The sequence below is a fragment of the Suncus etruscus genome, chromosome 5 (assembly GCF_024139225.1).
Source record: "Suncus etruscus isolate mSunEtr1 chromosome 5, mSunEtr1.pri.cur, whole genome shotgun sequence".
Lineage (NCBI taxonomy): Eukaryota > Metazoa > Chordata > Mammalia > Eulipotyphla > Soricidae > Suncus > Suncus etruscus.
The window spans coordinates 56,043,009-56,115,097 of record NC_064852.1 but is presented as its reverse complement, the minus strand read 5'-3'; the positions used below and the strand labels follow the sequence as shown (position 1 = coordinate 56,115,097).

Sequence of the window (72,089 nt, the reverse complement as noted above, 5' to 3'; positions counted from 1 at the left end):
TAGCGATTATGTAAATGCTAAGCAAAAACAAATAAAACTGCTTATGGAGAAGTACAAAGTTTTGTGTGGAAAATTCTACTTAAAGTTGTCCAAGATTATGTTTGGAAAGAAGGGTAGCATTATACACATTCCAGGTCATATATTTTAAACAAAGCCATTAAAAATATATTGCCATCACCCAAATTTTAAACTAATAATCTAACAGCAATATTGATAATTTAATATCATTTTTACTCATCTCTTTCTTACTCGTATCAAGGAGGACTTGTCAAATGAAAGTAAAAAAAAATTGAAGGAACAAAGGCCAAATCTAACATCAAATGATAAAGCTTGGATGGGAATAAAGAAGAAAAAATTGCATATATAGAAACACTCTCCAAAAGAAATAGAGAACAGAGGTTATAGGAGAAAGTGACCCCACAAGAGAAGAACAAAAGATGTTCAGAACAGACCAGCTTGAAAGAACTTTTCATGGCTAAGCAAAGGGGAAAGAGGTTAAAATAACACAGGCTTCTCTTATTAAAGCTTGAGCACAACAAGACATTGAGCATGACAAGGAATTTGTATTTGCTTCTGTTCACAGGCTCTGCTAGATACTAAGAATTGAATTCCTTGCAATCAATAATTTCACTTTGTTGGGCTATTATTGATACATACAGACATGATTATGATAGCCTGACAAATAGTTACAATGTATTGAAATAATTTGTAATATTGTAATTACTAAATTATAATAATATGAATTCCAAGTAATTATTATAAAAGGTGTAAATGAAATTTTTCAACAGATAATCATCAGTTTAAGAGATGTAATCAGCTCCCAGTCAGTGGCATGTTGGGCAAAATTTGCTAACTGCAACAAGTGTCAAGTGACATATAAGAACTCATTTCTTAAAATGGGCTTCCAATTTATTTGTAATAAATTCTCTTCATTATTAGGTTTTAATTATTAGATTCTACAATACCAGGTTTTCTGAAAGAAAAAAAAAAAGCCCACAGGATTAACATTCAAATACATAATTCAAGAACTTCATGAAATTACTTTCTTTAAAAAGTATGTCTAGGGGCTGGGAAGGTGGCGCTAGAGGTAAGGTGTCTGCCTTGCAAGCGCTAGCCAAGGAAGGACAGCGGTTCGATCCCCCGGTGTCCCATATGGTCCCCCCAAGCCAGGGGCAATTTCTGAGCGCATAGCCAGGAGTAACCCCTGAGCGTCAAACGTGTGTGGCCCAAAAACCAAAAAAAAAAAAAAAAAAAGTATGTCTAGAAATCCCCACTCCATGTGCCAGCCTCATGTTTTTCTTTTAAGAGTTCTGACCCATTCCATTAAGTCAGTTCTTCAACTGTAACCTATGAATAGAACTCCACTGTGTGTGTGTGTGTGTGTGTGTGTGTGTGTGTGTGTGTGTGTGAGAGAGAGAGAGAGAGAGAGAGAGAGAGAGAGAGAGAGAGAGAGAGAGAGTACATGGTGGATACCTCTATGCTTGTCTAATCTTTATTGTACATAATCCCTGTCTATATTGTATATAGTCCTATTATGTGATATTTCTCCTTCCAACTTTCTGTCTACCACCTTACAAATCCTCTTCTATCCTCTCACCCCCTCAACCCTAATCTTTCTTTTTTATTTTTTTATTTAAACAACTATATTATATACATGATTGTGTTTGGGTTTCAGTCATGTAAAGAACACCACCCATCACCAGTGCAACATTCCCATCACCAATGCCCCAAATCTCCCTCCTCCCCACCCCACCCCTTCCTGTACTCTAGACAGGTTTTCCATTTCCCTCATACATTATCATTATTAGGACAGTTCAAAATGTAGTTATTTCTCTAACTAAACTCATCACTCTTTATGGTGAGCTTCCTGAGGTGAGCTGTAACTTCCAGCTCTTTTCTCTTTTGTGTCTGAAAGTTATTATTGCAAGAATGTCTTTCATTTTTCTTAAAACCCATAGATGAGTGAGACCATTCTGCGTCTTTCTCTCTCTCTCTCTCTGACTTATTTCACTCAGCATAATAGATTCCATGTACAAAAGCCTTTCCTCTAAATTCTGGCACAAGATAAGGCTGTCCTCTCTCACCACTCCTGTTCAACATAGCACTGGAAGTACTTGGCTATAGCAATTAGGCAAGAAAAAGATATCAAGGGAATCCAGATAGGAAAGGAAGAAGTCAAGTTCTCGCTGTTTGCAGATGACATGATACTCTACCTAGAAAACCCTAAACTCTCTAGGAAAAAGCTTCTAGAAACAATAGACTCATATTGCAAGGTGGCAGGCTACAAAATTAACACACAAAAATCAATGGCCTTTCTATACACCAATAGTAATAAGGAAGAAATGGACATTAAGAAAACAACCCCAGGAAGGATCTCTTTCCTTCCTGGGAGCCGGGAGTCTCTAGCAGCATGGGGTTCAGCAGGCCTCCACCATGCCAGAGGCCTTTCTAACTAGGCCTGGGGGGGTGGGGTGCAGGACTTGGATGACCCCAGCACTCCTCTACCACCTTGCTCCAGATCTCCAGGGCTTTCCCGGACCACATGCCTGGGTAAGCCAGAGAGGTGGGTCCTTTGGAGGAGCTTTAAGGTTCCCTAGGCTTTTCCCCATTCCCCACTCGGCTCCTTAGGGAAGAGCTGGGTGGGGGCCCTGAACTTCCGGCCTCCCAGCTTCTTGAAGGATCTCTTTCCTTCCTGGGAGCTGGGAGTCTCTAGCAGTATGGGGTTCAGCAGGCCTCCGCCATGCCAGAGGCCTTCTTAACCAGGCCTGGGGGGCTGCAAAACTTGGATGACCCCAGCACTCCTCTACCGCCTTGCTCCAGATATCCAGGGCTTTCCTGGGCCACATGCCTGGGTAAGCCAGCGAGGTGGGTCCTTTGGCGGAGGTTGAAGGTACCCTAGGCTTTCCCCCATTCCCCACTCAGCTCCTTGGGGAGGGTCTGAGTGGGGTCCCTGAACTTCTGGCCTCTCAGGTTCTTGAAGCAGTCACTGATAATCTCTTACCAGTCTATATTTTCAAGATCCATTAAAAGTACTCACTATTATTGAATTATGTTTTATGTATGCAGAATGTCCATTTTGTACTCTGCCGTTTCACACACACCTACAAAAATCATTTTTCTCTTTAACTCTCTCACCCCCTATCATCATTACTCCACATTTACCCTTTTTAACTTAAGTACTGTAGAGTTCTAAGTTACAGACCAAGTGGTGCCCTGGATTTAACACCGCCCCCCAACTATTCCAAAAGGTATAAAAAGGACATGTATTTCTTTTCAGCATTGTATGTGTGTTTTCTTTGACAGCTATAGCTCTTGCTGAATATTTTCTTATATAGTGATGAAAACCCCTCCTTTTTTTTTATCTTTTCTTCTCTTTGTGAACTGTTCAATAGGGAATTTTTTGAAAGAGTCCCTCAATTTAATGCTTAATTTGAACCAAGTCATGGGTATTGTTGGATGTGTTCTTATGCCCCCATATACTCTGATATGCCACGTGGCTTTATTTCTTGTTTGCTTAGGCACATTAAAATGGGAAAATATTATACATACAAATAAGTTCTTATCTAATAGAGATGGGAACACACAAATCTTGTAGTGCGATGGAACCTTGCACCCTGAACATTGACATAAAGACCTGGCACAGGCCTCAGAAGAATGTGCATTCTCCATCCACCCTGATCTAGGGAAGACATCTACAAAACATCCAAGGTTGTCTATAACATCACCTGGAGGCAAACCTCTAACAGGGAAGACCCTACCGCTGCTCTGACATTGACCTACTCAAAAGAGACTTCCCTTAACACTGAGAAGACTTAACAACAACAATGACCTGCTTATGGGATAGGTCTTTCTGTATTGCCCCTTAATTGTGAGTTGAAACTAGAGGATACTCTACACCAGCCTAACTTCAATGTAGGATTTGCAGATTCAAGGATCTTTAATACAGAAACCTGATGCCAACAATAGAGATTGCGTGAAAAATAAAACTGTATTGGCACTACAGGCAATGACTTGGATTGAATTAACTAGTTTGCCTGGAGCCTAGAGTTGGTCTTATGCCAGGAAACTTCAGGGGCAGGGTCTTCTTGTATTTAGACCAAGACTTTTTCTTTCCACGTCCCCCATATTTTGGTGGGTCTATGAAACTATATTGCCACTCTAACACCGTTTTTACTGTGTTCTTTTGAATTTAACCCATAAAAAGTAAACTTTTGATGTTAACTTAAACTAATATGCATGTGCATGAAAATATAAAAATATATTATGCCTTCAATGTTTAAGGAGTCACATAAATCTCATGGATTTAGATTGCTTTGTGTACTGCTAAGAAATGTTATAATATACTACAATTGGGGGACTTGTGGACAAATTAATTGTACATGGGTTCTGCCTTATTTTTCTTAATGTTCTTTGACTGTAAGTTCAATATTTAGGCTTCAGCAAGGGGATATCTTTTGAGAACTCTGTTTATGGGCGATTGTCCTTCCACTGTAACTTTACCTTCTCCTCATTGTTCTCACAATTAAAAATAAAAAAATTTAAAAAAAAAAGAAAACAACCCCATTCTCAATAGTGCCACACTAACTCGAATATCTTGGAATCAATTTGACTAAAAATGTGAAGGACCTATACAAAGAAAACTATAAAACTCTGCTCCAAGAAATAAGAGAGGACACGCGGAAATGGAAACATATAACCTGCTCATGGATTGGCAGGATTAACATCAAAATGGCAATACTCTGCAAGGCATTATACAGATTTAATGTGATCCCTCTAAAGATACCCATGACATTCTTCAAAGAAGTGGATCAGGCACTTTTGAAATTCATTTAGAACAATGAACATCCTAGAATAGCTAAAGCAATCATTGGGAAAAGAAATATGGGAGGAATTACTTTTCCCAACTTTAAACTGTACGACAAAGCAATAGTTATCAAAACAGCATGGTATTGGAATAAAGACAGGCCCTCAGATCAGTGGAATAGGCTTGAATACTCAGAAAATGTTCCCCAGATATACAATCACCTAATGTTTGATAAAGGATCAAGAAATCCTAAATGGAGCAAAGAAATCCTCTTCAACAAGTGGTGTTGGCACAATTGGATAGCCACTTGCAAAAAATTGAACTTAGAACCCCAGCTAACATCATGTACGAAGGTAAAATCCAAATGGATTAAAGACCTCTATATCAACCTGAAACCATAAGATATATAGAACACTTTACATGACTGAAACCTAATCACAATCATTTATGTAATCAAGATGTTCAAATAAAGAAGAAAAAAATGAATGATCAAAATGCAAAAAAAAAAAAAAAAAGATATATAGAACAACATGTAGATAAAACACTCCAGGACATTGAGACTAAAGGCTTCTTCAAAGAGTAAACTTCACTCTCCAAGCAAGTGAAAGCACAGATTAACAGATGGGAATATATTAAACTGAGAAGCTTCTGTACCTCAAAAGAAATAGCACTCAGGATACAAGGGACCCCCACTGAGTGGGAGAAACTATTCACCCAATACCCATCAGACAAGGGGCTAATCTCCAAAATATACAAGGCACTGACAGAAATTTACAAGAAAAAAACTTCTATGGGCTGGCGTGGTGGCGCTAGAGGTAAGGTGTCTGCCTTGCCAATGCTAGCCTAGGGTGGACCGCGGTTCAATCCCCCGGCATCCCATATGGTCCCCCAAGCCAGGAGTGACTTCTGAGCGCATAGCCAGGAGTAACCCCTGAGCATCACCGGGTGTGGCCCAAAAACCAAAAAAGAAAAAAAAAACATCTAATCCCATCAAAAAATGGGGAGAAAAAATGGACAGAGACTTTGACAAAGAAGAAATACAAATGGCCAAAAGACACATGAAAAAATTCTCCACATCCCTAATCATCAGGGAGATGTAAATCAAAACAACTCTGAGATACCACCTCACATCCCAGAGATTGGCACACATCACAAAAAATGAGAACAAGCAGTGTTGGCGGGGATGTAGAGAGAAAGAAAATCTTATCCACTGCTGGTGGGAATCCCGTCTAGTTCAACCTTTATGGAAAGCAATATGGAGATTCCTCTGAAAACTGGAAATCGAGTTCCCATATGACCCAGCTATACCACTCCTAGGAATATACTCTAGGAACACAAAAATACAATACAAAAATCCCTTCCTTACACATATATTCATTGCAGCACTATTTACCATAGCAAGACTCTGGAAACAGCCAAGATACCCTTCAACAGATGAATGGCTAAAGAAACTATGGTACATAGTACATACACAATGGAATATTATGCAGCTGTCAGGAGAGATGAAGTCATGAAATTTTTCTATACTTGGATGTACATGGAATCTATTATGGTGAGTGAAATAAGTCAAAGTTTCCAAGTATCTCAACACATGAACATGCCAGGGAAGAGTTGACATAAACCTATATAGAGACAGAAACTTTTACACTTAGAAAATGTAATCACGGGGCCGGGCGGTGGCGCTAAAGGTAAGGTGCCTGCCTTGACTGCGCTAGCCTCGGATGGACCGCGGTTCGATCCCCTGGCGTGCCATATGGTCCCCCAAGCCAGGAGCGACTTCTGAGCGCATAGCCAGGAATAACCCCTGAGCGTCACTGGGTGTGGCCCAAAAACCAAAAACCAAAAAAAAAAAGAAAGAAAATGTAATCACTTTCTATATATTTTTGGTGCTCATTAGTATTTTCATTATAAACTATAATAATAATGAAAACACCTTATTGAGTTATATCAGCTGTCTTAGTAAATTACTAAGTAATGGAAAAGAAAAAAAAGTCATGGGAAATCTCAAATACTTTTATTTGGTTAAGAAGTATGGGTAACTGACACAGTATTTGTGGCAATAAATTGGATAAAATCTAAAGGGACTTTCCCTCCACCTTTAAGAATATTTCCTATTTTTGGCTGAAATTGAATTTTGTTACTCTGCATTCCATTGCATTTCATTGTTAGATAAAATACTGGTGATAGAGAATCAGATGTCTGGAAAACTACACATATTTGTTCTTAGAGTGGTAGTAGGTCACATAAACCTTTTTCATCTTTGTTAAAACAAATTTATTTTGTGTCAAAGATAATAAAATCTCAATAAAACTTCTTATCCCCAGGTAAGATCTTGATACTTTCAAATGAAATCACCATGAATTACAAAGTTGGCACAGCAGGTTGGGCATTTCCCTTGCATGCAGCTGACCCAAATTTGACTTCCAGTACCACAGAAGGTCCCTGGAGCTCTAGAAAGAGTAATCCCTGAGTACCTGAGGTGTGACCCCAAACCAAAAAAAAAAAAAAAATTTAAGAAATGGCATTTTATTTTGTATCCTTATCACCATATTTTAAAGTCCTCCCAGGAGTTCAGAGAGATTTCTCAATGGACTAAATGTAGGCTTTGTATGCTGGATCTGCATGATTTATTGAATACTCTTGAGAGCACCCATTAAACATAGGGTCAGGAGTAATTATTGAGTACTGTGTGAGGGTATCTCCCTCCCCAAATGGCGTTTCTAATAAAGGGTATAACTGATATAGCAGAACAATAAAAATTATCTCTTTGGGCAAAAAGTATAGCAATGAAAAATTATGTCACGTTGGTAATAAATTTATTGGACATATTAATGATAACATATTTTTTTTGTTTTTTTTTGGCCACACCCATTTGATGCTCAGGGGTTACTCCTGGCTAAGCACTCAGAAATTGCCCCTGGCTTGGGGAACCATATGGGACTCCGGGGAATTGAACCGGTCCTTCCTTGGCTAGCGCTTGCAAGGCAGACACCTTACCTCTAGCGCCACCTCGCCGGCCCCAAATATGATAACATATTTTTAATCATCTTATAGGGAATATATAGGAAAGGATGTCTGTATTATTACATGTCACAAGATAATGGCGATGATGTTATAAAACTCAAATATTTAATGATTGATTTATGAGCTTATTTTAAGATACCAAATCTGATCAGAGTGTACTTAATTCTTTAGTTAAAAGATGTCTTATTTTTCCCTACTTCATTGATCAGGCTGTGTATCAAGATGATGACTCCAGAAGAAAAAGGATTTCATTCAATACTCTGCGTTGAAAAATTTCTGAGGTCATTAATGGACTTTGTGTGAGCAATAAAATGAATTGTTTTTCAATACCAAGAAAACAAGTAGTTTTCTGCCTAGTTATATTCCCATTAAGAATTTTCCTTAAGTGAAGCTGAAGTGCTTGTACAGCAGGTAGGCCATTTGCCTTGCATGTGCCTTACCATGATTTAATCTCTGGCATCCTATACGGTCTGGTGAACTCTACCAGGAGTAATTACTGAGTGCAGAGTCAGGAATTACTTCTGAACATTGTTAGGTGTGGCCTTCAAAACAAAAAGAATATTTTCTTGGAGCCAGAAAGATAGCACAGTGGTAGGGCATTTGCCTTGCATGCAGCCGACCCAGGACAGAGGTTCAAATCCCTGCATACCATATGGTCCCCTGAGTCAGCCAGGAATGATTTCTGAGCACAGAGACAGGAGTTGCCATGTGTGACCCCAAAACCAATAAATAAATAAATAAAATATTTTTTGGTAACACTTAGCTAAAACTTTTTTTCCCTGTATTAAATAAAGGACCTGAACCTCACCGGGTATGACCCAAAAACCAAAAACCAGAAAAAAATAAAAATCAAAAAAGCAGGAGAGAAAAATCATGGAGTTTATTCCATTGAAAACAGTATCCTAACAATGAGAATACATGTATGAGGGAAATAAAAAGCCTGTCTAGAGTACAGGTGGAGGTGGGGTGGGGAGGAGGGACATTGATGGTGGGAATGTTGCACTGGTGATGGGGGGTGTCCTCTTATATGACTGAAACCCAACCACTATCATTTTTGTAACCAAGGTGTTTAAATAAAATGTTATTTAAAAAAAAGAAAACAGTATTCAAAAAATATAAAGTATCTAAAAAGCAATTTAGCACAAGTTTGGGAGATAACATTAAATCACTTAAGAAATAGATAAAAGACCTTAGAAAATAAAAATTATTCCATTCTCAAGGATTATGAGAATTAATATTGTTCAAATGACTATCTTACCTAAGTTATTTATAGATTCAATGAAACTTCATCTAATTTCAGATGGCATTCTTCAAGGACCTAGAAAAATTAATAGTAAAGTTTATATCCAATCAGAAAAGAACACAAATAGCCTAACCCATATTGAAACATAAAAGAATCTGGAGGTATCTAATTACTAATATGAACTGTATTATAAAGCTACATAATTAAAACCTTTTGGTATTGGACTAAATATAGGGTCTCTGACCAATGGGTCAGAATCGATTACTCAATGACAAAAACACATTTTTTGATAAAGGATATGAGAATATGACACATAATAAAGATAGCCTCTCCAACAAATGGTGCTGAAGAAAAATGGATAACTACATGTAAAAAATTGAACTTGATCTATATATTGTACCTTACACAAAAGCCAATTTAAAGTGGACAAAAGACCTAGAGATCTGATCAGAAACTATACAATACATGAAGGAAAATATAGTTTAAACTCTTCAAGATTTGCACCTCAAAGTTATCTTCAGTGAGCTGATACCAATGGCAAAGGCAACAAAATAAAAAACAAATAAATGAAACTACATCAAATTAAAGTGTTTCTGCATGGCAAAAGAAAGGCAGACTAAAAACTAAAGGACAACTAACTGAATGAGAAAATTATTTACATTCAACACTTCAGATGAGAGCTTACTATCCAGAATTTATAAAATATTTACCAAGGTCAACAAAAACAAATTCAAAATCCTATCAAAAAATGGGGATAGGATATGAACAAACACTTCTCTCAGGAGGGCAAACATAGTCAATAGGCACATAAAAAATGCTCAGCATCACTCTTTTTTAGGGAAATCCAAACCAAGATAATTAAATATCTTCTCATACCAATAAGAATGGCTCATAAAAATAATAGGAACAATCTATGCTGACAGGGATGTGATTTAATAAAGGAGCTTCATAAATATCAAACTTTGTATTGTTGTTAGTTTCAAATTGGGACACAGACTTGGGGAAAAGATTCAAGAAAATGATAAAGAATATTTTGATTTTCATCCTCTCTAAACTATTCATATTATTTATTACAAATTGTTGTATTACATATTTGACTAAATTCTTAACATCATAGTGTCTACCGTCCAATATTGCTTTGAGCTGACATGTCATAACTGAACGTTACTTGCAATGTAAAGATAAAACAACATTCATTTTATCTGACATAATACCTACATTACAAAGGTAAATATTATACATTATTATGGTTCAATATAAGCTTGTCTCTGAGCTTGATGATATATTCCTGATAAATAAAAATATACCTGCTGGCATTGCAGACTAAATATGAATACCTTGCTAAATCTCTGGTCAGAGAAAATGTAGATATATCTCTTGGATAACTTTACCATTTCTGACTTGAATGTCAATGAGAGATACTGGTTTGTTTTGATAGCTTCCTTGACATTTTCAATAAGGCCAGTCTTCTTGGCTGATTTATTTTAGAAAAACTTGCAGATATATACAGTATATAAGTTCTTTATCATGAAAGTATGATTCTGATAAATAGAATTCAATTAGGAGGACTTTTTTTGTTTGTTTGTTTGGAACCACAGTACTAAGGACTTTCTCCTGCCTGTGTGCTAAGGGATCACTCCTAGTAGTGCTCAGGAAACCAATCATATGTACTGTAATGGATTTGAACAGAGATAAACTGCTTGCAAGGTATGTGTACTATCTCCCTGGCCATGAAAATACTAAATACTTTATTTTTTTTCACAGTTGACTTGCACACAAAATTTTCCATTAGAGAGAAACTTTCAAAAGGAATGAGAGACTATAAAAACAAAATAAGTTCAGTAAGTTCTTAGATTTTTGCTGCCCAAACTCCTGGAAAAATAGGAATATGGTTGGAAAATTTTCTTCTGAAATTGAGATATTTTAAATTTTATTAAAGAACCCATGATTTTACAGAGTTATTGATAGTTGAATTTTAGACATGTAGTATTATAGCGACAATCTAACTAACAGTGTAAACTTCCCTCCATCCATGTTCTCAAATTCCCACCAGCCTGCTACTATTAAAGGCAAACTTTAAAATTTGGTGGTTGTAAATAGAATCTCGTTTTTTTAGTCTGTGCTTCATATATATCAATTATATCAGTATAGCCAACTCCCTTGATTCCTGCTTCCGCAGATGCCACCATTAGTTTCTGCCCAGAGCAAAGATACATTTTGTCTACCAGGGAGCAGACACAGTGGGACATAATTTTCTCCTGTACTAACACTTGCTGGTATACACTTTGCTCACTTCTTAGGGGCAGTGATAGTCGCTCTCCCCTTTGCTTTTAGTATTTTATTCTCTTTTCTTCCAAATATTCCTCTACATATTTCTACAACTTAGTTTATTTAACCTCATTTTGTCAACTTTTTTTCACCAGATTAATTGTAGAGTTTTTAGCAGTAATTATTGTGAACTAAATGGAAAGGGGAGGGGAGGCAACAGTTAGGCTGCTAGAAAGCTAAACTATCTGATAAAGCAGAAACACTGGCTTCTCTCCTGTGGATAAGATTGCTAATTGGATGAGTAAAGATCACAATGAGGAATGAAACTGATGTTTGGGCTCACAGCTTTCAAAAGAAAGAGCCAAAGAAAACCAAAGACAAACAGATAATGGCTCATTTCCCAGGTCTTCAATGAAATGAATACTTAATTTCTTGAGAAAAACAGAATGAAGGTACTAAAGCAAAAACAGTTTCTTGTTTATTATTTAAAATTGAACAATTAAATAAAATATTTTAAAATTACCATCATTTCTGAGAAATAGCCTTTTCATTTTAATATTGCCATTGATATTTTCCTTTTACTTGCTGGTTTATGGAAATTTAAAATATGTTCTAAAAATTGTTCTTAATAGACATATATATTATTGATACCTTATTGCTATCTGAAATGTTACTTTTCTTAATGGTACATTTTGATGAATGGTTTAATTTTAATGAAGTCTTATTTTTTGATCTTTTGTTATGAGTGTTTTTGTAGGTCATAGTTAAGAAAGTTCTACCCATATGCAAATCTTAAAAAAAAGTCTCTTGTATATTTTCTTGGCTTTCATGTTTATCTTTTTGTTTTTTTATAATGTTTGTAAATGTTTTTTGATAGAGATGATAACTGAACTCAATAATCTATTTTCTCGCCATCAACCAAACAAGTGGAAGCAAGATAAACAAATGGGGCTACACTAAACTAAGAAGCTTCTGTACCTCAAAGGAAATGAGGACCAAGATATAGAGATCACCCATGGAATGGAAGAAACTATTTACCCAATACCCATCTGGCAAGGGGTGAATATCTAAGACCTATAAGGCATTTATAGATCTTAACAAAAATAACCCCATATAATCCTATCCAAAAAATGGGGAGAGGAGATTGAACAAGCATTTCCTCAAGGAAGAAATACAGATGGCCAAAAGGCACATGAAACAAAGTTATGCATTTATCAGGGAGTTGCAAATCAAACCAAAACTACAATGTGATATCAACTTACACCACAAGGACTGGAACACATTAAGAAGAAAAAGAACAACCAGTTTTCACAAGGATGCAACTAGAAAAAGACTCATTCACTGCTGGTGGAAATGTCAGCAGGTCCAGCCTTTTTGGAAAACAATATAGACATTTCACAAAAATCTAGTAATTGAGTTATTATATGATTCACTAATACTGCATTTGGAAATATATCCTAGAGAAACCCAAATACAATACAGAAAAGACATTTTCACACCTACATTCATTGGCACACTATGAACAATAGACAGAATCTTGAAATAACCCAAGTGTCCAAGGACAGATGAGTGGAGAAAGAATCTTTAGTACTTGACACAGTGGAATACTACACACTTGTTAAAATTAAAATTAAAAAAATTAAAAAGTTAAAAATAAAATAAATTAAAATTAAAACATGGAATTTGCTTATACACGAATGGATTTGAAGAGTATTATATTGAGTAAAATGAGTCAGAGGGATAAGGATAGACATAATCACACTCATTTGTAATATACATAAAAAGAAGCATAGTAATAGTAGAGATGAGGGCCAGGAGGGCTAGTATATTATAGGAAATTTGCCACAAAGAGCCGGAGAGTTCAGTTAGGACAGAAAAGGGACCACTATGGCAATGATAAGCTGGAGATTATCACTTTGGACTAGAACTGCATGCCTAAAGAATGTAAAGTACTATGTGTGATATCCCTTCATGAAATATACTGCAAACCATAGTGTAGAAGGGTAAAAATATGAGTAGACAAGTGAGAGAGAAAGAGAGAGAGAGAGACAGAGACAGAGACAGAGACAGACACAGAGAGAGACAGACAAAGAAGAGATTGTCGTCTGTCAGAGAGGTAGGCAAGAGGGAGGGTGGGAAACAAACTGAGAACATTGGTGATGTGATATGTACACATAATGTTGAAGGAATGAGTAATGAGTACAGTATGACTGAAACTCAATCGAAGACAACTTTGTACTGTACCTCACGGTGATTTAATTTAAATTATATTTTTAAAAAGTTCATTTCCAATCGATAGGGATATAATATTTGTGAAGTACCATTTATTGAAAGAGCTGTATTTCACTCACTATGTTCAGATAGTACTGTATTATATGTCAATTGATCATATAAAAATGGTTGTACTTTCTAATTTTTATTCCATAGTTCTGATTGTTTATTATCCATTAGTATTAATAGCTGATAGTAAAATCTACCAACTGTACTAATTTTCTTCAAGATAAATATGTATAGAATTTAAACTTTTTAATATCAATTATAAAATCACTGCAAGGATTTTACTTAAATATATAATGCATTTTTGACACACAGATGAAGGGAAATGGACACTTTTGTAGAGGATATTCTATTTAAACATTGTATATTTGGAACTCAACCATTAATAGTATTGAAAAACAGGGTTTCAAAAAATATAAAATAATAAAAAGCTATATTCTCAATTTGAAGCAAAATTACATCATTACAAATTTCAACATTTTTCTAAATCGTACTATTTCTTTTTTTTTGGGCCACACCCGTTTGACGCTCAGGGGTTACTCCTGGCTATGCGCTCAGAAATCGCCCCTGGCTTGGGGGGACCATATGGGACACCGGGGGATCGAACCGAGGTCCTTCCTTGGCTAGCGCTTGCAAGGCAGACACCTTACCTCCAGCGCCACCTACCCGGCCCCAATCGTACTATTTCTTACTAATAATTATTTGATGGCTTTCTAATAGGGATATTATATATTTTATAATTATTTTAGATATTTGTCTTTTTTTTTTTTTACTTTGGATTTTTGGACCACACCTGATGGTACACAGGGGTTACTCCCTAGCTCTGCACTCAGAAATCACTCCTGGCTTGGGAGACCATATGGGATGCTAGGAATTGAACCTGCATTCATCCTGGGTCAACTGCATGCAAGGTAAATGTCCTACTTCTGTGCTAGCACTCCAGTCACTGTATTTGTCATTTTAAGGTTATTTTTAATTGAGATTATTTGAAAATTCTGTTGTTTTTGGTTTTGTTTGTTTTTGTTTTTTGGGGGGGTCACACCTGGCAGAGTTCAGAGGTTACTCCAGGCTCTACTCTCAGAAATCGCTCCTGGCAGGCTAGGGGGACCATATGGGATGCCGTGATTTGAACCATTGTCCTTCTGCATGCAAGGCAAATGCCTTACCTCGATGCTATCTCTCTGGCCCAGATTATTTGAAAATTCTAATTTTAATACTATTGTTTATTACTAATAAGAATATAATTGACCTTTACAAATTTGGTGATCTAAAGATTCTACTGAATATCTTGTTTTTATTAGTATAATACAAATTATTTATAAATAGTTATATTTCAATTGCAAATCATCATGTTATTGATTTATTTTTCTATATTTATTGGAATTGCCATAGTCTTGAGTAAGTTTTAAAACAATGGCTAACCTCTTTAAAGCTGAAGGCAAATATGAATTCCTTAATATTTTAGTATTAAGAATAATATTTTGCTGTTAAATTAATAAGTAGTGCCCTACTTATTAGGTCACTTAATCACCCACTATTTTTAGATTGTAGATAGTGTGATTATAAACAGGCTACAATTATGATATTCCATTCTGTATCCATTGGGTAGATCATGCTCTTCTCTCGATTCATTTGATATATAGAAACTCATTGATTTTTTTGTTAAATGTTAAAATACATAGTATTAACATAATAAAAAGACATATTTTTGCTTATATATGTGGGCATAAAATACTCAGCCACACATAACAGTGCTCAAGACTTATTACTGGCCCTATACTCATAGATCAAACCTGATGGACTGGGGACCATGTGTGATGCAAGGGACCAAATCCAGGTCTCCTGCATGCAAGGTCAAGATTGTAACTGTTATATTATTTCTCTGGTAATCATATATTTATTTTAATATAATTGTATTGCTTTATATAATGTGATTTCTTTACAATTCTTTTTAGTACGCTCTTTTTAAAATTACTTTATTTAAATGCCATGGTTACAAGGTTGTTCATAATATAGCTGTTTTAGTTTTTCACGCTTACAAAGATGCTCATGATTGAGTTTCAGCCATACAATGTCCGAAACCTTTCACCAGCGCTTTGTTCCCACCACCAATATCCCTCTTCACTGCCTGCCTATGTGGCAGTCTCTCTCTCTCTCTCTCTCTCTCTCTCTCTCTCTCTCTCTCTCTCTCTCTCTCTCTCTCTCTCTCTCTCTCTCTCTCTCTCTCTCTCTCTTTCTCTTTCACTTTCTTACTTGTCTCTTCCTCCTCCTCCTTCTTTAAGACACTGTATTTCGAGCTCAATACTATGTATGGCGTTTATTATTATTGTAGAGTAGCTATTACAATTCAGTGACTGGTGTTGTTGGACTGCAACTGCTGCTGATTCATTTGCAGGGGTCTCAAATTCGCTGCCCGCGGGCTGTTTGCGGCCCTCCATACAACATTTTGTGGCCCGCAGCTGGCCTTCAATTATCTCAGTATTCGCGATTATTTGCTTACCAAATAATCGCAATAAAAATCGCATTAGTAAGAAAAAAATCATATTAAATATTTGCATACCCCGAGCAGCTCCGTTCGGGGTATGCAAATGTTTAATGCTATTTTTTTCCGATTTTTTTTCTTACTAATGCGATTTTTTATTGCGAATATTCAGTAAGCGAAATTCCTTATGCGGCCCTGCCTCACCCCGACTTTGCCTTCTGTGGCCCCAGGTAAATTGAGTTTGAGACCCCTGATTTAGAGTCAACCAATATCCTATGTGGATAGTAAGTAAAGAACCTTAGAAGACATCTGGTGGTTGGCACAATATTACTTGTTCATAAGGAACTAAAGTAGTTCTGTAACACCCTCACTATGAAAATGACTATTATGTTATCAGAAATGTTTTCTGGACTAAATTAAACTGGATACCCTGACTGATGGAGCAGAGATAAAAGTTAGAGAAATAACTACACCAACAACTATCATGACAATGTCAATGAGTGAGAGAAGTAGAATGCCTGTCTCAAATACAGACAGGAGATGGGGGGCATTGGTGATGGGAATGTTGCACCAGTGAAGGGGTGTGTTCTTTTTATGACTTAAACCCAACTACAAGCATGTTTGTAATCATGGTGCTTAAATCAAGATATTAGTTAAGAAAAAAATGAATAAAATGTGTAAGATAATTGATATAATCGATCATACATTTGTTTCAACATAAGGGAAAGTAAAGTTATTGGGAAAAACAGAAAGAAAATAGAAAGAAACTAAAAAATAAAATCAAAGGGAAGAAAAAGAAAGAAGACAAATTCAATAGCAAGTATACTTCTGAAAATTTTTGTATCTCCAATAAAATCATTAATACAATAGCAGAAGATCCATTAAACTCTCTCCTTTTTTAAAAGATAAGAGATAAAAAAAATAGAATAAAAAGGTGTATGTGTGCGTGTGTGTTGTTGTTGTTGTTTGCATGGGCACAGCAAAATATGGAGAAAAAAGAAAGGAAAAACCTTTGGCCTAAAAACAGAGAGCCTTTACCCATGAAGTATCCTGGCATAAGACCAACTACAGGCTCCAGGCATACTAAGTTGTCTAACCCCACCCCTCCCAAAGAAACAAAAGGTTTCACCTTGGTCAGAAATGTTAAATACTTTGTAACTTGATTCTTGGGGGTAGGGTGGGGAGGGAGAAGAGATGTTTGGCCACGACCAGGATACTTAGAGCTTATTCCTGGCTTTGTGTTCAAGAATCACTCAGGGAAACATATACAGTGTTGGATTAAAAAGAGTAGGCCATGTGTAAAGCAAGTGCTTTAACCTCTGAACTATCTAACATCATAAATGGAGGTTGGCTTGTTTTTTTTTGTTTGTTTGTTTTTTTGTTTTGTTTTGTTTTGTTTTTGCCAACAGTTTGGTTTATGAAAATCACTACTCAAGAAATAATCTTGGTGGTGCTTATGGGACTTTATGGGATACCTGGAATGGAGCCCAAGGGAATTGCCCTATGCCCTGTACAATATTGCTGGATATACTTTTTGTTTGTTTGTTTGTTTTTAGGTCACACCCGGTGACGCTCAGGGGTTACTCCTGGCTATGCGCTCAGAAATCGCTCCTGGCTTGGGGGATCATATGGGTACCGGGGGTCAAACTGCTGTCCGTTCTAGGTTAGCACATGCAAGGCAAACACCCTACCACTTAGCGCCACTACTCTGACCCCAAGGATATACTTTATTAAAAAAACAAAACAAACAAACAAACAAAAAAACCTCTTTTTTGGTTTTTGGGTCACACCCGGCAGCGCTCAGGGGTTACTCCTGGATCTATGTTCAAAACTCGGTCCTGGCAGGCACAGGGGACCATATGGGATGCCAGGATTGGAACCACCATTCTTCTGCATGAAAGGCAAATGCCTTACCTCCATGCTATCTGAATTCTAAGTCTTTCACAGTTGTATTTCAGGTGTTTAGTGACAGGGACTTAGGGCCATTACCACCACCAGTGTTGACCTCCCTCCACCATAGTTCCCCACATGCATCCTATAACTTCACCCCTAGCCCCCTGAACTATTAGCATAACAGGTCCATTTTGTGTTTAGCTTGTTATAGTTGGGTCTTTTGATTCTATTCTCATTGACTTTGGCTTGGGTATTTAGATCACCTTTTATTCCCCTTTTTCTCTACTCAATGTTCCTGAGACCACTTGGCCCCTGGACTCCATTCACATTTTTTTGTTTCTTTTCTCAATTTGTAGGAAGACATAGAATTACAAGACAGAACAAAGTGATTCAAGTTCTATGGTTCTGTGGAAAAGTTGGAACCCCTATCTAGAATATAAGTAAAATTAAAATAAGAAAAAAAAGAAGCTGTGGCTTTTTTTTTTTTTTTTTTTTTTTTTTTTTATAGGCTTATCAGACATTGGGTCATTTAGAAAGAAAACTCCACTGGCCTAATAGATACAAGGTGTCTCCACTCATGAAACATACTGTCAGAAGACCAACTACAGGCTCCAGGCATGTTGATTGTCCAAACTCAATGTCTCTCTTTATGGTCCCAGAAAAAGTTCTCAGTGCTCAGTTGTGGTTGACAAAGTTAGTCTTCTGTAGTTAAAGATTTCGGTTTTGGTACAGGTCTTAGGATGAAACCTAGGATAAAGTCTTCCTTTGTGGCCCCAGAAAAGTTCTGCTTAGTTGCGGTTGTTGTAGACAGTCTTATAACTAGAGATATTGGTTCTTTTATAACTAGAGTATTGGATCCTAGGACAGTGCATCTTCTGATTTCATCTCACTGTTGTTTGGTGAGGTAGAGCAAAATGCCCTCAGATCAAGTTGTTGCTATTTCCTACTCATCAAAGTGTCTTATGGGCCTACTCTGGAGCAGGTTGGTGCCAGGGCAGCATTTAGTCCTTCTGCAGGGGCACTTTAAATCTTGGTGCTAGTGCCATAATCTGTTGCTGTATCAATATTGGGATCTGAGGTTTGGGGTTGGACGGTCGATGTCTGGTCCACTGAGGCCTAAGTCAAGTCTCCATGACAAATGCTCAGGGTGAAAGACAGCCCTGTACTATAAAATTTATAAATTTCTATCCCTATTAAATAAGAACTTCTTTCTATATAAGATTTCCCCATTTTAGTGGGCCTTTGCTCAAAGAAACAATGCCACATATTAGTACTGGTGCATATGGGTGTAAAAATAATAAGCTAAACAATCTCTATAACCTGATTGTAATCTGAGCTCATAACTCAACCAAGACTTTTCTACAAGAATTTTCTACAAAGCAAATCAAAAGCAGGGGTGGGAAAGCTACCTCTACATATGGAAATAAACACTAAGAATTATAATTATTAAGTAAATGCATCTACAGAAACATACAAAGAATATAGAAATACCCTTTAAGTCTTTTGAGATAGTTGGGGGTTGTTAAAACCAGAACACAGTTTCATTCCATCTCATTGTCTTGTGAAGTCTGAGAAATGGTTCACAGATGTTGGGTATCAGGTAGTGTTCTTGAGATGAGCGTCTCTCAGGAGCTGGATCCCATAGTAAACAACAGTCTACAGTGGTGGGGAAGGTGGGAGAAAAAGGGCCATAAGGAGTGGGTCTGCAGAGGTGGTGTCTGCAGCTTCTTCCTGGGATGAGACATTCCATCCCAAATGGTGTCCTTTTACTTTGGGAGTTAGCTGGCAGCTTCTTGTGGGTAGAGTGAAGTTTTTGATCCTTGAGGAGTTAAGAACTGAGGGTGAAAAGGGTCAAAGAAGGAAGATTAAGATCAGGGTTGAAAATTTCATGACTTCATCTCTCCTGACAGCTGCATAATATCCATTGTGTATATGTACCACAGTTTCATTAGCCATTCATCTGTTGAAGGGTATCTTGGCTGTTTCCAGAGTCTTGCTATGGTAAATAGTGCTGCAATGAATATAGGTGTAAGGAAGGGAGTTTTGTATTGTATTTTTGTGTTCTTAGGGTATATTCCTAGGAGTGGTATAGCTGGGTCATATGGGAGCTCGATTTCCAGTTTTCGGAGGAATCTCCATATTGCTTTCCATAAAGGTTGAACTAGATGGCATTCCCACCAGCAGTGGATAAGATTTTCTTTCTCTCCACATCCCCGCCAACACTGCTTGTTCTCATTCTCTGGGATGTGTGCCAATCTCTGGGGTGTGAGGTGGTACCTCATAGTTGTTTTGATTTGCATCTCCCTGCTGATTAGTGATGTGGAGCATTTTTTCATGTGTCTTTTGACCATTTGTATTTCTCTCTTTTTTTTTATTTAAACACCTTTATTACATACATGATTGTGTATGGGTTTCAGTCATGTAAAGAACACCACCCATCACCCAATGTCCCAGGTCTCCCTCCTCCCCACCTGACCCCCGCCTCTACTCTAAACAGGCTCTCCATTTCCCTCATACATTCTCATTTTTAGGACAGTTCAAAATGTAGTCATTTCTCTTACTAAACTCATCACTCTTTGTGGTGAGCTTCATGAGGTGAGCTGGAACTTCCAGCTCTTTTCTCTTTTGTGTCTGAAAATTATTATTGCAAGAATGTCTTTCATTTTTCTTAAAACCCATAGATGAGTGGGACAATTCTGCGTTTTTCTCTCTCTCTCTCTCTGACTTATTTCACTCAGCATAATAGATTCTGTGTACATCCATGTATAGGAAAATTTCATGACTTCATCTCTTCTGACAGCTGCATAATATTCCATTGTGTATATGTACCACAGTTTCTTTAGCCATTCGTCTGTTGAAGGGCATCTTGGTTGTTTCCAGAGTCTTCTTTGGTAAACAGTGCTGCAATGAATATAGGTGTAAGGAAGGGGTTTTTGTATTGTATTTTTGTGTTCCTAGGGTATATTCCTATGTATTTCTTTTTTGTCAAAGTGTCTGTCCATTTCTTCTCCCCATTTTTTGATGGGATTAGATGTTTTTTTCTTCTAAAGTTCTGTCAGTGCCTTGTATATTTTGGAGATTAGCCCCTTGTCTGATGGGTATTGGGTGAATAGTTTCTCCCACTCAGTGGGGGGCTCTTGTATCCTGGGTGCTATTTCTTTTGAGGTGCAGAAGCTTCTCAGTTTAATATATTCCCATCTGTTAATCTCTGCTTTCACTGGCTTGGAGAGTACAGTTTCCTCTTTGAAGATGCCTTTAGTCTCAATGTCCTGGAGTGTTTTACCTACGTGTTCTTCTATATATCTATGGTTTTGGGTCTAATATCAAGGTCTTTCATCCATTTGGATTTAACCTTCATATATGATGTTAGCTGGGGGTCTAAGTTCAATTTTTTGCAAGTGGCTAGTCAGTTGTGCCATCACCACTTGTTGAAGAGGCTTTCTTTGCTCCATTTAGGATTTCTTGATCCTTTATCAAACATTAGGTGATTGTATGTCTGGGGAACATTCTCTGAGTAGTCAAGCCTATTCCATTGATCTGAGGACCTGTCTTTATTCCAATACCATGTGTTTTGATAACTATTGCTTTGTAGTACAGTTTAAAGTTGGGGAAAGTAATTTCTCCCATATTCTTTTTCCCAATGATTGCTTTAGCTATTCTAGTGTGTTTATTGTTCCAAATGAATTTCAAAAGTGCCTGATCCACTTCTTTGAAGAATGTCATGGGTATCTTTAGAGGGATTGCATTAAATCTGTACAATGCTTTGGGGAGTATTGCCATTTTAATGATGTTAATCCTGCCAATCCATGAGCAGGGTATGCATTTCCATTTCAGCGTGTCCTCTCTTATTTCTTGGAGCAGAGTTTTATAGTTTTCTTTGTAAAGGTCCTTCACATTTTTAGTCAAGTTGATTCCAAGATCTTTGAGTTTTTGTGGCACTATTGTGAATGGGGCTGTTTTCTTACTGTCCATTTCTTCCTTATTACTATTGGTGTATAGAAAGCCATTGTCTAAATGCTTTGTGAACATGGATATGGTTGATTAAATCATTGGCCATTGCTGATTAAATTTCTAACCTCTCTTTCATCTCTGAAAGTCCAGGTGTTAGACTGGAATTTCTAGTCTTCAAATCATTACTTGTCATTTTCTTTTTATTTCTTTTAAAATTATATTTTATTTAAAGCATTGTGATTTACAAAATTATTCATAGTTAAGTTTTATTTTTTCCAGATAAGTGAGAGCAAACTTCTTTTATTTATTTTTTATATTAATATTTTTTATTTTGACCAAAGTGGATTACAAATCATTCACAGTAGTATTTCAGGTACATAGTGACATTGAATCAGGGACATTCCCACCCCTGATGTTGTCCTCCCTCCACCCCTTTTCCTAGAATGCATCCCATATCACCCCTCCTTTGCTCTCCCGAGCTGCTAGTATAAGTGGTCCCTTCTGTGTTTAGCCTGTTTTACATTGGGTATCATTTCTGTTTTAGTTGGCTTTGGAATTGGTGTTCAAGTCTGATCATTTATTTTCTACTCAATGTGCATATGACTGTTTGGTGTTGGTGCCCTCCATTATTTCCCCCTCAATTTGTCAGGCAGAACAAGATGGTTCAAGTTATGTGTTTCTGTTTGAAAGTAAGAGAAAAAAAAAGAAAAAAGAAAAGAAAAGAAAAGGAAAGTAAAGAAAAGGAAAGAGAAGAAAAGAAAAGAAAAGAAAAGAAAAGAAAAGAAAAGAAAAGAAAAGAAAAGAAAAGAAAAGAAAAGAAAAAAGAAAAGAAAGGGGGGGGCAAAAATTCAAACAAGCAAAAAAAGAGAGGGGTCCTTCTAGAGACTATAAATCTCAGTTTAGAAAAAGAAAGGGAAAAAGGAAGGAAAACATAAAAATAATACAAGAAAAATCAAACCCAAAATAAAACCAAACCAACCAAACAAACAAAGTAAAAACTTGAAAAGCACCACAGCAATAATGACAACAACTGAACACTAACCACAGTCATGAAATAAAGATGAATCCAAGCACAGGTTAAAAAAGGAAAAAAGGGCAAAAAACAGACAAACAAAGAAAAAAAGAGAGTGCAAAAAAAAAACCCACCTCAAAACACAAGCAACAACATTTACAAAAAAACATAAAAAAGAAAGAAAAAATTTAATTTGTGCTATATATATGTATATATATGTATATATTGCATAAGCTACTTGGCATTTTCTGATGACCAGCTTTCATTCTAAAACGACCCAATCTCTCTCCGACTCCTAACTTCTCAATTTCCTTCACCTCCCATCATGAATAATGTTATTAACATCTAAAATACTTATCTCTAAGGTTAGTCAAAGGGCTATAGGAGCTCTGTGCCATACACAAGGGCTTAAGACCAAACATTTCAATTTTTATCATTCAGAGACTGATTATGATGATAAAAATAGTCTATTGCTCAGTTCATGGATGAAGAGTGAATGAAAAGCCCTGCAGCAATGAACTTCTGGGGTGTAAGGACTATGGAATTCTTCCAGAGAATATCATAAAGCAAATGGGGACACACATAGATGAATATAAAAATATAAAAGTTGAGGTTTCAATTACTTCTTGAACAAACAAAAGTGGCCATGTATAGAACATACCAGAACTGAGCACAGTCGAACTGGAAATTGCATGAATGTAAAATACTCTTGCTCTTTTAGAAAAGCAAATATTTTAAAAGTTCACTAATCAGTGTACCCTTCCTTGAAAACAAGAATCTTATTTTAAAAATTGTTTTTATTTTGAAAAAAAAAGTAAAAAAATTTACATTGAAGAATGTATAAGTAATGCTTGCATATATTTGGACTATCAGAGGTCAGTAGAGATAATGAAATTGAAAACAGTGAAGAATATGTATATATGTTGGGAAGACAGAGAGATAATTGGCTACCTGGAACGAAAGTACTGTAAAGAACTTTGGCATTTTCTAATTGATTTCATTTCCCTGGGAACCAGGACATTCTAAAACTACTTAGGTGAGTGAAATTCACAATTATATTGAATTGATTAACTAATTAGGTGCTTTCATTTCAAATGATATTCAATCATAATGGTACTCCAGAGGAGTCAGAGAAAATAATTTTTGGCTTATTTTCAAGACTATAAAAAAATAAGGGAAAATGTCTAAATGATGAAAATTTTACTGAAACATAAAATTAACCTACCAATTGGTTGAAGATATTTTAGCATCATATATTTAATAAGGTATTGAAATAGAGATACATATTATATACATATAAGTGTGTTCATATATATATATATATAATCACACAACTTAATAACAAAGGAAATGAGCCCAGTTTTAAAATTAGGCATATCTTAGTAGACTCTTCTACAAAGATACACAAATAGGTTTCACAAAGGGAAGAAATGTTCATTATCATTATTATTGGAGACATGCAAACAAATTCTGAATAAAATATCATCTTGGCAAAAATGTAAATAGTCTATAGAAAAATATTTTAAAAATAAACATTGGAAAGAATGTGTACAAAAAAGAAACAAAAATGCCATATTTTTGGTGGAAATATAAATCAGAGAAGCCTTGCTATGTTGTGTTCACTTAAAATATTAAATAGATAGGCCATATGCCAAAACCAAGAATTAGTACAATGTATAGGTGCTTGCCTTCATTGTGGCTGACCCTTTGGAAGTCCTGTTCAATCTCTGATACTGCCTGGTATGGCCTCAAACCAGCACTCTCCTCCCCAAAATACAAATGATATATATTCTGTGATGGCATTTATCCAAAGCCATAAAAACACTAATTCAAAAGATCTTTGCAGTCCTATATCATAGCAGTATTCTTCACAATAATCCAAAAGTCAACCCATCAAAAGTCCATCATAAGATAACGGGTATAGAATTTGTAGTATAAAAACTAAACTGTCATTAAGAAAATAGGGGACGAAGAAATAGCATGGAGGTAAGGTGTTTGCCTTGCATGCAGAAGGACTGTGGTTCATAGTCCGGCATCCCATTTGGCCTTCCGAGGAACCAGGACATTCTAAAACTACTTAGGTGAGGGCCAGGAGCGATTTCTGAGCATAGAGCCAGGAGTAACCCCTGAGCACTGCAGGGTGTGACCCAACACCCTCCCAAAAAATGAAAGAAAATTATCACTTGGAACAAAATGGGTGAAATAAATTGAAGGTTACTGGGTGGTTTCTCTCATAATTAGGAATATAAATAAGTAAAGCAAACAAACTACTAAAAATAATAAAATTCCCATGTTGGGGGGCCAGAGCTATAGCACAGAGGTAGGGCATTTGCCATGCATGAGGCTGACACAGAATGGACCTAGGTTCTATTCCCGGCATCCCATATGGTCCCTGAGCCAGGAGAAATTTCTGAGCACAGAGCCAGGAGTAACCCTGAGCTTTACCAGGTATAGCCTAAAAACAAAAAAAGGAAAAAACTCACATGTTGGATCCCCCATGTGCTGTTCCCAAACCACCTGGCAGATGAAACCCCATTGAGCAGCTGCTTCAAGGTACGCCATAGAACAACTGTTCCAAAGATTGTCCTTGAAGTGAAAATCTTCAGAGAGAGACTGCTCCAGAGATGGGAATGGAGAGCACAAAGAGGATCTCCACCCACACCACCCCCCAATATCAGTGGTCACTAATCAGGCTTGACTCGGGCTGTCCCAACTCCCTCACAGAGAAATTACCTATCACATTGTGTTGCTCCCAAGGCATTCCTAAACCCTAATGTTTATGCCTTTATTTTCCCAGGCATTGAAATCGTCTCTAGCTATGCTTCTGCTAAGTTCTACCGCCATGCACATATCCCAATTCCTCTTGTCCCACATAAGCATTGTTGGAATGGAGTAAAGTATTTCTGGGTCATCAACCTGGGACCCTTTCTTTCAGGGTCATCAGCAGGAGGGAACATGCTGAGTTCTGAACGTAGGAGGGAGGGAATAGACGGCAGAATTTGACCCTATCTATTAATAGGGTCAACACACTCCCAGATCAAGAAACTGATGAGGTAGGACAAATGACTAGAGGGATCTTTTGATGATCAGGTAACACTACAAATATAGAGATGCTCAACTATATCCCTGAAATATATGCTGCTGCAAACTAATGATAAGTCAATCAAAAGGGGGGAAAGTAAAAAAATGTTTTAAAAAGATAACACAGAACTTGATGATACACAGACTATATTCTATGCCTTTTTTAATGAATATAAATGTTTCTCAGTTATTTTAGGTAAATTACTTTTTATGAAACAGGAATTTGAGGTGTTTTTGTCATTTATTCCATACTTGTATCATGGTGGGATTCACAAACATGATTGAGAGGTCACCTCGTTTGAGGCATCCCCCCCCCCAAATTTCCCTTTCCAGAATGTCTCTTAACCATAATTTTAAATTTTCTTAGTATTAATTACTTTCAGCTTCAGGCCTATTTTTAAAATATATACATTAGGGGGTGGAGTGATAGCACAGTGTTAGGGCGTTTGCCTTGTAAGCTGCCGACTCAGGAACAATCCAGGTTTGATCCCTGGCATCCCATATGGTCCCCTAAGCCTGCCAGGAGCAATTTCTGAGCACAGAGCCAGGAATAACCCTTGAGTGCTGTTGGATGTGGTCCCAAATAAAAAAAAATTAATACAAAATAAAATAATAAAATGTATATATCTCTAATATACATAAATATAACTTGTCAGGCACACTGAGACTGGAGAAGTAATTGTAGACTGTAAAAGGAAAACAAGAGTGACCAGAAAAATAATATAGTGAGCAGGGAGCTTGCCTTGTACGAAGCTGAAACAGGTTTGATTCCCTGTTCCCAAGCACCACCAGGAGTGATCCCTAAGCACAAAGCCAAAAGTAAGCTCTGAGTACAGATGGAGGTGTGTGTGTGTGTGTGTGTGTGTGTGTGTGTGTGTGTGAGAGAGAGAGAGAGAGAGAGAGAGAGAGAGAGAGAGAGAGAGAGAGAGAGAGAAACTCTTGGAACCTTTGAGAACTGGGAAACTAATCTGCTAGCAGAAATATTAATTCTTGAGGCCGGAGAGATGGCATGGAGGTAAGGCGTTTGCCTTGCATGCAGAAGGACCATGGTTCAAATCCCGACATCCCATATGGTCCCCCGAGCTTGCCAGGAGCAATTTCTGAGCATAGAGCCAGGAGTAACCCCTGAGCGCAGCCTGTGTGTCCAAAAAAACAATATATATATATATATATATATATATATATATGTATATATTGATTCTTCTGCTGCTTCTCTCCACTTCTTTTCTAAGCTCTTTTTTTTAAATTAAATATATTTTTGATTTAAGTAACATGATCATATTTGGGTTACAGTCATAACCAGAACACCCCCCTTCACCAGTGCAACATTACCCCCTCCCCCCTTCCCATCCCCTGCCTGTTTTCGAGACAGAAATTCTACTACAGTAATTTGTTTTTAAGTTCAGTAAGTTATATTTTTTTCTTAAAGGGTAAGAGTAAAAATATATAGTAAAGGCGTGATAGTGGCTATCGTCAATGTTTGCATAGGTCCAGAAAAATGGAGAAAATGGGAAAAAAAATCCTTGACCTGATTGCAAAAAGGCCTCACCCCAGAAGTTTATTGGCATAAGACAGACTCTGGGTTCCAGGCATACCAGTCTATCCAACTCCAGTCATTCTCAAGGTCTTTTTAATCACTGGACTCTACCTTCCTGGTTCCTTCAGTGCTAACACCCCTTCTCTGTGATCCTGACATTGAACCAGCTCCATTCTTTCAGCATCTGACCCTAGTTTTATATTTATGATGCAAGTACATAATTAGCTCAACTTTGTTTTACATCACAGATGCACTGGAAGAAAACATATTATGTGGTAATCTGTGAACCACAAGGCTTTCATAATGTACCAAAGAAAATAAGTTTAAATCAATAAATAATACTGATCTAGACCATCTGAAATGCCTTCATTGCACCTAATAAACCTCCAAATGTACTCCCATTATATCAATTTATCATTGTCTAATATGTATTTGCCTTAACATAAAAGTAATATTGTATCAAAAGAACTGCTACACTGTCCAATTCCAATAGCATCATATTTTTCACATTTGAAGTGAATAATTTCCCTTAGAGTCATGGAGAACACATCCTAGACAGATATAAGCAGCAACCTTAATCAGAGACTATATTATTTATTTAACATATCATTTTTTTAAACTTTGAGTTATTTAGTATAAAATAAACTACTCATATAATAATAAAATGAACAGGGCCTATTGCTAACTAAATTTAAGGTTCACAGAGCCTAACTCCCATCAAAAAAATAATTGGATGCCTTTTAGAGAAATACAAAGTTTCCTTGGAAGCTTTGATAGGTAGATAAACTAATCTGGTCACAGAAATATTATTCTTTAGAACGTTTTATGAACATCTAACCAACTCTAACAATCCATCCCAAAGAGATTAAATGACTTGCCTGATATTCACTATTATGTATTAGCTATGTCAGAACAAGAAGCCTTGTTTAGAGAACTTGAACAAGGTTTCTTCTTCCTACATAGCTATATTCCAAGGTCCTTAAATTAGCTAACCACTTGTTTAGTTTTGTTATTCCAGGGGAAAAAAAATGCAGTTTTAGAGTTATATTCCCCAGTAAGTAATATAACAGATCATCAAAATAGTTTTGTAAAAAATCAAATCATGACACATGTATGGTATGATTACTATCTTTATTATATTTATCATTATTGTAGAATTAGTAGAAACAAATGTAATGATGAGTACATTACTCTAGTAAAACTGATGCAACAATGAGGAAATTACTTAAATTCTGTATAATTTTGTTCATATTTTAAAGAGTATAATAATATAGGCTAAAAATAGTAAATGTCCTTGTGCTCAGCACACAACCAATCATATTTATTATCAGTGCTCAAAAGTTATGGTCTAAATTTTTGTTTATATTGTCAGCCTTTGATTATAATTATGTAACCTTTTTTACTAAAATTGATTTTTAATTTCACTTCATTTCAAATAGCTTTTGAACATGCTCCAATGAACATTACTCAGCAGGCAAATCATTTAATGAAAAGAATTTATATATGGTAAGCATGCCAAGACCTAAGCTTAAGAGAATGTGCCACAAGGGAAATATTAACCCTAAAATTAAAATATGTGATATTTATCATATGTTACACATTATGGTATATATCTACATGATATTATGATCTGAAGGAAATAGATATTTGGTTTTATGCTCATTCCTGATATAGAGCTCTCCAACCCCTTGGAATATCTTGAGTGATGTGAAGTATAAAGTGAAGTGACTTTCAGAAGATATTTAAAGATGGGACTTGTTTACAGAGGAGCCATTTAGTCACTGAAATACTTGAAATTTTGGATTCATCCCTCAAACTTATGGATATTGTATAACTCATCAGTTGGTGATAATTGGATCAATTATGTCTGCAATGAGGCTTTCATTTAAAAAAAATAAAAAAGCACGAGGCCAGGAGAGTTGAGTGAGTGAGTACATGGAAATTTGGGAAAATTGTTACTTTCAGAGGATAAGGAGGCTCTACACCCCCCCCTTTTTTATCTCACCCATGTTGTTATTCCTAATTTATACTTTTTAAAATAATAAACCAGTATTCTAGTATTTTTCCATGGGTTATCTCAAGGTTAAAAATATCAATAAATTTATTCTTGTATGATTCTATACAATTTTATTTTTTCAGTTAATAAAAAGAATTCTGTTACCTTTTGGACTGACTACACTTTGATCAAAATCCAAAATCTTTTAATGAAGAATTTTTTTATGCAAAAGCAAAGCCGGTTTATTCCAGAGCTTTGGGGTTCGGGGGACAGCCATCTAATGAAGAATTTTTGAGTAACTATAGCTTGGAATTACAGAACATATTTTCCCCTAAATAAACCTTATAAATAAAATATATTGTGCCATATATGACTTTTAGTCAAAGAAATCTTCTATTTGACAAGTATTTTCTCACAGCTCAAAATTACATGACACAACACTAAGTGTTAAAGAACTTCTAATAGGACAAGAAACATTCAAATAACATACAGACGGGAGGAAGATATTGAAGGTGAAGAGTTAATAGTTAATAAGACAGAATAGTCTAGAAAATATACCAAGAGAAGTACTAAGTTCTATGTTTATGAGGAAGATGTAACAGAGTCTTAGTGTCAAGGATATTTAAAAAGATTCTACAGGAAGGCTAGAGTGATAGTACACTCGTGAGCCATATACGGCTCTTTACACTTTTTGATGTGGCTCTTCTGTGTGCCGGGCAGCTGCTCAGGAGTCAGGACTCTGCTCCTAGCCTCTATCAGTGCTCTCAAAATAAATTTCAATCGTGGTTTTGGTGAGATTTGGCTCTGTTGAAAAAAAAAAGGTTTCCCACCACTGATAGAGCAGGTACACAGCCTTATATGTACTAAACTGGGTTAAATCTCAGCATACTATATGGTACCTTGATCCCTGCCAGAAATGATCCTTAAGTACAGAGACACCATTAATTCCTAAGCACTTACCAGTGTGCATCCCCACCCCAAAAGAAAATGAAGATTCAACAGTAACTGGAGAGATAGTACAACAGATTAAGTGTAGCCTAGCATACAAGAGACCTGAATTAGAGTCCTAGATCCCCACAAATTACCTCAAATCTACCATGAGTGAACAACTATTGTAAAATGGTAGAAAAGGGACACTCTTTTGAGAAAATAGAACAGGTTGGTGAAGGGAAACATAGACATCAGGTGTTTATTAGAAAAGGCTTTCTGATGAGAATAGTTGCTAATTATGCCAATCAAATGTATTATTTTTATATCACAACTGGGAGGAAAATGTCAAGGTCAATGAAAACTACAATGCTGAAATGGAAAATTTGGCATCCTTGAGAGGTAATTGGATGCCATTACTGGGTTTCCTCTCATGAGATTTGATGTAATTGTTTTTAAAAAGTCAGACATTGTGAAAAGTATGATTTTCAATATAGCCCTGTTGCAATAATCAAAAGGGCTTTTAAAATTCACTGTACAATTACAGACTCATTAAATCTAAGTTAACTGCCCATTTGAGTCACTAAATCCAATCTGCTACCTTGCAACACACTTTTAATACATGTCCATCAGGCCTGAATCATAACCAGACTTTGCTGATGGTATGAGAAAGGTTTTTCATAATATTTTAATAATATCTGGGTGATGCATACATGCAATAACAATTTGCCTACAGTTTCTCTGGAGCTCAATACTCAGGTTATCATATCAGCAAGAGATAAAAAGAGCTGGATTAAAGCAAACAACGGATGCCTAATACATACCCTGTTCTTCCTAGTTAATCATGACATGGAGGCATTTTAAAGAGTCACATGTCTTTGTACTAAAAACTCTGACTTCAAGGTTCCTCACTTTGTTGTAGACAACTTCTGAGGGATCAGCCAACATTATCCTTAGTTTGCATTCCTTTACCCACAATGAAAAAAATCTTCAAAAGAGTCCAAAATGGGGCTGGCTCCATAGCATTCAAGACATTGTACATAAGCAATCTTAGAGGAAATAGCTTTAAAAAGACAACCTTCAAGTGTTTCTCAGGCAAGAGAAAGAAAAGATCTTATAAAGAGACAGCTGGCCCATCCAGTTGTGGAGAAAAGCTTATGATGGATGGCTTCCATTGGGACAATGGACAATTGATGGCCTTGAGGGGGAGGTCTTTGTTCTTGGGTTTCTGCATGCTTTCCTTTGAACTACACCCCCAACATCCTCATACCTGTGTGCTTATGCACATGGAAGAAATGCCCTATCTCTTTGCAAGTTAAAGCCTAGCACAATCATTCATGCAAAGGCCTAGTGCCTGCTGTCACCCACACCCACAGTTCCAATTAACACAGCCAGATAGTAGGATGGTTGAAGGTGTCTCCTGGAATAGGGCAAAAAATGTTTCCAATCTGAAAACTCATTTCAGGATTAGCACAAAACAATTTCATAGAAGCTAAGAGCTGGGGTAAGGGTGGACACTTGTTTTTTTTTTCCAGAAGAGAGTGTAAGCAATCTCACCCAGGTGGTTACTTAAGGCATAAGTAATTTGTGTTCCCAGGATTATTTTGCAATTTAAAGTAGAAAGAAGGCAGATCTAATAAGATACTGAAAACCAGCATATTCCTTTAGCAATTCCAGAGTTCTCAATCTGAGGGTAGAAAGAGGAAATTCAAGCCCTCTGTTTCATGACACACCTCATCTGCTCTGGCCTCAGTATCTTCACCGATAAAACTGACTGTATTTTGAGTCACTCCTGGATATGAAAGTGAAACAAGAAAAATTTAAAATATTGTGGAGAAGGAAAACAACAAACGATTTTTATCTACATATGGCCTAAAAATGATGAATTCATAGATGCAAATGATAGAATGTCGTCTAATTAGGACTACATAGAAAAGCTTTGGTATTAGACATCTTAGTATGCCCTGAACTTGTAGTTGGTCTTTGCCAGGATGCTTCATAGATAAGGTCTCCCTGTTTTTAGGCCAAAAGTTTTTCCTTTCTATTTTTTCCTATATTTTGCTTGCTTATAAAAAAATTGCCAGGAACACACCTTTTTTAAACTTATTTGTTGTGTATTAATATATATATGTATATTTATATGTTTTATCTCTTTTAAATCAGGGCTCCTGCCTTTTTTCATAAAAGTTTGGGACACTTATTACTTTATTTTATCACATATTCCCACCTTTTTCAATAAAACTAAGAGAAAAGGAATAAAGAAAAAGACTGTGGGTCAGGGGCCAAGTGGTCTTGGATGCATTAGCAGGGAAAGAAATAAGGAGAGAACAAAATATCCAAGCCAAAGTCAATGATAATAGAATTAAGGTACCTAAACTTCAACAATATAAACTCAAAGGTGCCTATTACACTGACATGCCAGGGGGCAAAGGGTGATACTATAGGAAGCACACGGGATTCATTGGTGGAAAGAGTTTGACACTGGTGGTGGGAAGGGCCCTGACTCATTGTATATATGAAATTCAAATATGAAGGACTCTGTAGTTCACAATTGTTTCAATAAAATAAAATAAAAAAGAATCATTTTATTATGTGTAAAGATGAAATATGTAAACATGGCATTTACATATTTATACACATTAAAATACTAATTTGGTTTAAAATGTTTAGAGATGAGGGCTGGAAGGACCAGCCCACAATATAAAGTTTACCACAAAGAGTGGTGCATTCAGTTAGAGAAAAAACTACACTGACAACAATCATGATAATGGTAGTGAGTAAGAGAAAGAGAATGCCTGTCTGGGATACAGGCAAGGGGTAGGAGAAGAGGGAGATGGGGGGCAGTAGTGGTGGGAATGTTAAACTTCTGAAGGGGGTTTTCTTTTTTTTATAACTAAAACTCAACTACAAACAACAAAAAATTATGGTACTTACATAAAGAGTAAATCAAACAAAAACAACAACACAAAAAAATAATAAAAAAAAAAGAATATAACTTAAAAATAGGAGCCAGAGGGCCTGGAGAGATAGCACAGCGGCATTTGCCTTGCAAGCCAATCCAGGACCAAAGGTGGTTGGTTCGAATCCGGTGTCCCATATGGTCCCCTGTGCCTGCCAGGAGCTATTTCTGAGCAGACAGCCAGGAGTAACCCCTGAGCACCGTCGGGTATGGCCCAAAAACCAAAAAAGAAAAAAGGAACCAGAGCAGTGGTAGAAGCAGTAAGGCATCTGCCTTGCCAGCGCTAGCTTAGGACAGATCGTGGTTCGATCCCCCAGCATCCCAGATGGTCCCTCAAGCCAGGAACAATTTCTGAGCACATAGCCAGGAGTAAACCCTGAGCGTCACCAGGTGTGGCCCCAAAACAAAACAACAACAACAACAAACAAACAAAATAAATAAAGAATATAACCTAAAATAAAAATATCAGAGGTTTCATTTAATCACTTAAAAGGTACATTTAACAAACTACATAATTATGCATGAATGTTAAAATCTAACAATAATAGAATAGCACTTTCAGTTTGCTGTCTGCCCAGTCTGTATCAGCCAACACTGAGGCACTGAAACCAGGAATCACTAGGTCTCATAATGCAGCTAGAGAATATTCTTATTAGTCTCATTTTACATATAAGGAGAGGCAAGCTCATAAGTGTTAAGTAACCTGCTTTAAATCATGTAGCTTATAAAAAGGTGAGCTAGATCTAAATATAGTACTTAGACATCAAAGTCAATGACCCTTCAACTATGCTATGTAGGTTAAAGGTTATCCTGGAGTTCAAATTCAAATATATATATATATGTGTGTGTATGTATGTATGTATGTATGTATGTATGTATATATATGAGAGAGAAAGAGTTCACAGAGAGTTCACAGACCTCAAACCTAGACTCCTTGAACAATATCTTGACATTGTTTAGGCTAACTTCCAATATGACAAACTGAACCATTCCCCTAGCTCCATACCTTCAGCTTAGTGACTTTTGTTCACTCCTCATTAAAGTCTCCTCTGTACCTATAATCACTGTGTCAAAAGTTCACACATTTGGGGCCAGAAGGATAGCACAGAGGTAGAGAGATCATTTGCCTTGCCTTTTTCCAACCCTAGATGGACCCGGGTTTGAATACTGGCATCCCATGTGGTCCCCCGAACCTGCCAGGAGTGATTTCTTAGTGCAGTTCCAGGAGTAACCCCTGAGTCCCACAAGGTAACAAACAAACAAAAATTGTTCACACATTTTCTTTCCCCATTCTACAGCTTACCCAATTCATTCCATGATTCTCTCACCCAATAGAGTAGAAACCATGCCTTTTCTCTCTATTACCACCCACATTACTTCACCTTCACTTCTGCCACTCCCACCCTACTCTAGGCCTTTATTATATTTTATCTTTTAGTTACCATAATTTCCTATCCCATTTATCCTAGAAATAAATCTAACATTACTTCCTGAAGTATGGCTGGGACCCTGTCATTACTCTGCTGGGAAAACAGGCACTCCCTGTTATTTCCACGACGAACCCTAAACTCTTTAATAAGCATTTTCAGAAGAGAATAAACAAATTTCCCTCTACCTTTCTAGGTTCTTAGCTGAGACACCCCCTATAATCATAAATAGATAAGAGAATAAATTCTAATTTTTAAATGTTTAGAGGTCCTAAAACATGAGGCCCAAAAACAAGTGAAGCAAAAACAATCAAGTTATTGGGGTTTATAAGACATCTGGAGCAAAGAAGAAAGGACTTCAAAGAAGAGGAACATAATTTGTAGGAAGTGGGAAGAGTGAATGTTAGGTAAACATATGTTTGCTATACCATGAAAATAAGTTGTTTTATGTAAGAATAATCTTTGGCAATATTTTCTTCCTGTTATAGTACCAGGTATCTGAATTCTTTTAGATAGTGAAGATAGAGAAAGAGAGAAAGAGAAAGAATGAAACATTTTCTGAATCTCCAGTATTTAAATGTCTTCAATTCAAAGCAAATCATTTGCCATTTGTGGTAATTTATTTTGCTGTCCCACATATTCAAGTCTTTCCTTGATCTGACATAAGCCTATATTTTGAGAAAATATTACCAATTTCATCCAATTCTTAAATATATTTACTAGCAAAACTAAGCAGTCAGAATATAACCAGGCAGGGTTTGTTAAGAAAGACTAGATACTAGGCAGATAGCACTGAACACAATAGTCACATATTCCCTGGATTTGGAATACTTGATCACCAGATAGTATACAAACCAGACAGAGGGAATGAGACAGGAATACAGGACAGGAAATATCTTTCAATGTAATAATTGAAGCACAAAGAATTTGGTAAGATCCCTAGTATTCAAGTACAACTAATATAGTAGTTATAGAAATATTAATAAATATCTCTATATGTTATGTAGGTTGTCTGAGTACTTTGTTGCTTCTATTGTAGTTTAGGCCACATTAAGTGCTTACTCCTGGCTCTGTGTTCAGGGCTCACTAATAGTGATGCTCAGGGAACTCTACATAGTGCTGAGAATTGAATTGGATTTGGCCACATGCAAAAAATACCTTACCCTTATTGAACTCTTTGGTTCTTGTCTAAGTAATCTTATAAAATAAAAGTAATAGATGACATGGATAAAGTGGAGAGTGAAGAAGATAGAAGATTCAAGATTGTGGGGCCAGTGAGGTGGCACTAGAGGTAAGGTGTCTGCCTTGCAAGTGCTAGCCAAGGAAGGACAGTGGTTCGGTCCCCGGCATCCCATATGGTCCCCCCAATGCAGGGGTAATTTCTGAGTGCATCAAACGGGTGTGGCCTGAAAAAACAAAACAAAACAAAACAAAAAAAGAAGATTCAAGATAAAGTATATATAGAGAGCTACAACGTCCAGCATGACCCACTTCAATCTCTAGAGGAATTGTTTGGGGGCTGAGAACTGCTGAAAACTGCCTGTATACATATACTACTACATATACATGGATAATTATTTTCTACCAGTCTCACTAGGCTAAGATCAAGCTTCATTTGAGACATTTAATTTTCAGGATACAGGAGTTGTTTCCCACCACTGATTTCACAGGGAGCCACGGCTTCAGGCTGAAGGGAAGAATTTCTTTCTGCAGGTAAAGGAAAACCACCAAACTTTGTCAAAGTCAAGATTTCCAATACCTCAGTCTATTCCTGCAGGAAAGAATGTCAAAAGAATATAAATATTTAAGGAAATTTTTTTTATTTAGGAAATATGTGTAGAGAGAGAGAATGTAAAGAGAGAACATGACTTTTCTAGAGGGAACAGAGTATGCATGCTAAATTGGGATATAGACCTTTATGGGATTTGGTTGCCTACAAAGATGAGGATTTGTGCAGCTTACCTTTGCAAAGCTTTTCTAGAGATATCTTAAACACGCTTTCATTTTTGCTTCTGTTTAATAAGAAGGAAATGGCTTGGAACTCGTGGTAGACTTCCTTTATATTCATAGCACCACATTTTTTGTCCCTGTAGGAGCTTTTTTCTCTCAAAGAAGAGTCCACTAACCTAAGGTTGGCAGCTATATTTTCCTCATCTCAAAAGATATTAGGCCTTCAGATGTTTAGACTGGTGCTAAATTAACTTTCTTAGTCTACAGTTTCATTGTCTACAATGTCTATTTGCCTACTTCATAGACAACATGCTTAAAATAAAGCTGTTCACACTAAACTAAACCAAGATTTAAAACTTAAGCCTATGTATAATATTCTCCAAAAATAAAATTTTGTATCAGTTTAGAGAAGTGTTTCTCAAAGTGGGCAAAAACCACCATCGGGTGCTAGAATAACTCAGACGAGCTATAGTATCTAGAGAGCTAGAAGGGGTTAAAGAAAAAAGATTTCCAGAAACTCAAAATAATTTTGCTCCTGAAAAACCACCAAAGATCAAATAAATTTGGAAATCTCTGATCTAGTTTATCCATCTGTACTAATGAGGTAAACTGCATGGTAAGAACAGTTTCCACTTTTTCAAAAAAGTAAGTGTCCAGTTATCTTTCTTTTCTTTTGCTAATGACCCTATCTTACCCTTTAAATATACATTCCTTTCTTTTTCTACAATTGCTTGTTGTTTCTTTCTGCTTAGCTGATGGATGTGGGTTGATATATAAATCAGTTAAAAAGGTCAAATTATCCTCTAAATTTACTTAAAAGATTTTTGACTTTAACAATTTTTCTTAGTTTAGTAGTATGATATACACAGGCATTTTGTGTTTTAGTTTTAAAAACTTAAGCTTAATCGACTATAGTAAAATATAGTCAACAACCTCTTTTCACTACAATGAGAGGGAGGATTTGTGCAGAACATAAATTAGAAGCAGAGTGGCAAGTACAGATCACAAAATATATATATTCCAAGACCTATTTAGCCAAGCTTTCCCCCATATCTGTCTCTGTAACCATGAAAGATTTAAAATCTTTATGTCTATAAAAATAAATAAACCTGAAAAGCAAGTTCTTCATCTTATGTTAATTTCATGCACCATCATGGATCTCAAGTTTCCTTATATAATGTAGTTTTAGTCCTAGTTTGAAATGTTATATTTTGCTATTGGTGAATCAGAGGAAGGAAATTCTAATACAGGGGAAGAGACTGGTGTTTTATCCCTTTCTCTCATTATTGTATGTGACTGATAAATCATTTACTCAGTTTATTTTATCATTTAGAATCCCAAAAATTCTTTACTATTAAAAACTGAAATTAAAAATACCTCTAGGCATTGTTACATAAAACTTCTTAGGCTTGGGCAATAGAACTCTTTTTTGTTGTTTTGTTTTGTTTCTTGGGCAGTACCCGGTGACACTCAGACATTATTCCTGGTCATGCACTCAGAAATTGCCCCTGGCTTTGGAGGACCATATGGGATGCCAGGATCGAACCTAGGTCAGCAGTGTGCAAGGCAAATACCCTACTGCTCTGCTATCACTCATACCCCAGCATTAAAACTATTTTTTTGATGTTCTGGTGTCCAATTTTTACAAAACTGTAAAGGATGATTGCGTGGTCCTAGAGTCCCCCGGAGGGGCCCGGCCAGCGGGGAAACGGCTGGGAGGCTCTTGGACTTCCGCACTCTTATTTTGCTGAGTTAAAAGAACAACCACACCTGTAAAAAATCTGAGAGAGGTTAATAAAGAAGACCCCAGGCGAAGTTCCGGTCAGAGGCAAAATTTATTGGGTTCAGCAACTCTTATATAGAGGAGGAGAAATGGGCAGGAAAAAGAACATGTCAATCATACTTTTTGGCGGGAAGGTTTTTAGAACAAAGGGCAGTAAAATATTCAGAAGGGATGGAGACCTTATGTCTCCAAAGTGGGATCTGCAGCCGCTTATCTGGGCTAACATCAGTTTGTGAAGGGGGCAGGTTTTTGAAGGTAGCTATTAACTCCGGAAAGAAGCTAAAGGGAGTGGTCTAGATCTGGATTTAGCATTGGGGGTGTTCACTTTTCCTTTGGCTTCAAAGAAAAAATCTCCTTCAGCTGTGAAATACCTTTCCTGTTAGTCCAACAGCTTACAGCAAAATCAGCAGATGGGCAGCCTTAGGTAAAGGCTGCATAAAAGACAGAAGACAGAAAAATTGATCCTCTGACAGGATACTGTCTCCAACATCTCCCCCTTTCTCTTCTAATAAAAGAAGGAAAGTCGTGCGTGGGTGGAAGACCCTGTCTTAGGCGTGCAGGGTTTGACCAGGTCGGACATGGCCATCAGCCGCATTTAAAATGATGGCTACGGACGCGGTGGGTGTGCACGGAGGTCCGAATTATACGCCGTAGCCTTTTGGGGCCATGCCCTAACTGGGACCCTACTAATCCCGTCGTAGGCATCTCCACAGCCGAGAGCACAAAGACCGGAGCGAGCTCCGTCTGTTAGCGATGCGCTCAATCTCCTGGAAACTTAGTGGCTGGAGGGGCGGCTTGGTGACTATAGCCAAGTTTTCACAGGAAGCACGTGGGGCTAGTTGGCAGTGAACCTGAACAGAGGTTTTTTCCTTATCATCTGCCAGATTTTTAACAAGGTCCGTGAGTTTGCGTAGAGCCCATGGGCCAAGGGAAAGGAGCAGCATGAGGCTAATGAGGGGTCCCAAAACAGTGGACAGTATAGTGTGAAGCCAAGGAGAAGAGAAAAACCAGCCCTGGTACCAACTTTGTTCTTGATTAAAATGGCTCAGAAATTCATTCATACCATCACCAATGTGTTGAACACTGTTCCTAACTAGTCCAGTCTTGTCTTTGAAAATACAACATTGTTCCTTAAGGGCTACACAGACTCCCCCTTCTTTCATAAGGGCAAAATCTAAAGCACGGCGATTTTGAAGGACAACATCAGCAAGGGAACTAACTGTGTCAGTGAGAAATTGTAAACTGGTTTTGATTTCATTAACATCTTGTTCTACTGCCTGAGTAAGGAGACGAAAGTTGGATTGAGAGGAGACAAGAGAGTAGATTCCTGTGCCAGCGCCGGTAGCGCCAACAGCAAGAAGAACTGCAAGTGAAACAGTGATAAAGGGCTCACGACGTCGGCGGGAGAGGGATGGAAATGAGAAGGAATTGAGAGATGTACCAGAAGAGGGAAAGATATGTTCAGAGTGAATGGTGATTTTTGGAATGAGAATAACAAGAATGCAATAGTCATGAGAGAGGAGAAAAGAAGAGCGAATGACAAAGGGAGTAAGGCCAGAGGCACAGGCAAAGTAAGTGTCATTGGGTGCTAGCAGATAAGTGTCAGAAGAGGAAGAATTGGAGATAGTCACAGTATAGTTGCACACATCTAGCAGCTGGCTAGGGAGCAAGGAGTCAGCAGGCTTGATGCAAAGTCCAGAGCCTACGACTTGACCGACTGTAATGCCATGTTGGGGATGTGTGTTCCAGCGTAGACGGGAGGGGTCTGAGGTAGATGAGAGGTTGCCAAAAACAGCAACACCTTCATAGAAAGGAGGTTGAGGAGAGAAACAAAGCCAACAGCGTTCATAAGCAGGATCTGTAAGAGCAATAGCAGAAGCATTCATAAGGTTGAGAATAACTTGAGAGGATGGAGTGGGACCGGAGGGCAAAGTGAGTTGACGAAGAGAAGCAGAGGTAGAGGGGGGAGAGGGAGGAGGGGAAGGAATTCGAAAAGGGGTACCTAGATTGGGGTGAAAAAAGGCATTGGGGCCTACAACGAGGGGACGAGAGACCGGCAACTGTTTAAGCAAACGAAGGGAGAAAAGAAGACCATGATCGGTACCCTGAATGTAAAGTCTGAGACCCCATTGTACAGCTTGAGTCCAGTGATGTTTGCGGCCAGCGGCAGTGAAGTTGATGAGGATGGGGTTGCACCAGCCACAGGTGGCCGAGGAAGCATCGCAGTCCAGATGAGGCAGAGGGGGGCGTGAAACAGTGATGAAGTCCCAGGAGGAAGAGGGATGCCAGTAGGCAGTGCCAGTGGTTTCGCAGCCCCAGGAGGCGCAGAAATACTGTTCATGAAATCCGCATTTGACGTCATCGTAGCGGGGACGATGATGGCCAGGGCAGACGTAAAAGGTGGTGGTAGGGTGGCTCAGAATGTCTCTGCGGATGACGGAGTTACAGCCTCCAGCGGCAGGGGCGTAGTAGTCGTAGTGGTCGACAGCATGGGGTTGAGGTAGGCGAAAAGCGGAGGTGCCCCAGAACGAGCTCGCACCCATGGCGAGGGCACAAAGGTCGACTTGCAGGACAGGCCAAGGAATGGAGGTGGAGAGGATGGAGGTTTGATTGGCGACGTCACCAGCCTCATTGATGATCTGCCAGGTATAATTGAAGACTCGATAGCGGTCATTGGTTTGGGCTGGGCAGGCGGTGGGGAGCAGGAGCAACAACAGCAACAAGAGGACGGACATGTTCAGCGTTGATTTCAGGGACATCAGCAGCAGCATCAACGGGGTCGGGTTCTGGAAGAGAAGGGGGAATGGGGTTCTCAGGGCTAGGGGCCCTGGGCGGATTATAATGTTTGACCAGCCGGTCTGGAAGCCAGCGGGTATCACCAGTGTCTGTGTTATGGACACAAGCATGGCCTTTGCCCCAGATGAGAACTGGGTGGGGCCCTTTCCAGAGTCCCGATCGAACATCTTTCCAGAGGACAGACTGGAAACCATCGGCAGTGTGTGGATGCCAATATCGATCAGCCGCCGAGCGGCTTTGAGGATCTAGAGACAAGAAATTGAGCACAAAAAGTGCATGGGCAAGCAGAAGGCGGTGCTTGCCTCGGCGAGCGTACAAGGTTTCACTTTCGCCTGCGAGCTTAAAGAGCATATTTTTCAAGGTTTGATTAGCTCGCTCAACAATGCCTTGACCCTGGGGGTTAAAGGCTATTCCCGTTTTGTGCTTAATGCCAAATTTAGCACAAAAGTCTTGAAATTTTTTGCCAACATACCCAGGGCCATTGTCTGTTTTAAGAATTTTGGGCACTGCTAGAGTGGTGAAGCAGTGAAGCATGTGGGCGATGACATCAGCAGAAGATTCTCCAGTATGTAAGGAGGCACAAATAAAACCACTAAAGGTATCAACAGTGACATGAATATATTTGAGCTTGCCAAATGCTGAGAAATGCGTGACATCCATTTGCCAAAGTTCACCGGGCACTATGCCACGGGGGTTAACTCCAACGTGAGGTTCAGGGAGAAGAGAAAGACAGGATTTACAGGAGCGAACAATTTCTCGGGCTTGTTCGCGAGTGATAGCATATTTAAGACGTAGAGTTTGAGCATTGAGGTGGTGGAGGCGATGAGCGACAGAAGCTTGCTGCAAAGGGGATTGTGAGGAGGGAGGAGTAGGGTTGGAAAGGAGGATGGAGACGGAGGAGGGGGTACGGGAGGCAGCATCAACAAGAGCGTTGCCAAGAGTCAGAGGACCGGGCAGACCTGAGTGTGCTCGAATGTGGGACACATAAAATGGATTGGAGCGTTGTAAAATAAGCTGTTGTATATTAGAGAAAAGGGTGAAGGCGGGAGTGGAGGGTTTAATGAAAGGCACTGTTTCTAAAAGGGGGAGAGAGGATGCAATGTAATGGCTATCTGTATATAGGTTAAAGGCCTGAGGGACAGAGAGAAAGACTTGATGCACGGCCTCTAGTTCAACAAGTTGGGCAGAGTTGTGGGTGGTTGGTATAGTTTTTTGGTTGCCATCAACTGAAAAGGCAGCCGTCCCGGTAGAGCTCCCATCTGTAAAGACAAGGGAGGCAGTGGAGATGGGTTGATGTTTAGTAATTTTTGGGAAAACAACAGGATGCTGGTTAAGAAAGTGTAAAAGTTTGTCGGCTGGCATGTGTGTGGAAAGGTCGCCTTGAAAGTAAGTGAGAAAAAGGAGCCAGGCTTGGTCCTGGTTTGCAAGCCAGGATAACTGTTGTGTAGAGTATGGGAGAATGATGAGATCAGGATGTTTAGCAAAAAGTTTGAGAGAGATATCGCATCCTTGGTGCAGAAGTTGAAGAATAGAAGAAGGGTATGTAGAAAGAACTTTAGAAGGGGAGGAAGGAAGATGAACCCAATAAAGGGGGGCAGTTTGCCAGAGAACTGCAGTGGGTGTAAAGGCAGTGGAACAGACAATGAGCTGCAGGGGGATAGAGGGGTCATAGTAGGTAATGAATTGGTTCTGAATGGCATGATCAACAAGAGTGAGTGCATCACGAGCTTCCTCAGTAAGCGAACGGGGGCTAGAGGGGTTGGAGTCTCCTTGGAGGATGTCAAAAAGGGGTTTAAGATTTCCTGTGGTGAGCTTAAGATAGGGGCGAAGCCAGTTAATGTCACCAAGGAGCCGTTGGAAATCATTAAGTGTCTTGAGGTGCTGGGTACGAATTTGCACCTTCTGTGTTTTCACTTGGGAGGGCAGAAGTTCGAAGCCTAAAAATAGCTGGGGTGGAGACACCTGGACTTTATCTTCTGAAATATTAAAGCCTTTGGAGGATAAAAGAGAAATGAGATCAGAAGAGGCAGAGCGTAGGAGAGATTCATCTGCACAAGCGAGAAGGATGTCGTCCATATAGTGCAAGATATAGAGGGAGGGGTGCAAGGTGCGAAAGGGGTCAATGAAGGAAGCAACATATCTTTGACAGAGGGTTGGACTGTTGGTCATTCCTTGAGGCAGGACTGTCCACTGGAAACGAGGACAAGGACCTGCGCAGTTAGAAACTGGGAGGGAGAAGGCAAAGCGTTTGCAATCATCAGGATGAAGAGGAATGGAAAAAAAAACAATCTTTGAGATCAATAACCATTTTAAAAGTGTTAGAGGGAATGGCGGACGGTACTGGAAGGCCTGCCTGAGTGGCTCCCATGGGGACCATAGTCTTATTAATAGCTCTTAGGTCATGGAGAAGGCGCCACTTGCCGGACTTTTTGCGAATTACAAAAATGGGTGTATTCCAGGGGGAGGTGGAAGGTTCTAAATGACCAGCTTCAAGCTGTTCCTTTACAAGTGCTGAAGCAGCCTGTAGCTTTTCAGCGGAGAGTGGCCATTGCCCTATCCACACAGGTGTGTCGGCGTGCCATGTGATTTTTTCCGCCAGGGGTGCCGGTGTGGAGCTAACTGACATGGAGTACACAGAGTGGTAACCAAGCCCTTGGCGGCCGGGATTGGGTGTTGGCTGAATAGGCTTAGGGATGCCTTGTAAATTTTTTCCCAGGCCTTTGGAAGGCGTATAGCCTTGATGCATCATTTGGGACAGAGCAGCAGGGTTTCTGCATTTGACAATATAAACTCCCATTTGCTCCATAATGTCTCGACCCCACAAATTAATGGGCAGGTCTGGGATAATGTATGGGCGGACAAGGCCAGTGTCCCCATCTTCATCTTGCCAGACCAATTTATTGGCACTGATGAGGACTTGCTTTACTGTACCTGCGACTCCAGAGACAGCGTCAAAGGAGGCAGTCGTGGGCCAATCGGGAGGCCAGCTAGCTGGAGAGAAGCAGGTGGTGTCCGCTCCAGAGTCAAGAAGGCCCGTGAAGGGCATGCCCTCAATTGTAATCACAAGTGGGGGTCTAATTTTACACATGGCACGAACCCAAAATATGTCAGAGGAGCCGGGATCTGAGTTGCCACGGATTTCGGGGAGAGAAGGCAAAGTGGCATTGAGGGGGAGCGGAAGGGCTTGCGCTATACGCTGCCCAGGCAGTACTTGGACAGGGTAATAGGGGGCGACTGCGAGAAGTATAATTTCTCCAGTATAATCATTGTCTACTATGGAAGGTTGTATGATTAGACCTCTGATAGTCATGGATGCACGCCCAATAATCATAAAGAAATGTCCGGGTGGTGGCGGACCAAAAACACCTGTGGGAATCTGACAAACACCATGCTCAGGGGTTAATACGTGTGGGGAGGCGGGGTACAGGTCCAGTCCTGCGCTCCCCGGGGTTGCCCTGATAAGGGAGGCTGCTGAGGTGGGAGCATTGAGGGGGGGACTAGTGGCTGATGCTGGCAAGGCTGCTGTTGCTGCTGGTAATATGCCTGGGGATCTGGGGTGGGTTGGACCGGCTGGCTGGGCTCCGAAGCCGGAACAAAGCGTTGAAATTGACGGCTCGGGGCCCGGAGCTGGCCCCTGGTGGATTTTCCCTGACCCGAAAGGCGGTGGTTAGGCTGCAGGGGATTGCCATCTATGTCTTTAACGGCATGGCACTCCGCCACCCAATGGCGGCCACGGCGGCAGCGTGGACAAAATGGAGGACGGGGTGTAGCTGTACCTGTCTGCATGACAGGGGCTAAGCGCTGAGGGCATTGAGAGGCAAAATGTCCAGGTTGTCCACACGAATAACAGACTTTGCCTGAGGATTGGTTTTGTATGACAGCCATAGCATGGGCAACTCGGTGGGCAAAGGGATCAACATCACGACAAAGGTCGATCATATCATGTATGGTTTTGTTAGCCATGCGTCCCTTTAAGAGGGCTTTGCAAGAAGCATTGGCATTCTCATAAGCGAGCTGTCTGACTAGAGTATTTGTCATTTCAGAGGGAGAGGAGCCTGCAATTCTCTCAACGGCCTCTAGGAGGCGACTGATGAATGCATTATAGGGTTCATCTGGTCCCTGTGTGATTTGGCCAAGCGGGGCGTTTGCATCGCCTTCCTTGGGCAAAGCTCGCCACGCTTTCATAGCGGCAAAACCTGTGTTTATTAAATAATCAAGGGGCAATGAGCGTTGTTGCTGTGCAGAGTCATACGGGGGAGAGCCGGAGAGCATAAGCCGACATGTTTTATCTCCCCGAGATAGATCTCGACAGGTTTTATAAAAGTCAGTCTCCCAGAGCAAGTACTGCTTACGCGGGAGTGCATTGGAGACAACACGTTTCCATTCATAGGGCAAAAGGGCACCACCATTTCCCAGCGATTCAAGACAAGATATAGTATAGGAGGCTTGGGCACCGTAATTCTTAACTGCTTGAAGCAGTTCATTGAGGTCCCTTTTATTAATAGCCTCGTAACGGAAATTTATCTCACCCTCCGGAGGTCTGTTGTTGCTGGGTTGGGCTTCCTCTCCGTCCGAATCTGAGTGTTGAGAGCCCGAATCCATCGCCACTTCTGCTTGAGCTTGAGCCGCGGCTTCCGCGGCCGCTTGCGCCTTGCGCTCACGCCGCACCCGCGCGCGGGTGCGGGGGCCTGCGGGCGGCGGGGGGGGCGGTAAGTGTGGAGCGGTGGGGGTTGTTGAGAGGGGGGTGGAGGAAGGCTTTCTCCATTAGGAAGGAGAACAGGGAAAAAGGATTGTGAAGTTGGATTTATTTTATGGACTTCATGAGCTAGTTGGGAGATCATGGAGGTAATTGTGGTGAGCTGAGTGTCTAGGGCGGAAGGAGGAAGAGGCAGAGATGAAAGACATGGGGGGGCAGGGACAGCGTAAGGTGGAGGTTTTGTAGTGGAAGAATCTTGGCAGAGAGCTGCTTTCTCCCTTGGGGCTAGAGCGTCTGTCCGGTCGGGTTGCTGGGGCGGAGCTGAAGCCAGGGAGGGATAGAGGCGGGAGATGCCGGAAAGGTCTCTGAGAGCAGTTTGTAGCATAGAGGCGAGGGAAGGGTTAATCGTTTCAGGCATCGCCGCACTGGCGGCGGGAGCTAAAGAGGAGGGAGATGAGAGTTGGGATAGGGAATTCGAGCGGGTGGCAGGCCTGGAACACTCACGGGAAACTTGCTCGAGATGCGTTTCGGCAGCGCAAACAATTTCTTTGGCATTTTCCTCAGTATTTTTAGCTACAATGATGTCACGCAGCAGGCTCCAGTATTGTAATACAATTTTCTCTGTTTTGGGTTCCTTGTTAACCGTAAAATGAGCACTCAGTTCGTTTCCTATTTTGTCCCAAGTGGACGCAACAATTTCTGGACAGGTAATCACAAACCACGGACATACATTATAAACATATATTAAGAAATTACAAATATCTTTTTTGGTAACCTCTACGTGTCTGTTTTTTAACTCAGACTGTATCTCTTTAATGAATTTAAGCTCGGTACTTAGCGTGACACCCATGGCGTTTTCACTGGGTGAAGCCCCCAAAAGCCAATTAAGGGGCGGCGAGGGGGACGACGAAAATACTGCAGTTTATTTTGATCAAGGGCTGACTGTTTATACGCTTACCTTGGTGAGGTCCTTTTTTGCGTTTTACAAAACAGCTCCGGACTCGCCCGGCTCTCTTGGTCGTCCGAGTGTGGTGGTCTTCGAGCCCAGCGTTGGGCGCCAAAATGCGTGGTCCTAGAGTCCCCCGGAGGGGCCCGGCCAGCGGGGAAACGGCTGGGAGGCTCTTGGACTTCCGCACTCTTATTTTGCTGAGTTAAAAGAACAACCACACCTGTAAAAAATCTGAGAGAGGTTAATAAAGAAGACCCCAGGCGAAGTTCCGGTCAGAGGCAAAATTTATTGGGTTCAGCAACTCTTATATAGAGGAGGAGAAATGGGCAGGAAAAAGAACATGTCAATCATACTTTTTGGCGGGAAGGTTTTTAGAACAAAGGGCAGTAAAATATTCAGAAGGGATGGAGACCTTATGTCTCCAAAGTGGGATCTGCAGCCGCTTATCTGGGCTAACATCAGTTTGTGAAGGGGGCAGGTTTTTGAAGGTAGCTATTAACTCCGGAAAGAAGCTAAAGGGAGTGGTCTAGATCTGGATTTAGCATTGGGGGTGTTCACTTTTCCTTTGGCTTCAAAGAAAAAATCTCCTTCAGCTGTGAAATACCTTTCCTGTTAGTCCAACAGCTTACAGCAAAATCAGCAGATGGGCAGCCTTAGGTAAAGGCTGCATAAAAGACAGAAGACAGAAAAATTGATCCTCTGACAGGATACTGTCTCCAACAGATGATTGCAGAAAAACTACCTCGATGTGATCTGACTACTGAAACAAAATAGAACTAAATTCTGTCTGAATGTGATAAAGAACTCTAATACTGCCACTCAGACGGCAACAGCCTGTGATACCTTTTCCAGGACTAATGCAACTAGAGCATTTCCAAAAACTGGTCAACCTGGAGTAATTTTTTTTCCAGTTGGCTTTTCATACATTTAGGAAACAAATTTCCATATCAGAATGCTATAAAAATGAAAATTCCTTCATATTTCTCTTAGGTTTTTATATTTGTTCATTTATGGTTGAGTGTTCAAGGTATGAAGTTACCTATAAGAACCCATTTCAAGCTAAAACTGGCACATAGTAGGTGTTTTACAAATAGCCCATGATTACCACTGTGAACATTAAATAGTCCTCTGGTCATTCTGTTCTCACGTACTCAGCAGATACTTTTGAAATCTGGTTATTACAGAAGATCCCAGAATGCAAATCTCACTGCTCACCACCATGTAGATTCTCCAGTCAAATTGGCATGGCAACAACTTAAGGGCTATGGGCTTAGTTTAAAGAGCCTGGAAAAAAAATAAACTTTTTAATTTAATTCCTTCAACATAAAAGTAAAATAGTATTATGAGGCTGAATGGTCTCCTTGTGTATTGAAATGTTGCTATATTGGAACTTGCCTAGAGATTTATACACAATAATGCAAACAGTGAAGTTTTTACAACCAGCCTTCAGAGACTAACTTACGTGATAGATGCTGTTCTGGAATAAGTGACCCAAAACTATTACTGGCCCTTCCCAATAGTCTGTGAATGTTTGAACTAATGTAAGTTTTCTTAAATCTTCTGTTGTCTCCCCAACAACAAAACATAATGACATGCTTTTCCCAACCTTGGAATTAAAAACTCAGATGAACTCAGGAGATGTTTGTATGGAAAGATAGTTTCAGAAGAAAACAGTATGGGGGAATGCTTCTCCAGCAGAAGGGGAACCCTTGTCCAGTATCCAATATGAAGCTAAGACCTAGAGGTTTGTACATAATAATGCAAACGGTGAAGTTTTTACTAAGAATACTGTCGTTTCCTACATAAACATCAGGGTAGGTAGGAGATGGCAAAGACAAAAAAGATAATAATCCAGCTTCCAAGATTACCCAGTTTAAAAGCAAAAGTTGTCTCCTGCCTGTCAGCACAAGGATGTTGGTCACATTAAGTGGGCACGCAAGTAGACCAAAGAACAAATAGAGCTGAGGATGGGAACATGTGCATGGGAGGGCGCACACCCTTTTGTGTCTTAGTTAAAATACTTGACTGTGAAGTAAATAAAGAAAGAAATATTGTATATTAACATAAATAATGAAGGGGATTTCAAATATGCTTGGATTTTGAATTATAACCCAACTGTACTCAGTGCTGAAACTGACTTAATGTTTTTGGTCACTCCTGGTAGTACCATGGGTAGCATTCATGGCAGAAGCATGCTTAGAGATTGAATAGGGTTTATCACATACAGAGCATGGTTTCAGCCCATTTAGCCTTCTCCCCAGACCCAAGTTTTCTTTTTTAGTATTGCAAAAATTAACACAGGTCTACATTACCTCCAGCTGCCATCACAAAAGCCCCACTCCCACACTGGAAAGAAAGGCAGGTAAGGGACTGGAGTGATATAGCAAGGTGGTACTCAGCTAACCCCGACAGATCCCAGTTCAATTCTTGCCATTCCATGTGGTCCACCAAGCCTTCAAGGAGCGATTTCTGAGTGTAGAACAAGAAGTAACCCCTGAACACTGCCGGATGTGACCCGCCAAAAGAAAGCCCGTGAGAACAGCCCCACCCCAAAACCCATCCTCACGGACCCTACTAGGGAGGACGTGGGGTGCAGGGACCCCCCAAGTCACCCTTTAAATTTGAAGTGAGTGCAAAACTACCCCTCCCTCATCCTTCCTCCTTTGGATATCCCAGATGCCATCACGAAAACTCAGTGCCCACACAGGAAAGAAAGGCCATTGACCCACAGCCCCTTTAACCTCGAAGACATTTCAGCTTATACCAGACAAAAACCACATGATCATATCAATGGATAAGGCAGTTGACAAAATCCAATACCCATTCATAATGAAAACACTCAGCAAAATGTGGTTGGAAGGAACCGTCCTCAAGACAGTTACAGCTATCTATAAGAAGTCCACAGTCAGCATTATCCATAATGGTGAAAAACTGAAAGCATTCCCAGTAAGGTCAGGCACTAGGCAAAGCTGTCCACTGCCTCCACTCTTATTCAACATAGTATTAGAAGTCCTAGCAATAGCAATCAGACAGAGAAGGAAATCAAAGAAACTCAAATAGGGAAAGAGGAATCAAACTATCTCTATTTTTAGATGAAATGATATACATTGAAAACCATAAGGGTCCACAGAAAATCTCCTAGAAACAATAAACCACTATAGCATAGTGGCCAGCTAGAATGTCAACACACAAAAGACAAAAGGATTCTTTATATAAAACAAAGCAGAGAAGAAATAAATAAATGAGTCTATGTTATTTAAAATAGTATCTAAAATATCAAGTGTACCTAGGAATCAGCCTAACAAGAGAGGTGAAAGACCAGTATCTTTAAAACTTAAAAACATTTCAAAAATAAATTGAAGAGGACCTAAAGAACTGGAAGAACATCAATTCTCATAGGTAGAAAAAATAAACATAATCAAAATGATCATTTTACCTAAATTACTATATAGATTCAATGCAATCCCTATCCAGATTCAGAAATTATTATTTAAGGACTTATAACAATCAATTATGATATTATAATGTCCATGCTGTCAGTTTTCTCTTAGGAATGGAATCTCAATGCACAAGGCATAGTGGATGATACTAAATAGGGTAGACTACTCTCATAGTGCTCACTACCATATTATTTAGTACTCTAGATGTGAAAATAATGTTTATCTTAAAATGCTCTCTACATAATCTAATGATAGAAGCTTCATTTAGCAAATTTCAATCCCACCGTTGATGAAGAGCCTACAGATTCGAAAACCTTTCTCTTTCGATGTACCAGCCCATTTTTAAAATTTATTATTATTAATATTTTAAGCTGAGCCATCCCATAAGAGTCATGCCTCCAACTATAATCTATGAATAGATCTCTAATTTCTGTCTATAAGCAGGCATGAGTGTGTATGCAGTGGACTCCTCTATATTTGCCTAATCTGTATTGTAAACATTCATGCCTATATTGAATATAGTTCCTGTTATATATTATCCTTTTCCCTTCTCCCATTCAACACCTTACAAAACTCATTCTATCCTCCCACCTCCTCAATTCTGCTCCTTTATGTCTCCCTACTTAACCCTCTCTACCCTCAGTTCTTAACTCCTCAGGATCCCAGGCTGTCCCCTTGCTTCAGAAAACTGCCAACCTGCGCCCAAAGCAAAAGGACACCCTGTCAGCCCCCCACATTTCTCTCCCTGGCAAAAAGCTTCAGCCACTGCTCCTGCTGACTCATTCTATGTAGCCCTTTTTCTCCCACTTCCCCTCAAAGTGAACTATTGCTTGCTACCAGGTTCAGCTCCAGAGGAACCCTAAGCTCGAGAACACTACCTGATAACTTACTGCTGTAAACCATTTCTCAGATTTCACAAAGCAGGAGGAAATGTGCCCTGGATCTTATCCCCACCTCACACTATCTCAAAAGAGTTAATACAAATATCAATATTTTCTTTGTGTGTTTGCTTTTTTAATAGTTATAACTCTTAGTATGTTCATAACCATATGTAGAGGTAACTTCCTCCATTCCCCCAACTCCCCTATTCTCTTTTGCTTATTTTGGTTCTGCTTAGTAAGAAATTCTAGAGAAAATCTTTGCTTGGGATAAGCGCTCAGGTCAAAACCAGGACACAGAGATTGTATAGCATGTAATTTTTACACCCAAATGCACCAATGATATAATAATATGGCATAGTTCCCTTTTGCATAGCACAAAAAAATGGTCAAATCTTATGTAAAGATACAAGTTCTTATCTAATAGGATATGAACCCATGCATTTTATAATACAGGGCACTTTCCACCCTAAACATTTATCATGGAAACTTGACTTAGACCTCATGTGATCTAATCCTAAACACCAGATCCCAACCTTAGAACTGGCCCATTTCCTTACACCAGCACCAGTAATACCCCTACTCTGGGGAGGCCCTAATACTGCTCTGGCACCCACTTGCTCCAGGATAGGTTCATACGACACCCTGGTAACAAGGAAACAGCAACAACTTGATCTAAAAGCAGGTTGCCCTACATTAGCACCTAATGGTGAGATAAAATCAGAGGTCCCTCCATCCTAGATTTTGTACAAAAACCAAGATCTCTAATTACAGAGGACTAACTTGAAAGTTAATCAAAGTGACTGAGCAGAACTTTTTCTGGCATCATAGAGACCTTGAGATTTGACAACTAACATGTCCAGTCTTATAGTGGGTCTCATGACAGTATTCTTCAAGGGTAGAGACACCCTGAATCCCTTAGCAAAGTTTACTATGCCTAATCAAAAATAAAACAAAACAAAACAACTTGCCACATCTGCCCCCATTTTATTTTTATTTTTTATTTATTTATTTTTTATTTTTTGCTTTTTGGGCTATACCCTCTGACGCCCAAAGGTTAATACTGGCTATGCACTAAGAAATTGCTCCTGGCTTAGAGGACCATATGGGATGATGGGGAATTGAATCAAGGTCCATCTTAGATAGGCTGCATGCAAGGCAAACATCCTACTGCTGTGCTATTACTCTGGTTCCATTATTTTTTAAGTTTATTTATTTATTTATTTTCCTCTTGTTTTTTATTTTATTTTTATTTATAGTGTCTAGATAGGGCATCCCACCTTTCAGCCCTTCAGAACCATAGAACATGAATCATCTTTTTCTACCTCATATTTCTATGTCTTCCTATAAGTTTACAGAAAAAAAAGTGGATGGGACCCAAAGGCCAAGAAGTCTCAGAAGCATTAAGTGTAAATAAAAAAATGGTTAGATCTAAATAACCAAACCAAAGTCAATGACAATAGAATAGAGAAACCTAAACTATAATAAGCTATACACAAAAGGGACCTGTTATACTAGCAGTCCAGGGGGCTCAAGGTGGAGAAATAAGATGCATGCTGGGAACTGTGGTGGAGGAAGGTCAACACTGGTGATGGGAATTTCCCTAGTTCACTGTGGCTACATACCTGCGAAAGACTTGTAATACACATTGGTCTCAATAAAAGTTAAAAAAATATCAATACACAAAGTACAATTATGAAGTTTCTTTCTAGATTAGTGACATATAAAATATATTTATATTATATTTTATATAATAAATAATATATTTATAAATAATATTTATAATTTATTATAAACAATATATTTACTACATATAAAATATTTTTATTCATAAACTGCTGTAATTTATTGAAAACCAAGAGTCTACCACAATGGTTATTACCTAGTGATGGACAGGTATTGCCTAAGGTTTAAAATAACCAGAGTCTTGGAGTGTTCTCACCTAAATAGAAAGGATTTGCCAGGTGATTCTTCTCAGGGTAGATAATAGGTTCCATTATTTGTGTGTTTATAGGGATACACTGTATCCCAGAATCCAATGATATCTTCATTTTTCATTCCCTTCTCTTTCATCCCTTCTCAGGCCAGAAAAGTAGTCTAAGTATTGGGATAAAGAGGATTTAATGTCTCCCTCATAGTTGTTAGCTTCCATTTAGAACAATCCTAAACACAGTTTAGGACATCCATCCTCAACAATAGGGGGTTAAAATATAGCATTACTGCTTACTTTTCATGGCATCAACACAATGGATACAAAGCTATATGTGCAACTATTACCTCTATGGTAATGATATTGATAGTAATTTCCATGTTAATTTTTTAATATCTTTTTTAAAAAATGTAGGTTATAGAAAAAAGTGAAACACGTGTTTTAAAAGATACAGATACAAATTGTGCAGAAATTATGAAGGCTGCTAGAGAACAGTGCAAACAGTATTTTTTTGCCAAGGACGCACATGGCCTATCACTATGCTCTCTGTCTTATTACTTTTTCTTTCTCACTCTCCAGCTCAATTCCTGGGGGAGGGGCAGTTGGACAAAATCAGGATGCTCAGTCATATTAATGTACTCATTCCTGCTATACAAACTGTTAGCAATATTTTTGTCCTTATTGCTGTTTTTTATTATACCTAAGGTGACAAGATTATAGTGGTATTAATATGTAGAAATTTTAATGCACAGTAATTGACATCACCACCATCAAAGTGCCCAAGATCCTCCATTTCTTTTCTCATATTACTTTCATTCCACATCTTCTTCCTCTACTACCCCCACTCAGTCTTCTGCCCTCTGCTGGGTAATCTGAATTTTGTAACCTAAGATTAAACGTTTGTCCATAGCAAGACTCTGAAAACAACCAAGATGTCCGTCAACAGAAGAATGGCTAAAGAAACTATGGTACATATACACAATGGAATATTATGCAGCTGTCAGGAGAGATGAAGTCATGAAATTTTCCTATACATGGATGTACATGGAATCTATTATGCTGAATGAAATAAGTCAGAGAGAGAGAAAAGCAGAATGGACTCACTCATCTATGGGTTTTAAGAAAAATGAAAGACATTCTTGCAATAATAATTTTCAGACACAAAAGAGAGAGAAGGGCTGGAAGTTACAGCTCACCTCGTGAAGCCCACCACAAACAGGGATGAGTTTAGTTAGAGAAATAACTACATTTTGAACTATCCTAATAATGCGAATGCATAAGGGTTATAGAAATGTTATAGGAGGGAGATTTGGGACATTGGTGATGGGAATGTTGCACTGGTGATGGGTGGTGTTCTTTACATGACTGAAACCCAAACAACACAATCATGTATGTAATCAAGGTGTTTAAATAAAATATATAAAAATAAATAAATGTTTGTCCCCATTTAATACTGTCTATTCCTATGTTTCATTTCACTATATACCACTGATAAATGAGATGATTATATGTTTTTTCTTCTATCACTGACTTACTTCACTTAACACTCCAGTTCAGTATTTTTTATGTTGCATTTATTCATTACTGAGAGTAAAAGTCTGTGATTGTTTTCTCTCCATGCTTCTGCCCTTGCCAGTTGTAATAGTCAGTACACATTAAGCATTAAATAAACATTACTCCTTGACATTCAACCCTCAGGCAATGCCAACATTCCCTAACATAAGGTCACAGGTTACTATTTAATAAGTCACCACTTAATAAAAGCAACAAGATTAATCAGAATAGGAGCTATACATGAAATAAAATTTTAAGGAAAAGAAAGCAAAATTTAGATTCTCAGAAAAATTGCATCTTTAATGCAAAGATACCACAATATATGAAATTGGGTAAAATCTGGAATTTTCCATAGATTAGTTATGTGGTTTTAAATTACTAAATTTAAAGATCCAGTATAAAATTTCCTCTCTGTTAAAGGTTATCAGGTTCCAGGTATAGTTCAGTCATGTATAAGAAGAGAAGCTTCTTGGACAGAGAGCAAAGGATTAAAGAAGAAAGAATTTGTAAGCCAGAGGAGAGAAAAATGTGTGTGTGCTATATAGGCTAGGCCTTACAAAGAAAGTGCTGTGATAAACATATTTGTATTTTATAGAAAGTTTAATCTTTAAGGCAACTGAGTGTTCATTTTAATAACATTTTAAGCCTTTTCTCTGGTCATATAATTTTTTCCATTTTTATAAAGTCAAAAAAATATATACAATTCAAAAAACAGTCTAATTTTCCATAATAAGTTTTTGTTTTCAGTCATATATAAAAGTAAAATTATTGGGTTTTAGAAACCAGAAGGTCTACATTGATTATACAAATGAATAAGAAAAAATTTTAGGAACCCACTCATAAATATTGACCTTTCCTTCTCTCTACCCTCAGCTCCCATCTAAAACTTCACACTTCTGTGCCACCTCCCACACACACACTCATAAATCCAGGGAGAATTAACAACACTGGCTTTCAGAGGCTAAATAGACACACTATGAATTGACCTGTTTGCTAGATAGAACACATTTGTTTAATAAATTAATTAGCTCTGGGTGACATTCATGGAAATCAACAGCACTGCCTAACGTGCCCAAAGTCCAAGCGGTTGAGAATATCATTTGAACCTCTGTAGACCACTGGAAGCTAAAGTGTTGACATAGGTCTTATGATAAATTATATGTAATATCATTTCTCAACAAGGTGAAACTTTCATCAGTAAAAGCATACAGTCACATTGTATGGAATGGAGTCAATGACACAGCTTCTCAATGACTATTTTATTTTGTTAATTAAACATAAACCATGTACCTTATTGCTTTCTTTAGCATCTCTTTCATCCAAATTTTTGCCCAAACTGCTCAAGAATCTTTAGTTTTACTTATTCCCCTGTCCTCTTATTGTTGAAATAATAAGTATGACTGTAACTTCCTATTTCTATATTTTGAAATTATCTTCATAAGTTTTGAGTTTATTTCACCCTTTCCTTTTTTCTGATTTTTGTATCTCTTTAATACTTCTCTTTTTTTTTTGAAATTCATGAAAACAAATTTTGTATCACCATTCATTAAGTCACAGACTTTCTATTTAACTACACATCAGTCTTCTCTGTACCAAGAATACATATTGGGTATTGATTATTTGATATTGGATCAGAAAATCAGACTCAAGTAACATCTCACAGTCTTTCCCTTTTCTTTGGTGAGACCACCAACTCCCTTTCCTCCTCTACTTACTTTCTTCTTCATGGTCAGTCTCTTAGCTCCATAATCCAAATTTTGGACATACTTTTACACATACACACAAATACATATGCAAACACACATACACATATACATTATTGATCCCAGAGGTCTATACTATTTATAATTTTTCTACATTTTCATATTATTTGTCCCATTTGCACACAGTGCCAATATTCATCCATAAAAGCTTACTCAATCAAAAGTAATATTTTTGGTGATAGCTTTTATCCTCTCCATTTTGGGAATCATATTACTCCTGTAAAGGGCATGGTGTTTACATTCATGCTCATAAACTTATAAAAACATAGGGCCTGTATAAGAATTACAGAACCTGACACTCTAAGCTTTAATTACCTGATTTAAAACAAACAAACAAACAAATACATAGATAACCAAATCTAATCCAGTGAGTTGGAAGAAAAAATGCAATGAAATAAAGCCTTTATTACAGTGTATAATTACTCTAAATTCTCAATAAATGCTGGCATAATGTTAGGAAATATTATTACAGTTGTTGCTACTAATGTAGTTACAATTAATCTCTTATCATTGTTATCTTGTAATCATTTAAAGTATGACAACCCAATCAACAACATATTCCTAGAATAAATTCAAAACTGTTCTTTCTCCTTTGATATAAAAATGTGCAGGTTAAGACAAAAAATTCCAATACAATTTTCTATTTTTCCATTTATTAGTTACACAGTTTGAGTTATTTAATCAGCATAAGATTCAGCTTCTTTGTCTATGAAATACAGATGTGATAATAGCAATTATTTCAAGCACCCTTCTAATTATTAAATGAGTTGATGCATGTAAAATTTTTAAAAGTTTGAAAGTGTTTGGCATATAACACAGCTTATAGAAATGTTTGTTAAATTTGTAAAACTATGGGGCCTGAACGATGATAGCACAGTGGTAGTGTGTTTGCCTTGCACACGGCTGACCCAAAACGGACCTGGTGAACTCAGCGTCCCATATGGTCTCCTGAGCCAGGAGTAATTTCTGAGTTCATAGACAGGAGTAACCCCTGAGCATCAACAGGTGTGGCTCAAAATCCCCCCCCAAATTGTAAAAATATATCTTGACATTAACCATTCAGGGTAAGGAAAATTTTTAATAGGGCATTAAATGCACCTATCCCATCACACTCCTCTGGTATAAATGAATCTAAAATCTAAAACCATATTTTAGAATTACCTAAATATATTTTATTTTATTTTTAATCATTTTTAATTATTTAAATTCTTTGGTTTAAAATACATTGCTTTCTCAAGAACATAATCAACACCATACCCATCACCCGAGTACCCACCTCCCTCTCCAAGAGGCCTAACACCTCTCCTCAAATCCTAAGCCCCCAGCTCAATTTTGCATGTAAGCTCTGTTATTAATAAAACCAATACCTCTTTCACCCTAGACTAATTCTATCAGAATATTTAGGAGTGGGGCAAGGGTGTTTCAAAAACCTTTTCATATAATTTCAATGTGCAGCTAATAAAAAATAACCCATTTGGCACCAAACATAACTTACTAAAATTAGCTATTATTTATCTGTATGTTTATAGATATAATATGTAACAATATATATTAAGTATTACATACATCCAAATCTACAAAAAGAAGAGAAAAATCTAGAAATTTTCAGAATTTATACTCTACATCTACCTGCCCTCTATACTTAAAGAGGCAATTGCCAGAGAATCAAGAATAGAAGTGAGAAGTTGATAGATATACAAGTAAGATCTGATAGCCACAGGCAAACTGTAGAAACCACAATTGCCTTTATCATTAACAAAATTCATAGGCTATTTGATAAACAGTAATACCATGATACAATTCACTAACAAAAACTGATAAGTAAATGAAGGAATGACTTAAAGTTAGATATGTATGTACATGCATGTACATATTCTCTTATATTTGCACACTTCTCTGTCTTTCTTCTTTTTTTGAGGGGGAGGCCTTTTCTTTTATTTTCTTTTGATTTTTAACATATGTATTTATATAAAAAAGTCCTTTACCAGTGCAACATTCCCATGACCAATATCCCAGTGTCCTTCCTCTCCACCCCACACCGGCCTGTACTCTGGAGTGTAGAAAGCCTGTCTTTCTTCTTCTTACCCTAAAATCTCTCAAATATTTCCAACAGTATTACTAGTGGCACACAAAAACAAAATGCAGAGAATTTTATACAGAAAAATCTTTTTATATACTTTATAGTATACTTTATAGTCATAAACCTTGGTTCCTTTAATTTAACATTGTCCTTTTCCATAAACACTTTCATTTCTAATAGCAAACAAAAATTAGTTGTCCCTAAAAATAAAATTTTATGTTCCCATAAAACCATATATATAAATCATGAGAATGTTATGCACATTAGCTACAAAGCAAAATATTCAAATATCCATAAGAAGTAAATGAGTATACAAATATAGAACTATAAAAAAGCATATAATGTAATGCTCTTTTTAAGCAAAAAAGTATTGATACATGCTATCATGTAAATTAACACCATTAATTAATTAATATAAGTTAATTAATGTAGATTAATCTTATTTTGTTTACTCATTTTTTTAATCGTATTTTGGAATCATACCCACTAGTGCTCAGAGGCTAGTTGTGGTTCTGTGCTCAGGTGAACATAAATTGTACTTGGGTTCAAAATGAATCAGCTGCATACAAGACAAGCATTTTAACTCCTGTTCTGTCTTCTTAACCCAGATTTCTAAAACTTTCTATGCGAATCAAGTTACACACAAAAGATCGCTAATTCTGTGATCCTCTTTTCATGCACTATACATAATATGCAAAATTATAGACACATTAGTTATCAAGTAGCTGTTAAGGACTGGGAGATGGTAATGAGGAAATGCCTGAGTGTAGCTAAGGAGAGATTGGACTGATAGTAAAAAAACTTTCTTTGGGGGAGTGACAAAAACATACTAAATTTAGTGATTATGCTACACCCCCTCATAAACATTCAAATTATTTTATGGATAGTATATATGATGTATATCTCCTGCAGTTGAACCCTCTTCCCAGGTAATAAGCTTGATTTGGGCTTCTTATCCCTCCATCATTTTTCCTAAGAAAGATCTGCTAGCGAATTTTCTCTGGCTTGCATTGGATTTTGATGGGTTCACCAATTGATGTTCATTTTTCTATAGGAAGAGGCAAAGCTCAAGAAACCATGAATTGGGGCCTCATTAGTGTTATTTTAATATGAAAAGATAGTCAACGTGTATTGGTAGGAGGATGGTGAGCCTTTTCTCTGCTTGGCCTGGCTGCTGCAGCCCTTAAGGCCTGGCAGGTGTGATGATTGCAGGGTGACATGGAGAAATTGACAAAGCAGTCAGATGAAGTCCCAGGAGTCAGCTAGCTTTAATTCACAGCCCTAACCGCCATATACATTTCCTCACATGGCTTCTCCACTAAGCTCTTTTCAAGCAGCCACATCTCTGCTCCTTCTCTGTGGTCTCTGACTTTGTCATCCTTTCAGCTGCTCTCCAGGCTTCCTTGCTGACTGTCTCCTCCAGTTGACTCTAACTCTCCTCATCCCTATCTCCCCCCAGTGAGACTCCTCTATTCCAGGTGTGGACGGTTTTGATCATTTAGGTGGGATAAAAAAGAAGTTGGGGCAGGGGATGCCCACGCATTAGGATCACATTTTTGCCTGTTTTGATTTGTACCAGTTCCAAAGCTATTATTATAATTTCTTTGCAAAGCCAATTATATTACCCACCCAGGTGTCATCTCTTCTCTCATAGCTTATAGAATTGCAATTTTTTGTTTGCAGTAACAATCTTAAGGGATACGTTGTGCTGATTTTTTTTATTATTATTTGGGACTACATCGGTGATGCTCAGTGTTTACTCCTGGCTATGCATTCAGAAATCGCTCCTGGCTTGGAGACAGAGGATCTTAAGTCAATCATAGAAATCCATCCCCTTTTCTTGTGGATTTTGTACCAGGAGGCAAGATCTATAGGTCTAGATTAGGGGTCCTCAAACTATGGCCAGAGGACCGCATGTGGCCTACTGAGGACATTTATCCTGCATACCCACCCACTGGGCTGGCTCCTGCATATCTTTTTTTTTTTTTTTATAGGACAGTCACTGGTGGGAGAGGGGCTGGGAATTAGGAGAATAAATGTGAAGGCGGTGAGAGGATCTGAACATAACAGCAGGACTACAACTACCCAGGATTCAGAGGAACCATTTGGGAGGACCATCTGCACGGTGGTTTGTGGGCAGTGAAGGTCAGAGAGCGGGAGAGAGAGCATGGAAGACAGGCTCAGCACAGAGGCAGCTTGGAGGAAGTTGGCAGCATTGTTAAGAGGTTAATCCCATGGTCACTACCAGAAGGAATAGAAGGAATGTGGATAAGAAGAAGAAATGTAGTTAAGGGTAGAAAAAGGAAACATTGAAAAATAGATAGAAGGAAAGGTAGAAAGGAGGAAAGAAGTTATGGTATGAATAAGGAAAGAAGTAAAGTGGAACAAAAGAAAAGGTGAAAAAGCAGGAAAAGAGAAAAGTAAAAAGGAGGAGAGAAGGAGAGATGTTATACTGAATGGATGGTAACAGAGTCATCTTTGATCTCTGGGTCGGTTGTCTACTGTTCTCCCCTACTGATAAGTGATAAACAGCCAAGGAGTACAAAAATCCAATTTAAAATAAATGAGTGCATTTATATTCAGTTGAATAATGTTATATGCTGTATGTTGTGTAAAACCCAGTTTACACTATTGTGATCTATGAACAAAACTGCAGATGTAATTAACTTTTTCACTGCTTAGGGAGCACTGAATTGTAAAAAATGATAATAAAATAATTAACATTTATTATACTTTTTCATTAATTAAAAAATAGAAGTCACAGAAGTGATCAAATAGTCTTAAAAGAAATATCTAGATGTTGTGGGGAAAGTGTGTTGATTTGATCGCTCATAGTATGTGGTATGTATGTGCAATAAACCTGCATTCATTGCAGTCTGATTGGTGAAACTCTGCATTGCAATCTGTATGTTCTCTGTGGGCAGTTATTGCTGATATATTGTTTTTATAGCACATATATACACATGTATACACATTTAATGTATATATACATTGGTATTTTACTAATAGTTATTTGGAATCCCTAGGAAACAATGATGCCAAGAAAGAAAAAAATTGACTCAAGAGTGTAGGATATTCAAAGAACAGTGGACTTTTGATTACTTTTTTATGCAGTACAAGGAAAGAGCTTTGTGTCTGATATGCCAGAAAAATAGTGTCTGTACTCAAAGAATACAATTTTCATTGACACTATGAAACTCAACATAAAGATAAATACGATTGTTCGGTCAGAGAATTGAGAAAAGATAAAATATTAAAACTGAAAACTACACTGACAACTCAGCAAAATACTTTTGTGAAACAGAAGCTGCTAAATATTTTATCACTGTGATCAAGTTTTCAAGTTGCCAAGCTAATAGCATGCACTTGCAGACTATTTGTGGAGGGAGACTTTGTTAAAGAATGCCTTCTTTCTGTTGCCAGAGATATGTCCAGAGAAGGCCGATTTATTTAGCACAATGAGTCTTTCAGACTTACATGGAAGATTGAAGAAATAGGAGACAATTTACATCAGCATTTGCAAAACTACACCAAAAACTTTCATATTTTTCTTGGCACTCGACGAAAGCAATGATGTTCATGATTGTGCACAACTTTTGATTTTTATTCATGGGACAAATGATTATTTTGAAGTCACAAAAGAGCTTGCTGCACTGCAAAGCATCAAAGGAAAACCTATAGGTGAGAATATCTATGTAAAGGTTTGCCAAACTGTGAATGTTTGGAGCTGAACTGAGCTAAACTAGCCAGCCTGACAACTGATAGTGCTTCTACCATGGTGGGGTCTAAGAAAGGATTAATTGCTTGCATTAAATAAGAGATGAACAAAAATAATCATTCTCATCCAGTAACCATACACTGCCTCATCCACCAACAAGTGCTATATTATAAATCACTGAAATGAGACTCTGTTATGAAAATTTTGGTATCTTGTGTTGACTTCATTAGAGCTCATGCACTAAACCACAGACAATTTTAGGAATTTTTGTCTGAATTAAATGTTGACTATGAAGATGTTCTGTATCACAAAGAAGTCCATTGTTTGAGTTGAAGGAGAGTTTTGCAACGTTTCTATGAGTTACTTCCACAGATTATGACTTTTCTGCTTTCAAAAAATAAAGAAGTACAGGAGCTTAATGATGCAGAATGGAAATGGCACTTTGCCTTTCTGACAGATGTAAGAGAGCTACTCAACAATTTCAAGGCAAGGGGAAGCTCATCTGTGAATTGCAATCACATGTCAAAGCATTTGAAGTAAAATCAGGTGTCCTCATCAAACAAATGAAGGAGAAAAACTGCCATGTCCCCATAACTCAAAATCTGTTAGAGGAAAAACCATTGGTTGCATTCCCAAACAAAACATGTGTTGTTTCACTGGAAATATTGCTAAAGGAGTTCCAAATTAGATTTAAAGAGCTTCATCTCAATGAACAGGACACAATGCTCTTCCGTAATCCAGCACTAAAATGAAAAATAGTCGCCAAGAACTTCAGGGCCCAGAAAATGCTTCAAATAAGTAGAGCACTAAAAGCATTCAAGGTAACCCTGGTAAATCCTAAGTCTCATAGACCTAAGAATCACCACATTGCCAGCTCTAATATCGAATTATAAGACCTGCATATTCCTAGAGTTGTTCCTCAGCCATTAAAACCACCAGGCCTTCCAGCTCGGGAAGGATCTCCTTCCTTCTTGGGAGCCGGGAGTCTCGGCCAGCATGGGTTTCGGTAGACCTCCGTTGTGCCAAAGGCCTTTTTTACATTTGGAGGAGCTTAACTGGGGGTGGCAGATAGTTGCTCAGCTGTACTCAGGCAGTCACTGGTAATTTTATACCAGTCTACATGTTCCAAACTGAGTGCGGACTAGTCCCTCACGCGCACAATATATATTAATAGTACTCCATATCCTTAAGATATGTGTTTATGTATGCAGAATGTCCAATTTGTATTCTGCTCTTTATCACACCCCTACAGAACTCATTTTTACTCTTTAACTCTCTCACCCCAAACTATCATTACTCCACATTTACCCTTTATAACTTCAGCACTGCACCATCCAAAATCACAGACCAATGTGGTGCACTGGATTTAACACCCACCCAACTATTTCAAAAGCATAAAACAGCAAATATGCCCTTTAAATTTTTTATATCTATTTTCTTTGACAGCTATATCTCTTACTTAATATTCTCTTATATATTGACGATTTCCCTACTTTTTAATCTTTTCTTTTCTTTGTGCACTGATCAATAAGTAATTTAGAGAAAGATTCCCTCAGTTTATTGCTTCTATATGAACCAAGTCACGGGGATTGTAAGACTTGTTCTTGCAGCCCCTATATGTACCAATAATTCCACGTGGCATTATTCCTTGTTTGCATAAGCACATTAAAATGGTGAAATTCTATACATACAAATAAGTTCTGATCTAATAGAGATGGGAACACACAAAACTTGTAGCGCAATTGGACCTTACACCTGAACATTGACATAATGACACCTGGCACAGGCCTCAGAAGAATGGGCATTCTCCATTCACCCCTGAACTAGGGAAGCCACGTACAAAATATCCAACGTTGTCTATAACATCACCTGGAAGCAATCCTCTACCAGGGAAGACCCTAACGCTGCTCTGACATTGACCTACTTAAAAGAGACTTCCCTTAACACTGAGAAGACTTAACAACAATAATGACCTGCTTACTGGACAGGACTCTCTGCATTGCCCTTTAATTGTGAGGTGAAACTAGAGGACCTCGACACCAGCCTGACTTCAATGTAGGATATGCAGATTCCAGGATCTTTTGCCAACAACAGAGACTGTTTGAAAAGTAGAACTGTATTGGCACTACATACAAGGACTTCGATTAGACAAACTATTCTGCTGGAACCTAGAGCTGGTCTTATGCCAGGAAACTTCAGGGGTAGGGTCTCCTTGTATTTATGCCAAGGTTTTTCCTTTCCATGTCACCCATATTTTGGTGGGCCTATGCAAACAATAATTGCCACTCTAACACAGTTTTTACGTTGCTCCTTTGACTCCAAACCTTAAATAAAAAAAAACTTACTTAAACTTTTGAGGTTAACATAAAATAATATGCATATGCATGGAAATATAAAAAATACTATGCCTTCAATGTTTCAGGAGTTACACAAATATCATGCCTTTAAATTGCTTTGTATACCACTAAGAAATGTTATAATGTATATCTGGAGACTTGAAGGACAAAGTAATTGTACATGGGCTCTGTTTTATTTCTTCTTAATGTTCCTTGACTTTATGTTCAAAATTAAGGTGTCAGCAAGGGGATTTCTTCTGAGAACTCTGTTTATTGGTGATTGTCCTCCATGGTAACTTTACCTTGTCCTCTTTCTTTGCATCATTGTTCTCATAATTAAAACAAATCATTAATTAATTAATTAATTAAAAAACCACCAGGGAGGACCCTCTATTTAAAAAGCTCAAGTTTCTTGTCATTTTTCATTATTATCTTTAAGCTGTCATCCATCAAAGTAAGCTTCTATTACAATGTGGACACTAAAGCATCAGCCTTCATAATTTCATTCCAGAACCAACTAAAAGGAGAATGTGGAGGAAAGGTAGAAAATTCATATGGCCCAATAAAAAAGAAATTCATTTTTGTTACACGACAAAAAAGGAATCATCATATAGCAGTGCTTATAACTTATTAATACCAAGCCCTGCAGTCACAACTTATTCAAAGAAATATAATAAATATCTTCTAGTTTGGTCATCAGTTGGGACAGTGGTTTCCTATTATAAACATTAGTCATCATCTCCTTTGGAAGAGTACATTTCCATTAGTTAAAAATTTCAGAAAATTCAGTCCAAAGAAATTACTCTGGACTTTAGTTAATACAACAGATTGCCTCAAGTGTGATAAGATATATGTGCTTTCTCGGGGCTGGAGCAGTGGCGCTGGGCAGTAAGGCATCTGCCTTGCTGCGCTAGCCTAGGATGGACTGTGGTTCAATCCCCAGGAATCCCATTTGGTCCCTGAAGCTAGGAGTGGTTTCTGAGCGCATAGCCAGGGGAGTAACCCCTGAGTGTCACTGGGTGTGGCTGAACAACAGAAACAAAAAAGTAAACAAGAAAAAAGAACAAAAAAACGTGCTTCTTAAGATGGCACTTTGAAAAGGACATTTTTTTTAATAAAGTACAAATCCAACTTTAAGGTTACACAGAACTCTGATTGAAAAATAATAAAAATTACTGATTTGTCCCATAGTTCTGGAACCAACATAAACCAATAAAAATTGAGATAGGAAACTATTCAGAAGCAAAAGTAACGTTGCATGACACAACCACAAAATTTACTAAAGATTGTTTTATAAACTTCAATTTTTTAAAACATAGATTAGAGCACATGACTATCATATACATTACCCCCTCACCCGACACTATTGTTATAACCTGTTGGTCTTGAGCACTGAATTGTTGATTGGAAATCCCCTGGGGGTAGCCCCTAAAAAATAAAAATAATAATACATAATAAAAATAAATTTAAAATGACAAATTTCTGGGGCTAGTCCCTAAAAATACATGATAAATTAGACTACAGGAAACAAATAATGTCTGATTTGTGTGCCAATAAGAATTATTTTGAAGGGAGAATTAGGATAAAATACCCCTACTAAAATTGACTAATTAACAAGTGTCTCAGAATAATAGAAACTGCTCAATACATTTAATTTTACTGTATTTTTATAAACCACTATTTCCTACAATCTATGTTAACTAAAATAAAATATTGTAGCAAATTGGACACTGAAACTGATTTTAAAAATCAGCATCACTAATAAATAATATAGTAATAAAAATGATCAGACTTAAACACCAAATACAAAGCCATTGACAAAAGAATCGATACCCAATCTACAACAAGCTAGACACAGAGGGAATCTCTTATACTACCAGCCCTGGGGGGGTAAAGGAAGGGGATATGGGATGCGAGGTGGGAACGAGGTTGGAGGGAGGACAAATTTGGTGATAGGAATCTCCTGATTCAATGTTAATATATACCTAAAATATTACTGTGAAAGATATGTAATCCACTTTGGTCAAAATAAAAATCATTATTATAAAAAAATCATCATTGGGGCCAGCGCAGTGGCACTAGAGGTAAGGTGTCTGCCTTGCCAGTGCTAGCCTAGGATGGACCGTGGTTCAATCCCCCGGCATCCCATATGGTTTCCCCGAGACAGAAGTGACTTCTGAGCGCATAGCCAGGAGTAACCCCTGAGCATCACCGAGTGTGGTCCAAAACTACAAAACAACAACAACAACAAAATCAGCATCATTAAATCCTAATTTCAAATATAATAGAATATCAAAACAGACCCATTTTCTCCTAATTAATTTAATTTGAAATATACATATAAGTTTATGACATCACTGAGTTCCAAGATTCTGTTTAAAAACAGAAATCTGTTGCTTCTAAAATATATTTGGGAACAACTGCAAAAATTGTGTGTTACTGTCTTATTGTAAAAATATGGTTTCTATTTCTCTTTAGAATTCCAAACAAAAATGTTAAAAATAAGCATCACAAATCTTATAGTTGGATGAAAACCTTTCTCCCAGTCACATCCTAATTTATTCCTGGCTATAACTTTACAATATATATTAGACTGCATGTTTGTATTGTGCCATTTATTCCCACAAATCACCAGCAGTGTACAATTTTAGACTGACTCAACAAAGATGCTCCCTTTAATTTCTTCCCTAAACAAAGATAAACAAATGTGTCTCTAACTTCACGACGTCACAGACAGATCTCTACCCAATATATACTGGGCTGGCCTTACTCAGAGCAGCATCTTCTCATATTTTCCCCCTAGCTATGAAAAGATAAGCTAGAGGACCCCATCCTCTCTTCAACTTTATGTTCCAGTATCTATTATTCATGATCTCTTTGCTTGGTAACTGCTAAAGGTTTTCATGTAACTAATGGTTTTAAAGTGTTATGATATATCACAAGTTGAAGTTTTGTTGCTTTCAGTATACATGGACCCCTAATAATCCCTGTGATTACCAATCCTTCCTGTCAGACTGCTTTAGTGTTCCCTAGAAGCTAGACAATATTCTCCTTTTTAAAGGTAGAGTTTCTTGAATTTGTTTTATGTACAAAGTTTGAAGATGTTGTTGGTACAATGGTGAGCATAGAAACCCTCATATAACATGTCTTCTGAACAGAAGTTACACATTTCTCTTTAAGAACTTCAAGATCGTTAAGGCCTTACATATATATGTGTGTATGTATATACCTAGATCAAGAACAAGAGGTATTGATAATTATTAATTTGAAAGAACTATTCTTAAATTGAAAGTATAACCTGTGTTGGTTCATAATGTCTATAGCCCAGTGGTCAATATATATTGCAATAATATTCCACAGGAGATTCTAATCTTGCTTTGGTTTTGGTCTTGTTTGGAGCCGACATCTGGCAGTACTCAGAGTTTACTTTTGGTTCTGTGCACAGGTATCACTCCTGCAGGGTTGAGGGGACCATATGTGGTGCCTGGACTAGTTGTATGCAAAGTGCTATAATATTTTAAATTTAACATGGCCTTTTAAAAAAATAAAAACAGTTGTAAGATAAAACCTTCATTCCATCTAAGTGCTATAATTAAGTTGCACACAACAATATCTGCTTGAGGTACCTAGATCATTAGTTAGGCATTGATCCTGCATACATCCTTTCTAACATGGTTGGTGGTATTTTGGCCCACCACACACCATCTTATATTATCTCCTATCAGTGCTTTCAGCAGACTAAGAATTGTCTTAAAGACTTTTCATGCTTTATTTCTTAGAAAGGCAGCCAGAAAAAAAGTTCAGTAATTCAGTGTAAGAAATCTGGCATAAGAGGACCTAAAATTTGGTTCTACTCTGCTACTACCTGCTATGTGACCTTAAGCAAGTTGCTTAACCATGCAGAACCTCTGCTTCTGCAGTTGTAAACTTGAGGTTTCATCTATTGCCAGTTTCTTTTTGGGGGTAAGGTTCAAAGAAGAGAAGAGAACACCTCAGCTAGAGTCTGGCAATCTTTGATCTACATTAGCCAAAATCATAAAAGAAATTAAAGTCTCGAGTTCCACTAAAAACCTGCCTGAAGGAAAGTGGTTCACTTAAGTGCCTAACAACTGTAGGTTAAATAGCTGATTAAATGAATTCTTTGAGTCAAACCCTCCTCCTGAGCTTGGACCATCAACATGTAAATAAACTTTGGCTACCTGGGATCTACACCCACATCCTAGTTTTATCAATGGCTGTTAGACAAATACTAAAGCACACTCCAAACAATTGCCGAGGTTGTTAAATGAAGGGTAGGTTAGGTGGGTGGAGTGTTTCCTCCTAAGGAGATAGCACCTGAAATATAGAAAGGTGGGCCCAGATTTAGGGAAGTGCAGATGGCAGGTTTGGCAACCAGAACCTGTGCTACTACAGTTTTAGAATAGAGTATTGACACATTTTGAATAGAAGAGTCTAGAAAGGAGAATTATCTGAGCTGTGAGGTTTGCTAAATCAACATTTTAGCCCCAAAGTGTCATGCCATCAATATAAAAATTTTCTTTTTGGCTCTCTCTGTTCCCTCAGAGGATCAGCCCTTTACTTTAGAGATCCTAAAACTGTAATCACAGCAGTGAAACACCTCAGCAATTTGTGGAATTCCAAGGTCAACATATGTATGAGATGCAAGAGAGAGCTTGAGTTCCATGGTTTCTGAGGAGCAGTAAATGGTTCCAAAAGCTGGGGCTGATGGTGTCAAACTAACAAATAATCTATTATTTCAATAGAAAAAAATGAATGTTTTTAGATCGAACAAAATTAGGAAGAGAGGGGTGTCACTATGAAATATTCACATACATTGCTCAAACTAGAGAAGAAATGCTTTAAAATAAATTTTAGAATCTATTCAGCAGAATTAATTTGAGAAAATGGAGGGTTCAACATGTGTAGTGGCCTAAATCCCAGTCACTTTTCTCTTTTATATTCTGGGAATCCATCAGCCAACAAATAACAGAGGTAAAGGAATGTATTGGAAGCAGGAGCCCTTTAGTTGATACTCTTGCTAGAAATTATTTTGTCCTGTTAGCTAAACTTGGTCATATTTCATCACAACTCCCCCCCCCCCCCAGTTAACTCACCCGGCAACATTGATTTTTCTTTCTCTTTTTGTCATTCCCAGATATTACTGCTCTCTTCCCCACCCCAAATCTCTTGGTCTTCTAACTCAGTTTTAGCATTTACAAAGGAAGTAAGAAAAATCATGAGGAAAGACAAGAGGGCAAGCTAGAAATAACCTGAATGGAAAAGAATCATCTACTCTCTACTGCAAAGCAGATAGGTCTGGGAAAAGATGGTTAGGTTGCTAGATTTGTATTTCAGAACCTATTGTTCAACTTAAATAACTCCCACACAGTATCACTGAAATTATTTGACATGTTTGAATCAATATCAGATATCAGTAGGGTAATTGTCTTCTATCATAAGGTCCCTCACAAGCATAGAAATAGCAAGAGTTACAGATCCTCAAGAGCAGTAGTTTTCAAATACCTGTTTCCCTAGATCACAAAAAGATACTTTCACTTAACTAAAATGATGTTTTACCCTACAGTCTGTGGACCCACGCCACTTTGAAGGTATGTATATATACATGTATGTATATATACATATATATTCCTTATATATATTAAAAACTATCGGTCAAGATAGTATTTTACTGGACAAACGCTATATACCATATCTGCGAACATCTCAACCCAGAAAGTACTTAACAAAGAGACTTGACAAAGAGAACGGAACTATGTGCTATATAATCTAGATGTATAAAGTTATATGCCCTGCAGACAACTGATGTTCAAAAACTGTCTTCTTTTAATCCATAAACTGACCAAACCATATTTTCAGGTCAATGTCCTAAAATCTGTTTTTTTAGAGTCTCCTCAATAAAATCATGCATCCAAATATAAATGCATAATATAAAATTTCTCTTTTTTTTAAATTCCAGAATTGACATGATCATTGGTCAAAAGAGTCTCAGCTCTGTACCATTGTTAACTTGTAGTTTTCAATCTTATTATTATTTCCTGATCATTAGCTGATCACTGCATCACTATTTTAAGAAGCAGAGAAGATAAAAAGAAAATAAAAGTAAAGAAACTATGAAGATTGCTGAGGAGAGTGGGAAGATAGTACTCAATAGTTTTTCCAGAGCATTACAACAGGGCCCTGTCCATTTTCTTTAAAATAATTTCTTTATTTGAGTACATGGTTACAAAATGATTGTAGTTGTATTTCAGTTATTGAATGTACGCTATTTTTTACCAGTGCAACTTTCCTGCCACCATTGTTCCCCATTTCTTTCTTCCACTACTATCTTCTGGACAGGCATTCTATTTATCTCTTTCACTATCCTTGTCATGGTAGTTGTCAGAGGAGTTATTTGTCTAACTGTGCTCACTATTCTTTGTGGTAAGTGTCATTTCAAGGGCTAGTTTTTCTGGACCTCAACTCTATTATCTCTGGGTTTTATTTTCATACTGTCTTTTATTTTTCTTAAATCCCACAGATGAGTGAGATTATTCTGTGTTTATCTCTCTCCCCTGACTTATTTCACTCAGCATAATAGTCTCCATATTCATCCATGTATAGGCCAATTTCATGACTTTATTTATCCTAACAACTGCATAGTAATCAAAAGAGTTGATTACTACAGTTTCTTTAGCTACTCATTTGTTGTCAAACACCTGGGATGTTTCCATATCCTGGCTATTGTAAATAGAGCTGCAATGAACATAGGAGTGCAGAACACGTGTGTGTGTGTGTGTGTGTGTGTGTGTGTGTGTGTGTGTTCCTAGGGTATATCCCTAAGAGTGGTATTGCTGGATCATATGGGAGCCTAATTTTTAGTTATTTTTAGGAATATCCATATTGTTTTTCAGAAAGCCTGGACTAGATGCATTTCCACCAACAGTGAATGATAGTTTCTTTTTCCCAGCATCCACACCAGCACGAATTTTATTGTTCTTTGTGACATGTGTCAGTCTCTGTGGTATAAGATAATACTTATTTGTTTGATTCGCATCTCCCTGCTGATTAGTGATATGGACCATTTTTTCACATGCCTTTTGGCTATCTGTCTGTCTTTGAGGAAATGTCTGTTCATTTATTCTCCTCATTTTTTGATTGAGTTAGGTGTCTTTTTCTTGTTAAGTTCTGTCAGTACCTTATATATCTTAACTTTAGATCCTTATCTGCTGTGAGGTCTCTGTCCTTTAAGTCAATGTAATAAGAAGACTTCCAGAAGCACGATTTTAATATAGGTTATTCCTAATTCCAGGAATACCAGCTCCTACTTCTATATAC

At 38.0% G+C, this 72,089-nt stretch overlaps 1 protein-coding gene across 1 annotated transcript; it reads right to left on the bottom strand.

Moving 5' to 3' along the window:
• Window positions 1-44,809: 44,809 nt before the first annotated feature.
• LOC126008592 (endogenous retrovirus group K member 5 Gag polyprotein-like) lies at window positions 44,810-46,956 on the bottom strand. Its single transcript, XM_049772855.1, has 3 exons — window positions 46,941-46,956; window positions 46,228-46,805; window positions 44,810-46,165 (listed from the first exon to the last, which is right to left on the bottom strand). Exons 1-3 carry the CDS (start codon window positions 46,954-46,956, stop codon window positions 44,810-44,812), a joined length of 1,950 nt encoding a protein of 649 aa, XP_049628812.1.
• Window positions 46,957-72,089: the final 25,133 nt, after the last annotated feature.

Bases quoted from the DNA above. Each gene is read 5' to 3' on its own strand.
- LOC126008592 (XM_049772855.1), bottom strand. The intron at 46,166-46,227 runs GTCCATAAAATA...TAATGGAGAAAG, and splicing joins TCTCCCAACTAGCTCATGAA to CCTTCCTCCACCCCCCTCTC.